Source organism: Streptopelia decaocto, assembly GCF_964273445.1.
Source record: "Streptopelia decaocto genome assembly, chromosome: 1".
Lineage (NCBI taxonomy): Eukaryota > Metazoa > Chordata > Aves > Columbiformes > Columbidae > Streptopelia > Streptopelia decaocto.
In genome coordinates, this window is record NC_138663.1 from 118974783 (window position 1) to 119035730 (window position 60948).

At 43.0% G+C, this 60948-nt stretch overlaps 1 protein-coding gene across 1 annotated transcript; it reads right to left on the reverse strand.

Annotated features, from left to right (window-relative positions):
- Window positions 1-28287: 28287 nt before the first annotated feature.
- On the reverse strand, window positions 28288-43668 carry ETS2 (ETS proto-oncogene 2, transcription factor). The gene is made up of 10 exons (XM_082043055.1): window positions 43287-43668; window positions 39873-39944; window positions 36795-36915; window positions 34776-34895; window positions 34108-34308; window positions 33211-33294; window positions 32201-32443; window positions 31753-32016; window positions 30924-31042; window positions 28288-29941 (listed from the first exon to the last, which is right to left on the reverse strand). The coding sequence occupies exons 2-10, from the start codon at window positions 39942-39944 to the stop codon at window positions 29726-29728; spliced, it is 1440 nt and encodes a 479-aa protein (XP_081899181.1). The 5' UTR covers window positions 43287-43668; the 3' UTR covers window positions 28288-29725.
- Window positions 43669-60948: the final 17280 nt, after the last annotated feature.

Here is a 60948-nt window from a genome sequence, read left to right on the forward strand (position 1 = left end):
AAAAATACATATCTGTGAGGGGTGTTGTATGCAATTTCCATGAATTGCAGTAGCAGCCTTAATCATGAACATCATTGACAGGGATGAATAAAGCACTCTTAATGAGCAAAAAAGCCAGCAAGCAGTTCACCGCGCCCTCAAAGGCATGTGACTGCCTTGCTTCACAGGGGAGGAGTGTCCTGGGATTGCAGTTTCCATTTCAGTGGCACGAGATCCACACTAAGTGGGAAAGGATTGTGGGTTTGGCATGAAAGAACATGTCATAATTTGGCAAGAAAGGCAGCTGAGTGTCCCTGGGGGTGTGTGTGTGGATCTCTCTCTTGCTGCAGCAGAGAGGCGGTGAGCACTTGGGGGGTCTGGCATGCAGGGGCATGTGGTCATGTAGGCTGGAAGAGACCTCTGGGGTCCTCTGGTCAACCTCCCTCAGCCACTACTCAGAGCAGAGCAATGTAGTGTAATGTGAGGGTTGAATAACACACAGACACACCTTGTAGCAGAATTAGGGATAAACCCTGTAATACTGTCTGTGTTTGGCTGACAGTTTTGCACTGCTGTTTAGGAAATCTGAAATCCAGATGGAAACCTCCTCAGCAGTACCTGTGGGTCGTGGAATATCTCCTTCTAAAATACTCCACCCTGTCCTCAGTCAAGAGTGCCGGTTGCCCACCTTCTGCCACCACCACTAGCAGATTTAAGATCAGCACTTGCCTCTGGCTGGCTCACCCAGGACTGTCCCTGATGATGGCCCAGTTACCTGCCCACCTCCATCTGTCCCTTTCATGGCTGTTGGCCTGTGGGAAGTGGCTGGGGTCTTTCTGCCCTTTGTCTCAGCCCCATCTAAAGAGTAGGATCAGTGGGACAGGGTCTCCACATACTGTTTGGTTCCATGATATTACGCTGATCTCTCCATATAAGGTCCTCAGCACTCAGTGTCATAGTGGTGACACCAGCCACCAGTGCACACCGTCCTTCTCTGTTGGTCTAAGGAGGTCAGCATAGACATGCAAAATTCCCATTAACCAGCCCCAGAAAAGCTGTGGCAGCTTGAAATTCAGGAGAGCTGCAGTTTTTTTCATGCATTTTTGTTCCCTGATCCTTTGGGTAAGCCCAGGCCACATCATCTCTGCAAAATTATTTTTATTTTCCCTGTGCTCTCTTTTTGTTTTGAACAAATTCTTGCATTCTTGTGCTTCCCCATAATTCTACGACCCAGGGCTTTATGGTAGGTATTGTGGGTCTGGGAACTCACGATAAGATCAAGCTATAAAAAATAACGGCAATTCCAAATAATTTTCCACTCTGAGCACTGTGGAGCCTTTTTAAAGTGGTGTTTGTTAAAACATGGTCTCCCTTGTCACCACAGAAATCCAGATATATTTCCCCACTCATCTGGCAAACACTGTTTACATCTTCCAGTGTTTCGAAAGGAATGACAATTAACACAGCTATTTATGTTCCTAAGTAAATTAAAAAAAGCTATGTCATAACATATTTGTTGTATCAGCATCATCTGCTCAGCCTGAATTTTTGAATAGCATTTGCTGGGAGTTTATTTTGAAAGATCTCCAAAAGATGCGGTGGTGACGTCCAGCAGCGCAGAAGACCTTTCGTCCCTGGTGCTATGGCAGAGGGCTGAGGCAACTCTTCTGCCCTCTTCTGCATTAAATCACCTTTATCTGATCTGCCCACACTTTCAAATGTCTCAAGTGCCTTTTCAGCCCTATCTGGATAGAGATGAACTGCTCCTGGGTGGAGCGCTGGTAGGAAGAACAAACTTCCTCCCCTCTATAGATGGCTGAAATATATAATCTTTGAAAATTAAAGGCTCCAATTACCTCTCAAGGAGATGCGCACGCAGGAGCACTCCCTGCCACGACACAGGGGTGGAGGAGAGTGGGTAATGCCTTGGCAAGGATGTTCTTCTCCCTGGGCTGTGGTCTGGGTGCCTGCACCAAGGCCAAAACCTAGGGAAAAGGAGGGAACTGTAGGGTTTCATAGGAAGAAAGTGGAAATCACCTGGAAAAGGCAGCATGGTTTCCCATTGTAATTTTTTTTCACCACGTCGCCTTGCTAGAAGGCTACCAGGATGTGGTGGTTGCAGTGTTAATGCTGGACCATCCAAGCCAATGTGAAAGGTACCAGTCTTCTGGTTTTCTTCATTTGCTCAGACAAAAAGGTGTCATTGAAAACCCTGAGCAGCAGATACTGATCTCTATCTTGGCAAGCCAGCTGAGAGATGACATCCCCACACTCATTCTCACCTCTGCAGTTTCCTTAATGCTCTATGGGGCAAGGCGGTGGTGGGCCCTGTGTAACCAAGAGGGTTGTGGGGGCTTTTCCTCTCAGGTCCCCTCTTAAGTGCAAGTATTTAGGAGGCAATGTAGGTTTTTATTGGCTGATGTTTAACAGAAGCTCTAATTTGTCATAATGTAGGATATGTTACCAAAGGTGAACAGTGGTTGCAAGCTCCCAGGATGGGCAAATTGTGCTGAGCTTCCCAGGAGACCTGGCAGTCTTTGGATGTCCATTGAACCTGAAGTACAACCCTGCACTTCAGGAAGGCGGACCTGTGCAGGCTGAGGATGGGTACACAAAACAGCGTCCCAACAAACTGCAGCAGCACCCACATAGCATTAAACCTAGCGTGGCCTTAACGCAAAAACAAATTAGGAAAAAAAGGGCGATAGAAAAAATCCATTCCACACAAAGTATAGCACACTCATGTCTCCGGGGCTTTGGCTGGGACCATGGGCATGCTGATATGCTTATTCATTGAGCAGCTATTCCTCAAAAGCCGCCCTCCAGCTGACTGTCTCCAGCTCACCCACTTGCCCCGCCACAGACCAGTTCCCCAGCACCCCAGCAGTCTTCTGATCCAGCTTTTTACCTTCTCCGTCTAAAAATCACCACTGACAGTGACCTGAAGGCACTGGTTTGCTTTGAGTTCAGTGCCTGGGTGCACATTCTTGAGGAAAAGAAGGGGATTCCTGCTCACAGAAGTTAGCGGAGGGGAAAAACATCACGCTGCAAAACAAGGCTGAAACAGAAGCATCATCCTGTGAGTTATAACTCACCCTGGCTGCCTGAACAGACAGGAGCAGCCAGGCTCAGGGTGCCTGTGTGTTGGTGCTGGGCACCTGCACCGGATGCTCCCAGTAAAGGGAGATCCCCCAGTGCCTCCTGGAAACGCTAATGTTTCTCCCTAGTTTAGGTGGTGAATTTGACACTGGCAAGAAAATTGACTGCTGGATGCTTGGTTCTGGTGACAGCATCGGCCAGTCACTGTCTCTCAGGTGAAAGCTGTTTTGCAAGAAGCTGAAAATGCCAAAAATAGCAGTGTTTAGGTAAATGTTTGTATTTGCTTATGGATTTCATGGGTGTTTTTAAAACCTCAAGGAGATGCACACAGTCATTTTTACCTTGGAGCCAAGCTTATACCAGTCAGGATAAGAACCACCACAAGAAGACCAGGTTTTGTGCTGTGCTGGACACATATTTTGCTCCCTCCATCTTTAGCTGAGCCTGTGAAAAATGTAAACAAGCACCCGAAACATGAAACTCTTTGTGCACGGATATTTTCAACACTTGCACTCTTTCCCCTCTTCCTCCCAAGTCTCCTTTTAGCTCTTCTGGAGGGTCTTTTCCAATTTCACCCAAGCTGATATAAGGACCAACTATTTTTTCCCCTGAAGGAGCAGAGGCACAACGGCCACTTGGTATTTTTTTTTCTTTTTAAAGGGACACACTGTCTGTTCATACAGTGCCAAGAGCACTCATTAAGGCACTTACTGGTTATGGCTTTCCAGGAAAAAAAAATCACTTGCAAGCTAAAATTAATCCTAAGACATTTCAGACCAAGAGGAACATCTTCAAGAAAGCCAAAGCGTAAACAGGGGATGAGAAAACAAACATTGCTTTGAAAGCTGCTCCTTGTGTTGTTGCTCCGACAGAAGGAAATGGCCTCAGACTTTAACGGATCAAAGGAAACAAAGCACTGGCTTGGCTTCACTCAGCTGTATATACTCAGTGACAGCTAAATGCAGACTATTTTTTCCTCCTACAAGTAAAAAGAATGTCTCAAACAACGATCATTTATAAGCCATGGTATATAATAGTTTCTGAATCAGAGGGCAAGTTCTTCATTGCAGATTAGGGTTAGCAGGTGTTTTCACTGCATGGCAGGTTTAGTAAAATACTGTGGGACAGTGGACTGAAACTAATGCCACTTCAAACATACATTTTAACAGAGAGCTAGGAGCTCAACAGGTGCATTTAAGATTGTAGATGATGAAGGGAATGTATTTGCCTAAAAGAGCATCAGGCTAAGTTTTGTGAGCTGTAGTGCCAGCACATCTTCCCAGATTATTTATTTAAATACAAAGACATAAATATATTGCAATAATATAACAAGTATATAGTACAAGTGAAACATATCTCTCACTTAAGAAAAAAATGATAGTTTAAAAAGGTTACAGCTCCCTGTACAGCATAGGTTTGAACACCTTTTGTTCTGTAATTAAAGAGCATCACCATACATACATTGTTTGTTTGTTTTTTTTCATATGTCTTGGTCTAATTCAGTGCACAGCATGGCTGGTGGTCTTAAAACATTCAAAGCTGATCTTTAAGACTCAAGTCCAATTGTGATGTTAATTTTACAATTAACACAGTCAAAACACCAACTGCTGCTAAACATGGTTGCACAAGTTCAAATTAAACCTCACTCTAATTTACCCAGAGCTATGCTATATATCATGTTTTATACTGGTTATCATCAACTACGCAGTTTGTCCAACAGTTTAGATGTTATTACTTCAAGGAGGGGTTGCAGCTGCTCTGTGCCAAAATTGCCAGTTGTACTGGATTGACACAACCATTAAACTCTTGCAGACTGAAGCCAATTTCATTATGAATCATGGATTTTGTGGATTACCACATGCTTACTTAAAAGGACAAATAGCTTTGCTACTACAGGAATAACAGTCTCGGTGAGATCAAAAGCAAGAAGGAAAAAAAATGCCTCCAGTCATGAAGAACACTCAAAACAAGTGGTGGCACAAGGATTATATATTACCCATGCATATAGAGCAAAGCAAACTGCCATTACATGTTCCCAGGGAGGCAGCTGAAAGGTGTTGGTAAACTCTTTTATGCAGTGGAGATTCGGAAGCCAGCATCATTATTTTCTTTTAAATTGGTGCTTTTTGTTAAGCAGCTAAAAGAAGATGTCAGGCTTGCCTTGGACTTTTATGAACATGTTTGAAGATCAGGGCCAGGGCTGATGATCTGGAGCTTAAGAACTTAGGAACTCAGCAATGGATAGGAACAGAAGGAGATGGCTGGGTTTTTGCTCTGGTTGACATTTCTGAAAACCTTGATACTTACCAGAACTTACTTACCCTAACTTAGAGGTACAAGTCCTGTTTAGAACTGCAAATACTGAAAACCCACATGTAGCCTACCCCTGTCTATGTAGGAGAAGAAATCAAAGAAACAGCTATTTTGACCTAGTGGGAATATACCCTAAGTGAAGACCTGTCTGTTCGATGTGTTTGCAGACAACCAGCTTCCTTTAAAAAACCAGTATCTGTATAGTACACTGTGCCCTATGTGCTACACATCTGGCTGCAGGGATAACTCTTCCTGTCTGCACAATCTGCAGGAGCAGCACCAGAGTCTCTCAGGCAGCAGCTATTTTGCTTTCTAGGACCTATTTTTAAAATATTAAAAAAAAAAAGCAAAGTAAGAAACATGACAATTTAGCCACAGGTTACTTGAGGTCATCCCTGAACGTCAGTGGGCTTCCCACCAGCCCCGTGCTGGAGCTGGGGCACTGATGCCAGTTTTGGCCACTACTCTCATGCCACCAGGGCTCAGGGACAGAAACCAGTACAGCCCTGCTTGTGCTGTGCAGCCACCACTTGGTCATCACCACTGCTTTCCCCAGGATCTCTCTTTATCTTCCCTAGGACAACAGCACCGTACAGAGACAAAAAGCTATTGCTTAGAGCAAGGATTTTTTCCTTCTGTGCTGTGGCACACTTCCCAAGTATTTAAAATAGTACAGGACAGAATAAGAGATTGACTACTTCTCTTTTATTTCTTTTCCAGCTTGAAGGAAAAGGGAGTTGAGATGTTTTTGAAGGTCCCCCTCTCAAGTTCAAGTTTGACTGTGGCTGCAGGGAGGTGCATGGCTACATGTGCTGAAGGAGAACAAACTCCAGAGAGATGTGACTTTAGTCCAGAGAGTGCCAGCTCTCATTTCTTTGGACCATATGTGTAAGCCGTCTCTGTGGCCTTCTCCTAGCACCTCTGAGAGTTTGTTTCCCACCCCTGTGAGCTGCCAGACATGTAGCTCTCACCATTGCTATTCACGTATGTGAAGAGAGAAACACAATCTTTCAGGAGTTTTGGGTGGTGGGCTGATGCCTCATTATGACCTGAGGTGAGGGGGGATGCAGGATGGTGCTTGGTGCTACACTCGTGCTGTGGGATAAGTGCATAGCACAACTCTTTGGGATTTTTCATTCTAGCTTTGTTTCATGGCAGATAAATTTGTTATCTTTGATCCTGGCCACTACAAATGTGTGCTTAGCAAATGAAAATGCTGTGGAGTTTAAAGCATCTCTCATTTTCAGGATGAAGCAAAGAGAGAAATCTAAGTTTTTTTTCACATTGGGGCTGGAGCTCCCCTCTGCCAAAGACATGGAGAAAGAAACATGGGATGTTGTTTTTCAGAGTTGCGGGGAGAGAGAACCAAACTGTCCCCATGGCTGTAACGTGGGCAAGGAGTCCTCACACAGGTACAAATAATTGGTGCTGACTAGTCCCAGGGATGTGGCAGTGTCTGAGATATGCATCTAGCAGGAGTCACAGGAGGGAGTGCTGCCCAGGTAACTGAGGAGTAGTGGTGTGGAGACACCCCAGTGCCTTCTTACCCATGGATAAGGGTTTTGATCATCCCATTACATCTGCTTTGCATACCCTGGCCACTACCTCTGCTTTGCATACCTTGCCCTTGGATTTTACACGTGTAGGTTGCTTGGTCAGCTGAAAATACTGTGTTGCATCTCATGGAGATCACTTTCCTTCGACAATGTGTAAAGAGCAGTGAGCATTTACACAGGCCTTCTGCAGAATGAATGAATCACAGGAGATAAGTGAATGAAATGACACAGCCCATATGACTTAGTGCAGTCCCATGACATGTGCAGAGCATGTTAGGTCACAGTTTCACCTCACTCAGATCCAAAAAGGCGTAGATGGTACTTCTCCTGTGTACCTTGGTGTGGCCAGCAGGATCAGAGTTCAGTATTCTTCACAACAGGTGTGACAGGGGATTTCTTCCTCAGACAAACCCTGCTACGTGGAGCACTGGAATGATGCAAGTTTGTGTTTTGCTGATACTGCACCATCAATATGCACAGTACAAAATGCATGAAATAGAAACTTTGAGGCCTTGCTAACAAGCTCTTATGTTGTCCTCCCTTGATGCAGCAGACCAAGTGTAGAGTAGCCGTCCCCATTCGGGCTGCAGAGTTGCCTCAAGCCAAATAAGCCTAAACTAAGAGCTGGAGGGGCAGGCATGTGAATCTGAACAGCTGGACAGCCAAACAGGGTTTGGAGCTTTGCTGTCTTATGTCCCACCAGCTCAGGGCATGGCTATGATTGCTTGTGTCTGGCCTTTGTATATACAGTACTGGTGAGCATTGTGTTGCTGTGCTGGATGCAAACCCCTCTGGGCCTTGCTCCCAGAATGACTGTTCCCCATCTGCCCACTTTTACAGTCACTTTCTGTTGCCTCTGGTCACCCATGAGCCTTCCTCAGCCCTCCTGTACACCCTGTGGTACCTCTGTCCTCCGTCCTGAATAGAGACAAACATCACTCCCTGACAGGGCGAGCTGCACTGGTGGCTTTGCCTTTTTTGCTCTATAAGGGCTCAGCCAGGACATCCCCCTGCTTGCTTGAGAGAGGCAAGTAGTTTGTGGCTGAAAGGACAAATTTCGCTCTGATGGTGATACAGCTCATCTGGCAGCCCTGAACTCTTGTACAGAGCACACCACCTACGCTGCTGGGCAGACAGCCAGGAGCTGCACCCACAAGGAGCCCAGCCCACCAGGATGAAAGAAATCGGCTTTCTGCTGGCATGAGGCTTCTCTGCGTTGTGTGTTCTGTTGTGCTGGGTTTTTTTTTTTTAGTTTTTTAGTTTGTTTTTTTCCCTCCCTTCTCTGAAAACAGTTCAATTTTGCCACCAGATTCTCATCCTTACTCTCTTCTGTCTGCCAGAAGCCTGTCCACATCCTTCCCAATTACATTTAAAACCTCCTCCAGCCTGTAAATAAACATCGAGAAAAACTGAAGCTCTAATGATAGCTATTAATACTTGGTTATAAAGCATCTGTCAGGCAACACACAGATGCTGACAGCAGATAAATGCTGGCCTGGGCAGTCTTTGCGCTCCTTTCTGCCATTCTCTCAGCACCCTGCTGGCCCTAGCAGTATTAACCTGTTGCTCCGCTGCTGCCTGACCTGAAGATTCCACGATGTGCAGCAGAAGGGGACCGCAAAGCTCAGGGTTCCCCCACCTGGCCCTGCTCCTTGCCCAGCTCCTGCCTCAGAGGGGTTGGGGTAGGGCTGTGCACAGGGTAGCCATCCCCAGCCTCTCTCTACACCTGCTACCAGCCTGGGGCTTGGATCTCCCAGGTGTGTCCAGACAGAGGGTGAGGAACGGAGTTCAAAGAGGCAATGAGCAGACCGTACATGACTGGCTGGAGATAAGAGGTCAGACAGTGATAACATTGTGATTCAGGTGATGAATGAGGGCTGCTCCCTATCAGACCGCTGAAATCTTTGTTCCTTCAGACAGAGAAATGGAGAGCCAGCACGCTTTGTGATCCTGACTGCCCTCAGCTGCTCAGAGGACAAGGCTGCTCCCTGTCCTCAATTTACTCACGGGTCAGGACCTCAGGTGCTAAGCCTCACTTCTGAGGCAACTCATAAAAAGGATTTATGAAAGTCAAGGAGTATTGTAAAAGTTGTCACACCCTTGCCTATACTTTATGCATCTGCAAGTAGGTGCTGCTTCAGTAATTGCTGCTGCCTCATAAAGAAAAGGATCTGGTTCCAGCCGCCATCTTCCGCATGGCCCATGTTACCCATGGCAGGGGTGCTGCTACCATGGGCTCCTTGGTCGCTCACTGTGTGAGCATCTCCTTGGCGCACTGTCAGCAACAGAAGGTGTCCTCCTTCACCACCCCTGTCTGCATCACAGAGGTGCAAGAGAGCTTGTCCTGGCTGATGAGAGCACAAATTGGCTCAACTGGGTTTTAACATGAGGCTGGGTTTGAGCAGGTTGCAGAGTCCTGCAGCAAGGTTAATGAAAGGCAAACAGCTCTACGATGGACGAATCATATCAAACTGTACTCCTCAAACCAAAACAGGCTTAGTCACCTTTTCTTGGTGGTTTTGGAAAATGTGCTGTGAGGGGGCAGCTCAGCTGCAGTGACCTCGTGGTGTGAATCTTCATTGCAAACCCTGGCCGGTCCCAGCTGTTGCCAGGGAGGGCTCAGCTGCTGCCAGCATGAGGTCAGCCTGCAAAAACTGGAGATGAAGGCCAGGTTTATTAGACTGCCTTCATTCTCGCTGACATCTTTTCAGTGCATGATCTGTGGATGTTATCAAGGGAGATGCTTAGAAGGCAGAAGTCCCAGTCTGGGGACTGGACTGGAAAAGACGGCTTCCAACAGGCAACTGAAGTCTCCTCTAGCTTAGTAACTCTCCATCCCACTTGCTGGCACCAGCAAGGGAGGAGAATAACTGCAAAGTGGAGCAGCTGGAGTCGATGCTGATGTTGAGTGTGCCAGATGGGCCCCTGGGGCATGGGTGCAGCAGGAGAGAGGAAACTACCCCTGGTGCCCCAGGGCTGGTCTTTGGCCATGGTGGTCCTCAGCAATTGGTTGCTGCAGGAGGTTAGTGCTGGACACCTTCCCTGCAGGGGTCCTGCCTCCACTCTCCCACTGCAAATTAAAAAATACTTCTGGACATTATAAAAGGCTCATAACAAGTTTTGTCAGGTTTTAATGATCTTCCAGAGCTTAGCTGAGCAGATAGGTTGGCAAAGATGCAGTGCCTCTCCTTAAACACACACACACACACACACACACAGAGCTTCCGTAGGTCTCTCTTGGTCATGTTTTGAGTCTCTAGGGAATACTGACTTGGAGCAACGCTATTCTTAGAGGGCAAGAAACAGGCTCCACATGCTCCAGAAAGGCTTTAACTTGTGAAGGCTTGTTCCTCTATCACCAGTTTCAAGTAAGTTAAGGGCTGTCAAAGATAATTAGTGAATTGGGCTTGTTTTTCCCGGAAAGATTATATTAACTTGAAATAATCTTCTTCTGAAAACACTTTGCAGACAATAAAAGGTTATTGGCAGCTATTAAGTCCTAAACACTGTTATCTGCTGCAGCGCGGGAACACAGCAGCAACAAGGGTTCAAATTCCCCACAGGGACACAGGCCGCACCTCTCATGCCTCCCCTGGGCTCTCACAATGCCTTTGGCAGTGGGGACCCTTGCCTGGCCCAAACTCCACTCAAAGCAGGGCTGGTTCCAGCCCTGTACCAGGTTGCCCTTCACTCCCCCATGGCATGGTGGCTGCTAGATCCTGAGGTGCCCTCCTTTGTGACCACTTTCCAAAGGAGCCTGCCCAGCTCCATTGTTTCCTCCATGTCCTTTTTTGAAGAATAGGAACAAAACCATCATATTGTCACAGAATGGACAATTTTTAGGAAATATTTTGAAGATCTTGAGCCTTTAATTGTAACCAGGATTAAACCGTCATTCTCAAGACTGAAATCCCACACAGCAGGGGATAACCTTTACTTAGCTGTGAGCCTATGTACTGTTGTAGAGGTGTTCATGTTAAATTATCTGCATTGACTTTTTAGGTCCTAATAGACCAGAGTAGAATAGAATATAAGAGAATAATAGAATAGGCTATTTCAGTTGGAAGGAACCTCAAATGATCTCCTAGTCCAACTGCCTGACTAATTCAGGGTTGATCACAAGTTAAAGCCTCTTATTAAGGGCATTGCCCAAATGCGTCTTAAACACTGACAGGTTCGGGGCATTGACCACCTCTCTAGGAAGCCTGTTCCAGTGTTGGACAACCATCTAACTAAAGAAATGCTTCTCTGGTGCAGTTTTGAATAGAAGACATTCACAGGTGGGTTTACATCTCTTCCACCAAGACTTAAGCAGATTTCCTCTCCCATATTACTTCAGGCTGTTCTATTTCATATACACTTTTGTGTGTGCTTTTAGTCCTGATACATGGTGTTCTTAGGGTACATCCCAAATTTCAGAGGGCCCTCTCAGGGGTGTAAATGCTGGCTTTGTCCAAACAAAGTGATGTATGGGACTGGCATCCCTTAGAGGCTTTGTGCCATCACTTCAGAAATGTAGCAGTCCTCTGTTCAAAGTCCAAGAACAGAGGTCCAAGAGTTTTGCTTTGGCATCCTAAAGTAATTTGAAACAGCTATATAACATCTTATTTTAAATTAACATATTTTAATATAAAATATAGTCATACATAAATACGAAAGGCATGCATATGTATGTACCTGAATACATACAGTATATCTTTCTTTGTTATCAAGGCTATTAGGCATGCTTATTAGTTTTGTTAAAGATTCAGTCCTTGTGTTTAGTTTCTCCTACATCTTTCTGCAGTGGCTAAATGAAAAACATCTGATTTTAATTAACAAAAAAAAAAAAAAAAGAGGGGAAGAAGTTATTCCATTTAGTGTAGGACCTTGTAGGCTGGTTGGATTTCAGTGCCGTGTTTTTTTTTTTTTAATTTTATTTTTTAGCTAACGTAAAAATTCCTTTTTTTTTTTTTTTTTTTTTTTTTTTTTTGGCAGTGAGTTGACTGATACTTTGGCTTAACTTGGAAATTTAACTGTGCAAACCCAGTTGCCATAAAGATTCATCTCAGCTGCTACAAGACAACAGGGTGCTCTGTGTTTGACACTAGCACCAAATGGAGGAAAGAACGGAACTCCTAAACCTGCTTTAACGAAGGAGTAACATAGACTGAATCTATACCGGTAAATTAAATGTGACCAGGAATATTGCCAAACACTGGCACCAGAAGACACAGACCAGCCCGTGTTTGTACTAGTAAATTGGCTCACCACCCAAAACAAGCTAACTCTGTTCAAGCTACCTTCTTGTAATGGTCCTTGAAATGCTCTACCTACCAAATCTTGCTACAAAGTTATTTAGGTTTGATGCCAGCAGCAACACCGAGTTTAGGTCAGGAAGTATCCCTATAGTTTACGAACATAAATGATGGCTTTGCAGGACCTGAAAATGCTTAAGGGCATTTACTTTGTCATGATACTGTATCTTCTGACCAGTACACAGCTGAAATCTTCAGGTGATGGGCCATGTATGGAGAATTTGTATCAGTTTTCCAAAGCCATTTACCCAGATTTCTTGCAGTGCATCTCATTCCTGTTTGCAGAGAATTGGTGCTGCCTGGACTGCTGCCAGCATGGGAATACCATCACATCACAAAATCTACTCATGGTTAGATGATGCATTTTGCTTATCCATCTGAAAAGCTGAAACACCCAGAGTTCACAAAGTGTGTGTGAAAGACAAGTTTCTGCTAATGTGTATCTTCATGAGCTGTGTTGAGGGTGGTGTTGCCTGCTGTGTTCTTACCACTGTACAAATAATTGGCATTACTGGAATCCCCTTACAAAATAACACATTTCCCCTCCACAAAAAGTTGCTGTTCTGTATTAGCCACTTCCCTACAGCCAGTATATCCCAAGAAGCTTATCTGCATGATATATTTGTTGAATGAGTGCAAAAACCCTCTAAAAATGAGACCAATGTGCTTCTGATTCACTCCTCCATCATACTACTGCTACTCATAAACCCAGAGGTCAAAGAAAAGGACTCATTTGTCTCTACATATGTCTAACAGAGAAGAATTTAGTGCAGATAGCAGCATGTACTCTCCTCATCCCTGTAGGGAATAAGTGACTGAAGGGAAGTTAGTGTGGGCACAGGGATGAATGCAATACAAACTTGCCTTTATTGAGTTTAGGCAGGAAACAATGTACCTCTACTCCATCAAAACAGTGAGGTCCAAAGGCAGTTTTCAGCAGGAGTACTGGGACAACTTCTTTCCAACCCCGGATAGTTTCTAAGTAGAGTTTACTGTTATGTCCAAAGGATATTATTTGAAATGGTAGCAAGGGACCATACACTAAAGCAGTCCAAGGACCTCCAGTCATATGTTCCTACTGGCAATCCAGAGACAAAAGGCTTGGAAATCTGTCCCTGAACTGTTTTCTGGATTGCTTGGCACCAAGATAATTCAACTGGGAAAGTCAAAGAGACTTACTAAATAGCATTATGGCAAGGTGCTGGAAGGACTCAGCAGAGTCAGCAAACTGTACAGTTTAATGGGTATCACTTGAAAAGCAAACCAGAAGTTAATCAAAAGCAAAATAGGACACCCTGACCGAGAATTCAACTCTGCTTCGTAATAGTTTGGTATCATATCTACAGCTAGCTTCTGCAGCTAAACTGCACACCACATTCTACTTCTAACTCTTATGTCAACACAATCCACTAAGAAGTAAATGTAGGAATGTTTCTTCTCACTTTTGCATGGGTCTGTGAAAATACAATGAACTGTAATTTGTAAAAGAAAGAAGTCTGCCTCTTGTTCTTTAGACTTCATTATTTTGATGGACTTTTTTTTTTTTTGAGCTGTGTCAGATTCTTTTATTTCTAAACTAACCACCTGGTAAACAAAAAAAACAAAAATGCCCTCCCCCGCTTCCCACCCCACTTGTATTCTTAAATCATACATTTGTAACTGTAAGGCCATGTCACACTATGTGGAAGCAACTCCTAGTAACATCAATTCATGCAAATTGCATGCAGAAAAAAAAGCATTAGTTCTCATTGTTGCTCTCCCCCTTGCCTGCACTCCCTACAGCCTGACATTTGTTAATGATTTTCCTTGACTGAGTAGTTCTTCTCTTAGGCAGCCTTGGAAGAGTTTCAGCTTTGTCCGTCACTGTGCCCACGCAACGCCTCTTGGAGGTACTTGAGGGGAAGTGAAGGAGCTTTTCCAGGGGCAGAGAGGCTGATCCAGCTGGGCTGGAGTCTATGGCCTGACACTAGCTAAAGCAGGCTTTGTTTGCTCCAGAGACCCTTTTGTGAAGCAACCACACAGGTAGTTGTTTCTGAAAGGTCTGGGAGACTTTTAGTTTCATTTCAATGAGAAAAGTTTTTGTGGTATTTTTATGAGCTTGGTTTCTGATCACTGGTTGACACCTCAGATGTTCTTGGCTTCCACCTAAACTGGCTACCTGAATGGTGAGTCACAGCCTAGTTTCACCTGAGGGCAGATTTTTTAAAAAAGTCCCTTGTGTGGAGTGGGTGCTTGTTTTTTGTTTTTTGGGGTTTTTTTCTCAGATATCACAGTGAGAAAGTTCTTGCTGAGTTATGCCAAGGAAAGCTGCCATAATCCTCCGCAAGCTGAACAGCGTGCCTTGTGGGTGTAAAAGAAGATTAGTACTCACTATGAGAGACATGGAGACAGGAAGGAGGTTTTTTCCTAAAGGCTTTTTTGTATGGTTTTGGGTTTTTCCCTCTTGAAACGCTTGAAGTTAGTTCAAATCGTTTGTGAGAGGTAACTTTCCTTGAGACATCACATTTATGGCCCAGCTCCTAGGCAGTTCGTTTGCCTGTTATTTCATAGTGAAATGCTTCTGTTTCACAATGTTTTAACTCATAGGGCTTGAAATGACCTGTTATTTGTCTTCAGCAGTATTTCAGTCAAGTTCCTCACTCAGGACAATTCAGATCTGCAGCCAACACAAAAGCACAGACGTGCCCCCCTCAAATAACAGCAGCAATTTTCAGTGATGAAGCTCTGAAATGAGATTCAGTGCATGGCCAGATTTGTCTTTGCTTTGCTTTGTAGGAAGTGTTTGTGACTTGGTAATCTGTTTGATTTGTGATCCTTAACTGAAATGAAACAGACCATGCAATCCACAAGCTGCTTTTTTTTTTATTTCCTTGTCCTCTGAATTTTGCATTGAGAGACCACGTTTGGCACTAGAAGAGCTTGTGACGTGTTCTGTGTGCTGCCCCAACAGATGCATCTGTAACAAATGTGTGCTTAGTCTTCATGACAACAGCTGATTACAATTTATTCCCTTATCATGAGGGATTTGTCAGACTTTTGAATCTCTGGCCGACAGTGTTCCATGAATGATGAATCACAGTGGCTGTCCATGCCCACTTCAAAGACAGAGATGTTGACACACATGCTTGTTTTCTGAGAAAAGTAGATTTTTATGGGACACAAAATCCTATTACCTTTCTGCGTCTTTCAGTCTTGTGACAGAAATGATCCAGCACCCTTTTGACATACGGTTTGGATTCAAAGGGCAGCAGATACTCCTGCTGCATGTTTTGCTGCCCCAGGCTTGGAAAATTGATGCAAGAATGAAACCAAAGAGCACTTCTGCATGTGTGTCGTGGCTTCTGCTGGCTGCTCAGCCCTGTCCAGATGGACCCGAGCAGAAGGTATGTGCAAATGCACTCACCTAGGAATGCCACCTTTAGTGGTATTTTTCCTCTTCTCCCCACTATCAGAAAAAAAGAGGGCTTGACCTGTGATCAGATATCCTAATTGTCTTCATATGGCTGGTCTGGAATTGGAAAATGGTGTAAATATCCAATTGTCTAGAACAGCAAGCTGCCTGCCTCTTACAGCACCTGTGACCCGAATTGCCTAAGCACCTAGCAAGTGAGTAACTCACAGGGGTGATGTGGAGATGGGGAACTGGAAAAGGGAGTTTCCATACATCAGCATCCTCTGGTGCAGCTTGAGCTCCTTGATGACTCCACTGCTCACACAGCAGCTGCATCCAGCCTTGGGGCCTCAGGGGCACCGGCTTGCTAGGCTGAAGCCTGCCGCATTAACTCCCATTGTTTATTTGCATCAGTGCCAAGTACAGACTTTGCCTTCCATAGGTATGGGAGGCCTGATTTTGTTTTATAACCAGTGGCTTTCATCATCCCTCTTACAGTTTTGTCCATTACAGGCTGTAGCAATTGCAGGCCATGGAGCGTGCCTCTAAGCTGATCACGCAGCACGCTCCTGGTCTCTAGCTGTTCCTCTCCACCGCAGCCAGGGTGTGGAAGATGAGCTAATGCACCCATGGTCTCACACTGGCATAGTGTCAGGAGCACTCCCATGTCCAGTGGTTCTGCTACAGTTATAATTGTGTGATACACACCCAAAACACAGAAATACAATGCTGCGGGCACATTTATGCAGTCTCAAAATTGCACCTATTAAGGGTGAGGCTGTCATGAAACTCAACAGGAAACCGAAGAGTACAACTACTTCCAGAAACAAAACCTGACCCTTCTCTTGAAATATCAGTATTCTCAATGCATAGAAAGAGCGAGCATTAAACAATAATGTCTGTTTAATGACACATCATATGATTTTGAGCAACAGTGAGAGTCTACCTGCATGTTCAGGCTTTACTTTGAATATTTGGTGAGAACAGTTTATAGAAGGTCTTTCCAGGCATTTACACAAAGAAAACTCCATTAAATTGCATACTAAACTGCAGCCTCCATTTGGTGAGCAAAACAAGGAGAATTTAGAGGGACCAGAGAAGCTGTAACAGATTGGGGGAGAGGACAAGAACAACAAAAAAAAGGGTGAGGAAGTATTTCTTCTTCACTTTCTATTGCCTTGTTTTTTAAGTGCACACTTCTGTTGAAGGGTTGTAGGTTGTGCAACTGTCACCCCCATAAAAAGCTAAAACTTAGAGACAGTCATGGTTCTGGCTATGGATGGGGAGATTTCCTGTTGAAAGAGATCATGGGGCCAACCTGATCACAGAGCCTGATCTCAGACATGCCACGTCACCCCTTGGATTTCCTTGAACTGATTCTAATCTGAACCTCACCATATCAGTTGAAAAAACCCCTTCCTGTCTTGATGATGGCATTTCTAGAGATGAGGAATCTGGTACACAAAAAGAAATATTGTTTCTCTTGGTTAATTCCCCTCACTATGAAAAACACACCTCTGGCTTTAATTTTGAGACACTGAATTTTGTTGTATCTTCATCAGCTACTCTATCATCTGTATTTCCCAAGGATATGTTTTTTAGGCCAGGGCTCTGCCTTTTTGTTTTTGTTGTTAAGAAGCTAGACTGAGTTATTGAATTTCTTCAATGAAAACACCTGTTTCAGTTTGAGAGTTTGGGGTATGTTTTTCATATCTGTAATTACAGTTCTTCTGTAACATCTTTCCTAGAAAGCTCGACAGAACTGATACACTTTTCTACCATTACTATATTTATTTGCTGTAGCAGAAGCTGTACCTACATGGTCCTGCAAAGGCTGACTGTGCATGTTAGTGTAAGAGTATCCCAGTGGCCCCAGATGAGGGCTTAGACATGATCCATACCTGTGGTGGTCCATACAGTGCAAAAGGGTAGCTAGCACCCGGCATCATCTCTTCACCGCATTTGGTCATGGGTAACATTCATGTTAGGACCCACAAGCTCAGAAGAATTCTCCAAACCACTTCTCCTTTAGACATGGCCACTGCACTTAGGAAACCTGGGGGAACCTAGGACACCACTGTGCTTCACGCTGTGCAAATGCTACCCGTGGCCAGGGGTAAACCAAAGAGACAAGAAATGGCAGCATTGCTAGCATGGCAGGTGATGTTGCTGCAGCAGCTGGGACACAGCAGGAGCTGGTCCTTTCACCAACTATTTGGCAGATAACACAGTGGAGGAAAGCCTCATGCTAGGACATAAGGTGAGGTAGAAAAGAAAATGCAGGAATGTTTATGGGTAGTTCATCCCTTGCACACAAGAAGTGAGGTGTGGAAGAAAGTACATCTTCTAGCTTCAGTGTTATGTGGTAATTGGGACAGGAACAGGCAGGCAGCCACAGACAGGGGCTGTGATCTCAAGGCATAGTGAGAAAAACTGTGGGCTGGAGACAGGCTGCAGAGAACTCAGCAATCTGACTTGACTCTGACTGTAAGACATCTAACTTGAAGATACCAGTGGTCCTGAGGGGTGAGAAGGCTGATGCTTTTGAAACCTTTAGTACAGAGATCACGTCACCTTTGCATTTTTTATTTTTAGTGTTTTCCTAGCTACACATACAGAGATGGTATTAGCTTTCTGGTCAAATGCTGTAGGTCAGATGGTCCCAGCCTCTGGATGCTGAGGGCTGCCGTACCACAGCTCTAGCAGGTCTCTGTGTAGCCCCTGGTGAGACGGTTCCCATGCTAATGACACATCTTCAGTCTTGGCTTCCAACACCTTCCAGGACACGGAGAAGTTAGTTTCACACTTATTTCCAAGAAGAAGTTGTGTTTGGTGACAGTGTGTTTTATTTCAGCAATGGGATATGTTTTCCAAGCTGATAAGCTTTCAAAACCTGGAAAACATTTAAATGTTCACACTTGTGAATCTACCCTTGTCTTTGCATCCAAATCCAGGTAATATTCCTATTGGTAAAGCTTTGTGTATTGTGACTGAAGTCATGGATAATAATTGGATTTCTTAATGATTCCACTTGAAGTTTCAAATATGATAGCAACAGTAACAAAATAATCACAAACCTGATTCAGAAAGCTAAAAAGCAGATTTAGTGCTCTCCAAATCTAAGAAGAAAAAACAATTATAATCCTCCTGATAGTTATCTGTTCAGATTTTCTTGTGAACTGTTACATGGTTGCTTGTTTTCTTTCAAATAAGCAAGCAACCAAAGAACAGACAACTTCCCTAAATTAGGTTTATCAGTGTTTGTTTGTCTTTCTCCATAGAAATTCATGCCTTGTCCAGACTTGGAGCCTGTAACAATGACTGATACTATAATATAAGAGATGAGAAAGGCAAACACAGCTGAGGAACGGATATACTGTCAGGACTTTCATGGGTTGAGCTACCCTACCTTGGTTTTATTTTTCTTTTCCATCAATATGAAAGTCAATCTGCATTAGAACTGAAAACATGATGATGCAAGTAGTGTTTTTCCATAAATATATAATATTAAAATGTAAGGCTTAAGCTTCTTTGTACATTGCATGCACAAACACTCCATCTCCAGCAAGGGAAGTATCTAAAACACCTTATCTTGGTTTTCATGTAAGTAATTCAAATGAAAGGATGATAAAGATCCAAAATTTTTTGCTTAAAACACTAGAATTAAAACTAGTTTTTTGTTTTAATGTTTTTCCCTCACCCACAAAGACACAATTTACTTTTGATCAGATAAAACATTTCATTCATAGAGTATGTGATGTTCTGTTTTCAGTTCTCATTTTAGGCAAATTGGGAAGGGACAGAAACATTTAATTGAAAAAGCAGATCTTTCAGTAGAACATTTTGAAAAATAAGACATATTTTTTGTCCCCTACATGTTATTTTCCCCAGTTGAAAAAGTGATAAGTCTGGCACAAAACTGAATAATCACAACTGGCTTGTACATGCATTTTTTTTTGCAGATGGAAATATTTAATTGAGAAAGTCTCTAGCTCACAGAGCATCTTCCCTGAGAGTGCTTGTTTGGAGTGATTGCGTTTAAAAACACCTAAACTTCAGAGCCTGATACTACAGGTAAGAAGAAAGAGAAAATAACCTTAAAACAACTAAAAAACTTAAAATGTTACAAGTAACTTCTACTTGCGACGTTGTTGAATCTCTAGCAATGTTTTCCGTACGCTGACACACATGGTTACTCAAGAGCTCAGCACTTGTTCGTGACATGCAACCCTGCCAGAGCCAAAATAGTAGGGACATTTACAATATAATGATGTAACCTTCTCCCACATTTTGCAAATGTGGTCGTATGTTGCAACCTTCCTTGGTTTTTAATAGTAAAGCAGCAATGTTCAGTGCACCAAGCGTATGCTGCAACATTAAGACTCTTTCCTACCAGCTCAGCTGGCATTTCATAACTTGATGGAGAACTCTGTGTTCACATAGTTATCACCCATGACTTAATCTGGGTACAACTTTCTGTTCCTCTATTTATTTTTGCAAACAGAACTGACCAGTACTGCTCCTCTTCTTCTGCAATGGATGGTGGCTTCATGGCCAAACCTGAAAAGAAAGGGAATCATTGCTTCACCAGGGCACCAAGGGCTCTCCCATCCACAACCAAAACCTTGTGTGTCCCACAGAGACAAACAGGGCAAAAGTATCCACAAGGACACCATGTGTGCATCTTCATGTTGCCTCTGCACTCCTATTCCAGGGCCAAGAGAAAAGTTGAAGCTATTTTAACTTTGGACTTGTCTGCATGGGAAAACTAATCCAACGCTCCACAGTGCAACAGTCCCCTGTGGCTTGGTTTACCCCAGTCTGGGAGCAGAGTTACTGCAGAATTCAAACCCCACTTGACATTCAGTCCCTGTTTTATGAGATAATTGCTCTCTGCCCCGCAGGCAGACCCCTGCAAACTGCTCTGCACAACCCTCGGAGAGCCCTGGGAGCCCAGAGGGGCTGAAGGCAATGCCTATGCCCTCTCCTCCCTTCCTGCCTCCTGCATAGGCCTGCAGGGTTGGGCAGGAGTGAGCTGGAGAGGGTAGGCAGAGAGCCAGGAGCTGGTCAGGAAGGGACGGCTGTCAGGGAACCATAACATGCTCCGGTTATTTCCTGGATTGTGCCACTGGAGCTGCTCTGATTTATAGCCAGGCCAAGGAGGCCTGCGAAGAAGCGGCTCTCCTATTTCTCTTACCGCCCACACACAGGAACAAGGAACAATAAAGATCTTGACCTGCTTTCCACTTGCATTCCCAGCCCCCTCCATGTTGTGAGGAAGCGTGGAAAAGAAAGCATTGTGGGAAAAGACAAGTCAAGTGGTGGTGGCTGGGGCAGGAAAGGTCTTTGCTTGGCTGTGGAGACAGGGCAGAAGCCATGGTCCCCGTTCTCCCTGCCTTCTTTTAGTGTTTGCGGATCTGCAGCTGGCTGGCTGGTGGAAGAGTCCGGGCTAGCCTGGTGACTTAAAATCAAAGCCAAACAAGGGCCTATATGAGCGATTTGAGAACCATCTGTCTGCACAGCCCTCTTATGCTGACTTGAGTGCTAGACCTCTCTCATCTTGCAGACATGGCTCCTGAGCGGGACCCCCACAGCTGAAGCAGCACCTTGGTACCTGCCACAGCCCCCACTGCTGTGCTGGGTCTCAGGTCTCAGATTAGGGTAGGACCTGGTACAAGATGTCTGGCTCTGCATTTCCAACGTGCTGAGGAGGTGCTGAGGCACAAATTTTATGGACTCCCTGTCTCAGCACAGCAAACTTTCCTTACACAGCTGAGTGAAGGCAATGTCAGAAGATGGGTGACCACTTCATCTGCTGTGAACCTGGGATGTCAGAGTGAAGGATGAGTTGGGCCTCTGTGAACTAACCCCAAACTATTCCATGATTCTATGATTCTATGAAAGCACCAAGACACAGAGTAACTGAGTCTGGTTGGGGCCTCTGGTGCAACCCCCTGCTCAAAATAGGGCCAGCTTAGGGCTTACATTCGATTGATAAGGAGGCAAGGCTGCTGATGGTAATGAAGCATTGCTATAAGGAGTTACACACTGTAGGCACTTTGCAATACCATAGGGTGAAAGAGGAGGTAAAGCCAAAATTGGACAAAACCTAGAGGGTGTGGGTTGTGTGGGTGTCATAAATGGCTCCCACTGGTCCCCTGCAGCTCCATTAGGGAGATGTCAATCCCTGCAGTGAAGAAACTGTAGAAATGAAGCTGCAGTGGCCAGTTCCTTGCCTGAGCCTTATGGGAAGAGCTGGGAGAGCTTCTATCCAACAACACCGTTGCTGCAGTAGAGACTTGCAAGAGCAGCAGAATCTCACTAAAATCTCATTTCAGCTGGATCGTCTGCAAATCCCCCTCCAGCGGAGGGAAACGCAGGGACAATAATTGGCATGGAGCAGCAGCTCTGCTGTGCTAATGACTGAGAACACTGTGGGAGATATTAAGGGGCTGCTGTTAAGGTACTACTAATAATTTACGGAATCATTTCCATTCCTATTCTTCCCCTGATGGTCTGAAACTGCTGTGGGTCCTTTTAAGGCCATTCTGCCTGCTAATAGTTTATTGCTTTATTTGATGGGTTGCTTAGGGATAGCTAGGCAGCTCATGTGTTCCCCCCCCCTCCCCTCTTCAAATAGTGAGAGCATTTTAATACTTCTTGGAGAAAAATGGCTGTAATAAAATATGAACATCTCAGGCCCAATCTTGCTGCAGTGGAAAGCTCTGCCCTGAGAGGCTGTTTTGCTCTGGCTCTTCTGGTTGCTGCGCTCTGCAGAGAGCTGGCAGCACTGTCGGTGCTCCTGCTTCTGGTAAATACCTACTTGCTTCAACTAGTGGAAAGGTTTGCTCATTTAGGAAGGGAAGATGGAGCAGATATGGACCTCTGTGATCTCCACCAATGGGTTTTTTTGAATGAGTCATTGCACACTGCTGACCTGGGTAAAGTCACGTGACGATGACCGAACTTGCCCAAGCACTGGGGTTACCACCTGTGTCATTTTGGACTGTGGTCTTCAAGACTTGGTAAACACACAAGCAACAGCAACATCACCATTGAGAACATGCCATACTGAACCAATGGAGAGGTGTGGTGGTTGTGACTGAGCAGTGAGCACCATGAAACCAAACAGAGTTTGACTGAGTACAGGTAAGGTCTGCACAAGGCTTCTCCAAGGGAAATGGCAAATCCCCTGTTTCAATGTTGCTTAAGGTTGGAGCGGGCCAAGAAACAGGGAGCACTGCGCAGGGACCGGCCTCGCTGGTGACTCTCACTCTTCCTCAGTAGCAGCAATCTCTTCTCCTCACAAAGCACAAGTCATGAGATGGGGACTCAATCACAGCACTGGGCTCCAGCTGGGGATTTTAGAGATTGCTTAAGAATGTGAATTAAAAGTGTTCCTGTGTATGAAAGAGAGAAAGAGGAATCTGTGAATTCTGGAAGGTGCTGCCTGTGGAAAAGATACATCTTGAGCCTTTGGATCCTGGCAAAGCCCCTTTAGGAGCAAGTGGAATTTTCCCTGCACAGGCAACAATGTCTATATTTATTTAAAAGAAAAAAAAAAAGGTTGGGAAGCCAGCAGACATAGAGTCCTGATGAAGAAGAAAAGGAGCATTGTGCCCAGGACATTGGGGAAACTGTTCAAAACCAGTTCATCCTTATGCAGAAACTGTCCCATCAGCAGCAGCAGTGGCTTGAGGTGGGGCTGGCTGCAGGGTGGGCAGTGTGCGAGATGGGGGCTTGGGACCTTGTCCTGACTTCAGCAAGAGACATGGGTTCTTGGCATCTCCCAGGGACTGGCACTCGAGATGGGGAAAAAACGAACAAACAGGTCTGTTCAAAGGCATGTAGGAGGAATTATATTTCTTTTGGAAGAACTCCTCTTCTTCTGCAGGCTAGAAAGCTCCCTGTAAGAGAACGAACACTCCCTGCGAATGGGAGGAAGCTAAATGGAAGAACTGCATCTGCCAGATTGCTCTTTGCCTTCTGTCAGGAAAAACAAACAAAACAAAACAAAACAAAACAAAACAAAACAAAACAAAACAAAACAAAACAAAACAACAAAAACAAAAACAAAAACAAAAACAAAAACAAAAAAAAGAAAAAAGTAAAAAAAAAAAATGGAAGATTGATTCAAGATTCATGAGGCCAAACAGAGGCAGCCCAAATGGGAACAGGTCTCTTTAGCCTAATAATCAGGCATCCAGTTGAAGGAGAGGGGGAGTTCTGTTTTCTGTACCTGAGACTGAATTTTAACTTGCAATCACTTAATGGAAAACACTTTCCTCCTTGTCTACATTACACCCAGAGGGCCCAGGTGGGAGATGTATGGTGGAAACCCACTTGTGGCACTGCAATCCCACTGCAGACCTTGCTGTGCAGGCAAGTGAATTTTACCTGAAGTGGGGCAAGAGCTGCTGCTCCACAACTGTCCCTCTTGGCCTCACTTCAGGAGGGCAAGAACAGCCTTGTGTTTTCAGGAAAGGAGGGGTTTGCCTGTCAGTTTTCTGCAGGGACTGCAGGTTTTAGCCTCTCTATGCATGTCGCCTTGGGCCGCACATGCATGTACCTGGGATGGGGCTGGGAGAGTCGGGTTAGCCAGCTCTGATACACAGCGGGGGTGGCCTGGAGGGATTCACACTCGATGTGATGGCCCCCACCATTTCCAAACCACACACTTTCAGCTCAGCTTGCCTACCTCCCTCGAGGCTGCGGATTTCACTCTGCAGCTCAAGCACCGAAGTTTAAGTAATGCACAGACAAACCGATTTTCTTTCGTGGTTCTTCTATGGTGAAAGAACATAATGAACAAATAGTTTTTGGATATGCAGGCTTCAGAGGAATGGTGTCAGGACTTTTGCATTTGCACTCTTGTTTTAGGTTATGATGCAGAAGTCATGCAAACCTTTTATATGAGAGTTAGGGCAATTTTGCTAGCTATCTAGAGAAAATATAGGCAAAATATCTTCCAAAGAAGATATTTGCATGTGAAGAGATTTCATTATAATTGTTATACTCATTACTCATTATATTTTTAATACATATTTGTAAATTCCAAGAGAAGTAGAGGCAGAAGGAAGAAAAATGGCAAGATCTGTTGCTTCTTTCCCAAACCACAGATCTGATGCTTCTTTCCCAAACCACAGAATTATCTTAAAACCCTCCTATTCATAAATGAGGCTTATCACTTGAAAAATCTCAATCTGCACAGAGCAAATTATGCTGTCTGTGGCCAGCCTATTTTATTTATTTTTAGTAACTTTTGGTGTTGTGTGGTTCCAGACTGCAGATCACATGACACACATTACAAATGAGATACTAGATATCTTTCTCAAAGATTGTTCACCCTGGGCTGAATTTTTCATTCTTCTTGCTTACAGGGACACCTTTTGTTCTGTCTCTAGTGTCCTGAGCATTCACATGTCTAGCATATGAAGCGCTGCTGCAGTCACATGGCTGTGTGAACACACACAGATCAACTGCTGCTCCGCTTCACACAAAGAGAAACACGACACACAAATTATACGGTGATGGCCGAGATCTGGCTTTTCTTTATTCTGTCAAAATTTGGACCATCCTTGGAGAGGGCATCAAAAAGTCTTTCCATGAGTACTGTGAACATGTAAATTGCTTTTTAGTTCTTGCTTCCTTTTCAATTCCAGATTTTTAGCAAGAATACGGGAAGTTCCAGTGTCTGGTTGACATTTGTAGAATACCACAGTTTCAGAGCCCTTTACCAAAACCTCGAAGGCCGAATGCTGTGTTTCCATATTGTACAAGCTACTGCTGGTCTTATTCATTGCCAGATGTGGCCCTGCATCACAAGTGTGCTGGCCCACAACCTACTGGTGGAGAGGGAAAGCCCAAAAGACAGTGGGTAGAACACCACCTCGGTGCTACTGGTCCCATTCACAAGCGTGGGTGAATGAGTCGTATACTAGAGCAGCAGCAGCGTTGTCAGAGAGGCTCAGTCTTGAAGTGTTTTACCTGAGGCCACCCAGAAACCCGTGGAAGAGCTGGGAACTGAAAACAGAAGGGCTGAATCCTACAGCAGCCCTCTTGGCCCTTCGCACAAGAACAGCCACCTTGGCTCTGATAGGGGCCAGAAAACCCAAGCTAATGAGTGAAACCTCCAGGTTTGCAGATGATACTAAGTAGTTTGAGTAGTCAAATGCCACGGTGCTGGCGAGGAACTCCAGGAGAACCTCACAACACAGTTAGAGTGGACAAAAGGTGGTAGATGAGCTTCAGCATAGATTAATGTAAGGTAATACATCCAAGGAAAAATAACACAAACAGTGTGTATGTGATGCTAAACATGGAAATGGTAGTTACCAGGAACTGGATCTCAGAGTCATCAGTGGCAGCTCTCTGAAATCATCAGCTCAATGTACAGTGACTGCTAAAAAAGGGTAAGGTACCATGAAGAAGGATACTGAGAAGACAGCTTTGTTTTGCTGCTGAGCAAAACCTTGGTATATCTGTACCTCAGCTCCTGGGTGAGGGGCTGGTCTCCAATGCTTGAGGACAACAGAGCAGAGAGTGGCCAGGGGGGTTCTGTACAGGTTGGGCAAGGCAAGAAGTCCTTCAGTCAGTAGTAAAAGAAACGGGCAAGGTGTCCCATCCAACAAGCAGCAACACTGTGGGAGTGCTGGGAGATCACATGGGGAATGGACCAGCAGACAGTGGCCAGGTTTACTCAATCCTCCTCCCACTGGTAGAGATACTGTAGTGGGTTAAGTGATCCATCATCTGCCCCATTTCTCATGCTCCTACCCTCTACCTGATGGTGGCCAACAGCTAAGGCCTAAAGTGAGTGTAGAATGGGGTGCAGTAGACAGATGTTTCCCAAAATAGCCTCCTGGACACCAAGCATTTGTGGCTCACAGATTTCCCAACCCAGAGGTGTCATTTTACTTAGGATAGGATTAGGTTTTGTTTTTTTTTTTTTTTTTTTCTTTAAGAAAATGAATAAAGAGGAAAAGCAGCTTTGAAGTTGAACTTCTTTATTAGAGGTGACATGCCAACCATGGGTAGGTGCCAACTGCAAGACTTTATTTTGACTGCTGTCTCCTGAGGAAAGCTGGCAGCTGGGAGGGCAGGGAGGCATGACCTGAAAAAGGTGAAGGATTTAGCCAGACTACTTTCAACAGCCTCTTTGACGCTGGGTGGTTGAGAAAACAGAGCAGTGTTTTCTGTGTGCGCTAAGACAAAATACCCTTTAATAATTGTTTTTTGGGTCACACTGGGTTACAGCTTGGATTGCTGCTGACCCAACCCAATGCAAGATACCAGGTTTTGCTTCTGGAAGACACGCTAGTGTGGGTTGCGTGTATCGGGACACTTTGCCGTTTTTGCTATTGTGAAATTCCTTTTTCTGCTCAGGGAGGAAAACAACCAGCTTCCCTTTAGTCTCTAAGTTGAAGTCAACATTGATCACGCACACAATAAGCAACTAAGCTTTCAGTCTAAATGAAGAAATAGTTTTGTGTTCGGAGAAAACAGACTGAAAATCAAACTTGTACAGATTGAGAGAACGATTAGGGCTCTGCAGCCACGGCATGAGAAAGACAGCCAGGGAAAAAAAAAAACAAACCCCACATTAATCATGACAGACCATATGCTATTTCCTGCAAAATAAGATATCTCCCCCTGTTAGGATCACAGCTCAAAAGCAGGTCATATAGGTTATTAAGATGTAGTACCACCTTTTAAGAGTGTTACTCAAAGCTTGTGGTGTTTTTTTCTTTTTTTCTTCTTTCTGCCAAGTTCTGTCTGAGCACAGGGGCCTGCAGCTTTCTTCATCCCCTTACAACCTCTTCAGTAGTGCGAGACCATCTGTGGTCCAGTGCCCACTGAGACACATCCAGGCCTGCAGCAGTGAAGGGAGGATGTGGGAGGCTTCTTTTCCTTTATGGGGACTATGAAAAGACAGAATAAAGGACAACGTCTGTAAATATTCAAGAAGACACAGGCCTACCCTTTCCACTCCACCCATTTAGAAAGGTACTTTCTTAGAAAAAAACACCCTTTTTCTCCGAATTTTTAACATGCTAATAAACCTGAGTGACTACAATGAAAGCAAGATCAAGACATGGCCACAGATCAAAGGATCGAGCAGCCTAGGGGAAGCACCATTTTTTTAATGACTACATTTTCTACTTCTAAACATATGCTTAAGAACAAATGTTTCCTTATTTCCTGATTTTCTGTGAAGTGGAGGGATGAAGAAGAATATGAGCTAAATAGTTAGGACAGTAGCCTTCCTTCAATATGGGATACAATCAGGAACATAAGTAGTCTTAACACGCCTCTGCCCTGCCATGCATTTACCCATCGGTTTACACACTGAATCCCAGCACAGTGCCAAACTGCTGGTTTTCTCTCAGAGGCACAGCACAAAAACTTTAATTTCTATCTAAATGAAGAGTGGTCACATACATCTAGCTTGGTTCAAGACCACAAGCCTATGCACTCTTGCAGAATTTTCTCTAACAAGCTCCTGACCGCTGTAAATCTGTTTTGTTTATCCCCCCAGTCTCTGATTTTATCCTGGTTTAGGGTAGGTGAGTTAGGAATGGACAAGCGTTGAACCAACAAATAAAAAGAGGGAACTTTCTGAAATTTTCCAAATTAAAAAGCACACGTGCTATTTTCTTGTTCAAGAGGTTTTAATAAAAACTCATTTTTAAACCTCTCACACTGTACAACACATTTAAATGTACATCAAGCTCAGATAAAAAATAAAGCTTTCTTACAAAGTACATTTTTCCAGTGATTTTTTTAATTTTTTTTTTTTTTTTGCAGTAAAAATAGCTGCTACATAAATCCCTCCTGATCTTTGAAAAGGAGTCACAGTTATTTCCAAAAATAGAGTTCATATTTTAATCATACAGGATACACTGCAGGAAGAAGAGACAAGTCAAATGAAAAAATAAGGCTTGTATATATATATTTTTTTTAAAACGACATGCATAGAAGTCAAAAAACATATGCCATTTATAAAGGAAAAAAGTTAATTTTATCCATATTAATATTTTCATTTTCAGTTACAGAAGAAACCACAAACAGGCCCTTTATGTCCCAGAATACAACATCAGTTTCTTGTAAAAATGCCAAAATGCACAAAGAATTGCCAGCTTCAGTCTTGACAAAATACTGAGCCAGCCTTCCCTCCCTGCCCCCCCCACCCCACCATTTCATATCATAGGCATACCATATGCATGCATACTGAATACTTATGTTGTCTCTCAGGCCAATTAAATATTTGCAGAAGGTTGTATGTCCTAGACAAACATGAAAAAAAAAATCTCATAAATTTACATTCATCCTATTTAAAAACACACATACAATTAGTTTAATTTACACTATACAATATCTGTTAAATAGGAACATTGCAGAGTTTCAAAAAGAATCACAGAATATATACAAACTGACTATTGAAATGGTACGATTTTCCTTCCCCTTCTTTAAAGGGTCTTTTTTTTTTGTTAATGGTTGCTACATCTGGTTTTGGCCACATTTATGTACCTATGCAGCACACTTCTAGAGTAGTAATAATAATAATAATAAAATGTGCTTTAGAACAAAACTAATATCAATTTTCCTTACTGGTCATTTAAAATAAATTAGTTTTTTTTTTTTCTTTCTTTATAAAATAAGATGTAAGCAAGGATGATGGTACTTTTAAAATATCAGAGCAATAGTTCTGCTGCATCACTGGTTTCTCACCCAACCTTTGGTTTTAAAGCCAACCCATTATTACATGGCAGCGTTAAGTAGCCAAAATGCTTTATACTGCAGTACAGGTAGTTGAAATGCTCAACCCGAAGAGCATCTCCATGTCTTCATGGCAGAGCTGGGGTCTGTGCTGACACCCGTGCTGCTCAAGTGCCTGACATGGCCAACACCCGAAGCCACTGATGAAATAAGGCCACTTCCTTCCAGCTCTCCCTGGTTACAAAATCGGTGAAGGTCCTTATTTCCCAAGAGTTGCACCCATCTGAGCAGCCAGAAGAACCGACTGCAGACGGTTTCCAGACACGGTCCCAAGGCATGATCTTCACCCCTGCAGCACCATGTCCCGGGGCTCAGTCCTCTGTGTCGGGCTGCACCCCCAGCATCGCGTGCAGCTCCTCCGCTGTGTACCCCAGCAGGTTCTGCAGGTCGCACACGAAACGATACACGTAGCGCTTCCCTGAAGTCTTGTGGATGATGTTCTTGTCGTAATAGTAGCGCAGGCCTCGGCTGAGCTTCTCATAGTTCATTTTCGGCTTGTTTTTCCTCCTTCCCCACCTCCGTGCCACCTGCCAGTCCAAAAAGAACATGAAATGCAAAGGGTTTATTCGAGTCATGTTTTTCTGGTTGGTGACTGATAAACAGTTATTAAAACCCTTTCTCAGCCAGAGCATTTTATTTGCTTTAGATGTCCCAAACTCAGGTAAGAGAAGAGTTGGTGACTGGTTCCTCAGCTGAACATGCTCCAAGATAGTTATTGGCAGCAGCTTCAGGAGAAAGTGGTCGATAGCAAATACCAGTGAAAAGGATATGTATTCCTAGTGGATGGGCCAAGATGTGTTTAAAGAGATCAAGTTTATGGGAAACAGAGTTTCCTTTCTCAAGAAGATACTATTTCATTATTTAAGCATAAATTTTCTATTAAGAGGTATGGACAGCTCTTTAGATGGAAGTTGAATTATATGAAGTTCCTTGGATTTAATTATTTCCACGCCCCATTGTGTGGTTTGTGTGTGGCACTTTCGTTCGTTTGTTTTTAATAAAGGCTTCAGTGGACTTGATATCGTGTCTCTTAATACAATAACAGTATCAGAAGATGAAAATGCATTCTATTTATAGCTTTAGTCATTACAAATAAGTTCTCAAAATATTTTAAAAGCAGCACTACTATATTTGCTATGTATCTAAAAGAACAGTGATACATTGAGTGCATTTTCCTCATGCTTTTGTGTGATCCCAGCCATTGTTGATTCAACTCCATTCAGTAAGCTAATTACAGTATTACACTGTCAAGAGAGCTAACTTGGTATACTACCTTTGAGTTTCAAACTACACAACACGTTCTCCTAACTACAAGCAAATGCTGATATCCTTGGGGGGGAGGAGAGGAGGGGAACATCCCACAGCCATCCTGACTGTACCGTAAAGCATTTGCAGATGAAGAGATTTCAGTTAAATGTCTGATCGTGTAAATGCTTTATATTCAAGACTAGGCCCACAGATGGCAGATCAGACCGTAAATCTTTTTGCTCATCACAATTGGTCACATACCTCGTCTGGATCAGCAAGTTTAAATTCCCATCCGTCTCCAGTCCAACTAATGAATGACTGACAGGACTTGTCAGTCAGTAACTCCAGAAGGAATTGCCATAGCTGGATAGGTCCACTGCCTGTCAAGAGAGCGGGGGTGGGGAAAATCATAATTAACACTTCTGCAAGCTCTTACCACAACCAATGTATGTGACCATACTCATGTCATAGGATGTCTTGTAATTACTCCTTTTTTTTTTTTTTTTTAAATACCTACCATAAAGAAACTTTAGATTTTTCTCTGTAACACAAATCTACTCATAAACACGTTAAAATTAAAACAAGCCAGCTTTTTCATGGCAACACAGGATGTGACATGGGTTATGTCCTTCTTTTTTGTATGGACTCCTCACTCCTTACTCCCACTTCCCATCAGCTGCATTTCAAGCTCTTGCGTCTGTCCTACAGTCCCCAGCTTGACAAATGTTCTAGAGGAAAAAATTTCAGCAAGGACTACAGGAAGAAGGTCTTAACAGGCAAGCCAACACCTGCAGAAACTCCCAAGTGTGGGAGATTTTGTCCAAGTTTCACTCTTTTTCAAACAGACCAAAAAAGTGCATTTGATTTTTCTTTTGTGCTCAGACATACCTGCCTGTTCTTGCTTTAGATGGATATTCCTACGAGACTTTCTTCAGTAACATTTCAAACTGAAACTCTTCATGAGCAGTGGTCTCTGACCAAGTTGTAAGACATACCTTACAACTACACAACTTTATCATCATAGTACACATTTATAGAGAATATTGATGTTACACAAGAAGAGGAGTGACCATTTTGCTTCACTACGTACCTGTAAAGCCAGCTAGAATTGCTGCTGGTATAACTGGTTTCCCTTGCTCTACAGGATCGCTTCGTTCTTGAATATAGTCTTTGAAAGACATTGTAGGCTTGCTCAGGCACAAGGACTGGCTACAGTCATCTTCAAAACTCTCATAGGATGGCACGCGCTGTAAATCCACTAATGACGACTGGCTGTTCCAGGACTGCAGCATCGAATCTGAGCTTTCGTAACTTTCTGCACCACTGTCGCTAGACTCGTGTTCTCTAAGCTTACCTTTATAAAATGAAAAAAAAGAAAAAAAAAGAAGAGGTAAGTGTTGGCATGTTTGTTTGTTTTGTTTTTTTATCCCCCCTTCCCCCACTCCCAATCTAGTTTGTAAATACGAATTACACAAAGGAGGAAAAGCCATTCAGAATACAGCCTTGGACCCACAGTTATCATGCAGATAATCACTCACCAGAATTATCCATCAGCAAGTTCAGATTGCTTCTTGGGAAATCTTGATTTACTGCACAGTAGTTCACACCAACAGCCTCTGCTTGGGTTTTAGGGAACAAAGAAAACTCTTGTTCTGGAGTGAGGAGATTTGGTCCTGTGGAAGTCTGACAGATGTCAGTCAGGAGACTGGGTTTGGGATAACCAAGGGCTTTAGGGTATCCAGGCATCTGCATACCATAGGAGTTCTGATCTACATTGACAGCTGAAGAAAGAAATAAAAGACTGAATTAGATGTTTTCCTCTGCAGTCCCTTAGACTAATACACCTCCAGCACCTCATTACAGTTGCAGAGAAAGAGTGATAGATGCTACAGACCTATTGGAAAGGCTACTGAAGTCAGTGAGAAGATCCCCATCTAATGGGCTCTGAATCAGATGCTGTATATCTCCCTCTATCACTTGCCAACCATAAATATGTTTATTGTTTGTTCTTCAGGGAAAATACAGGGCTACAGAAAAAGCTGGAAAAGCTTAAATGGTTTTGAGTAAGGTCCTCATCATTAAGTGATGTAATAAGGTTGAGCTGGAGATTGACTGTGGCAGAATGAAATACAACAATGATCAGAGATAGCTAGCACTGCGGCCCATATGCTTTCAAAAAAGCTCTATTACACTTCCACAGTCTTCAAAAAGGCCTGAACGTAACTCCTTTTGCTCCCCAGAGATGCTAATTTTTGACCTGGTTTGCTAGAGCTGGGAGTGGTCACCCTGCTCCACAGATGGAGGCTTTGGCATACCAAGAGGAAATTGGATTTTCTCAAAGCTTTTGCTCTTCAAAAGATTTCCAATATGAATGAGACTACAACTAAACAATACCAGGAAAGAAGGCTGTAGCAATTGAAGTCAAGTGTTCTCCTCAAGCACAGTAACTATTCTGGTACTTCTAATTTTTTGGTTTTAAACTGGGATCTGTGACATGTCTAGAATAAACATAAGAGATGTAAAATGTCACATTTCTTAAAATACTTACCTAAGGAATTATTATTGACCCACTGAGGAACTGAGGTAAGATGAGAGTTCTCCACATATTGATCCTGTGTTTTCTCTTGGCTGTCTAGGGAGAGGAGGAAAAAAAAAAAAAGGAAGATTTGGTTTTATAATTTTAAAGATTTGACCTGTATGCCACAAAAAGCTTCTGATTCTTTTGAATACTTTTGAGGTCATCATTTACAGAAATTTTACTAATACACTGCATTGCACTTTCTTGAGATAAACTACACAAAAAACCCCAACTACACAACCCAACCAACTCCCAACCATCGTACCAAATGAATTTTAACATAAAACTTAGAAAGAACAATAATTGCAGTGTGCTTCAAGGCTGAAGTCCTTAATGCATGCAACTACTGAATGTTACACTCCAAAAAGCAGTGGAACTCTCAGGATACTGCATGTAACATTTTAGCAATACCAGTGTTCACCTAAGACATCTCTAGGTGTCTTTGACTTCTTTATACTCATTCACTGAATTACTTCAAAAACACTACATTGAAGGAAAAAACACAAAACCTTGTAATAGAAAGTGACCAGATTTTTTCCAGCTCTTTGTTCATTTCTCTTTAAATGGGCTATTACAGTGGCCTTATCCTAATTTCATTTATTTCAATGATTACTCCAAGCAAAACTTGACTGCAATAGGTATTCAGCCTGAACATGGAATCATTTCTGCAGATATCTGCATCTGTGCTTTGCATAAAAAAGGATGTATTAATAGTTCTGATAATGCTTTTATTAACCAAGTTTTAAAGTTCGAGTTTTCATATATAATAAAAGTCCTTCATAATGAAGCAAGTGTTGAAAGAGTCCCACTTTTATTTCTGTTAGGAGAGACTTAAACCAAAAGCTCTTTCTGGCTCCATAACTCTACCTTTTATCATCTGTTCCAGATGTTCCCACAGAATATCACCCACATAGTCAGGTGCCAGTTCCAGGAAACGCTCCTTGCCCAGGCTGCACAAGTCCTGGCCGCTCATAAGAAACTGATGGAAGTTCACATTTGCCAAGCTAAACTCATTGGTAGCCCAGGAAAGCCACTGGCAAACTTGCTGTTCGGTCCACAGCCAGGGATCTGTAAGACAGAAAGTATCCTGCATTTAGAGATAACTCCTGACCTCTGTCAAATAACCTTCATTGGCAGTGAATGAAAAAAACATGATAACCGAAGTTACTTAGTTCTTAGTCGTGAATTTATTCTTGAATTTAAAGAAAAACACAACAACAAAACCCAAACAAAAAGAAAACAAACAAACAAAACCAACAAAAACCAGTCCTCTATTTTTCTTCTGCATTCACTTCTAGTCAGAGATGTCCTCAGTTTACTTGATTCTTACGCTGCCAAAGCATGAGCTCTCCATGCACCCATTTTTAATACCAGCAAGTCTGGTCTTTCCAAGTCAAGCTGTGCCAGATTCACATAGGATCCATTCTTGTATTTCCTATTGACATCATTCTTTCTCTTTTGAAAGAGCTGCTATTCAGCCTCCTCCTTAGCATTAAAAAAAAAAAAAGAAAAGCTTATAAATAGAAAACACTTACTATTTGGGATACCCAGCCGACACTGTTCCTTTGTGAAACCACTGAAAGTATCTTTCAAGGCCTGACTCATCACAGCCTTACTGCATGGGGTTAACAGAGGCAATTCACAGTTGTTCGATTCTACAAGAAAGAAAAGGGGCAGCGGGGAAAAAGAAGATACATTAACTTTCAGGCCACTGAATTGAGTGACAGGTTTTTGCTACACTGTTTGAAAAATAAGAAAAGGATGCTAGAAATGAGGCATTTTAAAAACAGTGTAGATCCCTTTTCTGATTATAGTAAGTCTTTGATTTAATATATCAACATGACCATCTCTGTGATACTGGCTTGATAAAATTGCATCATGTTAATTTAAAGCTTTGCAGCTTTCCATGATATAGACACTCATTTGTTCCTAGTAGTTACATAAAATGTCTTTGTTGCAGGGAAACGTCACTATTACTACTTTTTTTTAGAAGGAAATAGAGACCGCTTATTCCTATTTTGTCACCTATAGTTTGACCTCAGACTTCCTTATAATTCCAGAGTCTTCATTTAGTTTGAGAGCTAAGCAACTGATAGCAGCGTTGTGAAGAATCAGCTTGCACTATTTAACACTGCTTTCAACTTGGCTGTATTTCAGACCTTCCCATGCGTATCTCAATCGCCCAACTACATGGTATAACAGATTATTCTAGTGTACAAACCAAACAAGTGTGACAGGTAACAAGCTGGTACTCAGTGCCTAAATAATGCAACAAGATTCAAAAAAAATCAGCATCTTCCTATGTAAGTCTAAATTACAAATATGCTTAACTGATTTTAAAATTTGCAAGTCAATTCCATTTTAGGGACAAATTTGGCTGCCACTCAACCTTTCTTATTGGGCAATTTTCACTAGACGATGCCTCATTTTACTCAGAAAGAAGAATTTCTCAGTTGAAGAAAGCCAGCCACACTGCCTAGAAGTTTCAGATTAGGAAACCCTTTTCTGGTAGTTTGTTTGTGATTGGCGTCATTAAGACAGGCATAATCTGAGGTTAACAACACACTTGCTACCACATCCCTGAACACTTGAGAGCCTCTGAGAACTCACACGCAGGTTGCATCTAAAGGAGCTCTGCTATGTTAGAAGCATACAATGGTGGCAGGATATATAAAGGTGATGAACTTGGCAGACTTGAAGCCAGTTCATGAAGCTGTGTGGCTCTTCTTGTTTTCCTGCACTGTCTACCGGCTCCACTTGACCCAGCAAGTGCAGCTCATTACCAGCCCGCGCTTAACCTCTGTTTTCACCACACCCATCCTCAATATCTGCTAGGACTTGCTTCGTTGACCAGAGCGGGTGACTGATTAGAATCACATTAGAACAAAGCACTGGTGGTTTTCAGAGGTTTGAGGCTTTTTTTTTTTTTTTTTTCTCTTCCTTCCCTAAGGGGAAATAAAGTGCTTCATGAAAAAATATCTACATTTTGGATAAAACTCTTTGTTTTGTCAGGGATATTAAATAAGAATAGGCAGACATCTTTTAGTAGGTACTGTCCTACATACACACACAAAAGGATCTGTAAACATTCCCGCCCCTGTTTTTTAAGGTAAGGAGTAAAACAAACCCTAGGGGAGGGAAATAAAAAAGAAAGTCAAAGGGAACAAAGATTTTGTGTTCTGGCATTTAACATCAAAGAGTCCAGAAGTGAGCTTTCAGAATACCTGCAACATCTCAAACATAATTAAACTGTAAATTTAAGTACACATACCAAATATGTATTTTTTTAAATTAAAAAAAACCCTCTTAGTTTGGGTTCAATACCTACTAAGCATTCTTCCATGGACTTTAAGTTTTAGGCTACTGAATCCCAGTGCTCATTCCTTTTCAGCAGAGAGAACACCAACTACCAATAGAGCAACCCCCATGGAAAAAAAAATCAAGTATGGACTAATATTCTATGTAGTAAAACACTTATTTTTAGGGAAACAAATGTTGCACTTGTAAGAATATACTTCTTTCTGAATAGACTAAGGAACAAAGTGAAGACTTACCATAAGAAGTACAATCAAATCCCGTTGGCACTTCTTGAGGCGTTTGATCTTCATTTAGTGAGAAAAAATATCCAGCAAAGAGAGAGTTTGAGCTATCAAAGGTGTCAAATGCCGGTTGACGCTGCAAAGCAACAGAATAAATTAAAAAAAAATGTGAGCATTTTGCTAGAGAAGTGTCAACTTCATTGCTAGGTAGTGGCTGGGTTATGTTTCCCAGACTGGCAGATGATGCACAGCCACTGTCTTGAATCAGCTAACTTCTACCTTTGAAATATAAACACAATGATAGTTTCTTGTACGTTAATACAAAACAATTAACATTCAGACCACAATACTAGGTGGGTGGCACGTTCTGCACGTTACAGTAAAACCAAGTAAGGATATTCTTAGTTTTCCTGTCATTGAGGCGTTTAACAATAGAGAACACACAGACATGTGTGTATGTGTGTGTGTATATATATATGTATATATAAATTGTTTCCCGGTATATTTTAAAGAAATACTTATTTCCTTAACTCTTTAAATATACTGTCCACTTGATGGGTACTTGATGGCAGAGACAGAATCAGTAAATTATGGAAAAACAACTTCCAGTGCAAGACCTACAGTAGGTTTATGCAGCTTTTTTTTAAAATGGAAATATTTAATCTGAACCACATCACTTGAAGTTATACAGCAAGCTTTACAGGGCTTGAGGAAAGATGTTACTCCTTTGCTGTGACCCTTATATTTCTGTCTTCCTGGATTTGGCACGCACTGTATTTTGCAGTCTTTGAGGTGCTCAGATGCTCAGTGTAACATGGCTAGGTTCTGTGATGAATGTTATATTTTGAAAAGCTATGTTCTTTCAAACTTGACTTGTGTCAATGTGTATGCTAGAAATACAGAGTACTATTACTTTCAGCCACATTAGTCTTTGGGGGGGCCGAAGCAACGTTAACAGAGGAGGAAATAACTTTAAAAATAACTTATGCAACTTGTCTATTAGTCACAAGGAAAGAGCATCTGCAATATCTAGCGGCACGGGTGGATAAAAGTTGCCACCGAGATTTTTAAAAGCACCTGAAGATAGAACATTGTTCAGGAGGGCTGCAGCATGAATTCATGGCAGCTACTGCAGTTCAGGGAGCTGGAGACAAAGGCAACTTGCAAATGCTTCTTTGTTTTAGGCATCCACTGGTCTGCAGACTTAGGTCAATGTAGAGAACTTAGCTGAGGACAAGGCAAAGATTCTTCAGGGCAATATTCATGTGCGATGCAAAAGCAACCTGAACTATCCTTCTGGAACAGCAAATAAGTATTAATGTTTCCTCACATTCCCTAACTTTCCTTTTTATGTCACCACAAAGTTTCAAGTGGCTTGGAGCCTTTTTTGTACCATGTGCTGTATGTCATCCACCTCCCCAGATTACATTAACCCTAGTAAGAAACTATAAATCATAACTTTTTAGTTGTATTTTATAACAAACGGCAATGCATCCTAGTACATACATTATACAAGCACACATTCCACAGAAGAAAAAGCTGTTAAAATAAACAATATCATGCCTCTAGGGGTTAACTGGGTTCAGAAATCTCCACAGAGCGTTGGCCAGTGGAGACAAATTGTGTGCGGTTGGTTCGGGTACCCCCCACAACTAGAGGAAAGAGTCAAAGCCAACCTATGAAAAGGCTCACATCTGAATGAAACAAGTTAATAGCAATTGCCAAATCTGCTAGTAAAAGATTCTTTATGCATTACTAGATAAAAGCACTGACTCATTGCTAGTACCTAAAAGAAAGGGCAAGTTCTTTCAACACAATTTGGAAACTCCTGCGTTTTGTGTAAGTATCTGACCCTTATCCTGAGTCACTGGAAAAAATGCTGTGGCATGTGAATGAGTAAAATCCATACTGTGCTAGTTTCATATTTCAAAAGGAGAAAAGTAATGTTTAAGCAGGTTCTTGATTCAATAGTAGTAAAAGAGGAAAAACCCAATGTAGAATAAATTCTGCTTGCCCTATCAGTTATGCAATATTTTATTTGTTTTTTTCAACATATCTAAGGGTAATTATTACAGAACTAAATAAATGTGAACAGCTACAAAATAGTAGAATACACATCTTGATTTTTACTTCATTATATGACAACTGAACACTGAACAACTGCCTAGAACAACCACTGCTGTTAAGTTAACAACCACACAACTGTTAAGTTGAGGGATGTCTAGTGGATTTTGTTGCTGTTTTGGGCAGGAGAAAAATATAAGAGAGGACATAAAACCTCAGAAAAGTTAGGGTACCAGAGCCTCACTAACCGATTCTTCAAAACACAGACATTCCCCAAAGTTAATGAAAGCAGAAAGTGTCTTCCTAACCTTTATTTGGTTTACATTAATCAATGCTGTGCACAAAAAAATTATACTGGGATTAAAAAGCAACTTGCATAAATGGGGAGGAGGGAAACCCTTAAACACAGAATCTGTAGTCTGCTTCTCATTTGTTCTCAGTTTGTAAATTCCTTTCAAAACAAAATGAGTCTGTCTAAAGGTAAAAAATATTTAAAAACTACCTTTGTTTTTTTACAATTTATTTGACTTCCATTTTACATAGGTGCATCTAGTATGTGAATAACCTACTTTTTTTAATATAATGTTCTTGAATGAATCAGACCTAACCAGTCATATCAGAACAGCCCTCTGCTAGTCTCATCAAGTTAAAGATGATACAAAGACCACCCCTCCTGCCAACCCCATAACCTTTATTTAGGCAAAAGTTCCACCAACTCCAAAAATTTGAGCTCTGTTCTTGAATACCTCTTATTTTCAAATTGTTAAGATTTGGGAGCTTCTGTGGGGGAGAGGGTGGAAGGTGTAAGATTTACATCTTCCTATTGCAGTTCTGCTTTTCACATCTCTACTAAACTCAGTGAGAATGCTGTAGAAGACTAGAGGTTACAAGCAAACCGTTCAAACCTGAATATCTGTTTTCACCTTGCCGTGGTTATACAATCCCTCTGCTAGCATAAGAACACAATAAATGCACTAGCTGGGAGATGGACCGGCTGTGTTTAGAAGCCAACAGCTCGAGAGTACTCACCTTGAGCATTCCCCTGTACATGTTAGACACTGGAGCCACTTGATCCATGTTTCTGATCCCAAAATCACTCATCTGAAAAAACAAGAGGGGTCACATGAAAAACATTGCTAACCAAGGAAACAAGCCTGTTAACAGACTTATCTCACTGCTCCAGTACAGACTACAGAAGAGCCCTTGGAAGGAGAAAGCTTTCCTTCTCATTGCTCACATCCCACCACATAGGGTACAATTCCCATCTTGCTTGCACAGCTTTTTAACTGGAAGATTTTTCACAGGATCACTGACATTAAAGTTTTAGGATAGGAGCAAGTGAAGATGTCTAGTTTCTGATAACCAGTGTGAAGGCTTTTAGTACCTTATTCTGTTAGTCTGAAAGTGCTACAGAAGTCCTTTGTCCGTCGAGTATCTCTCACTTAGAGATATTTTCTAACTTTCACCCATTATCTTAAGCATTTGGTTTTGTGTTATTTTTGCTTACTGGATTCCTGTTCACACATCATGATTCACTTTGGACTTTAGCTTTCAAATGAAGGAAGTGACAGAGTGTTCACCATGGTACACCTTCACATTCACCCCTTTCACCCCTTCTACGAATTATCATTGAAGCCAATACTCAATATTAGCTACCTCCTTCCTTCACTAGCCAAAGCATCTCAAACCATGTTATCTTGGACATTTTGTAAACATGTGATTTAGGATGCGATTTAGGCCCACTTTAGGAGGGCCTAAGTTTAAATGCAAAAGGGTTTATGCAGTAAACTACCCTTCTTAAATAGTTGGTAATGGGACCACTACCAATACCTTCATGCTACTGAAGCTCTATCGTGTTGCATGTATTACCAGGAACAGGTTGCGTGAGGCCTGTATAACTTGTTCTCCTATATATAACTTAAGGAAAACAGTGATAAGATTCATATCCTTTTGCTGACCGACGGGAGAGATCAAACGTAAGGGATCAAGCCAGTTTTATGGCCATTGTTCAGGTTTATCGTGATGCTGTAATGCAGGTGTTGGTGAATGATACCTTATCAGGCTACACTGCGGCAAGTTGTCTCTCAACTCTTTTCCTTCTCCTGTTTCACAGCATTGGGCTAAGTTCTCTTGCACAAGAGAAACTGAAAATGTGCATTTGTATTTAAATAGTTGCACAGGACACTATTCATATTTCCACAAAATTGTGATCACTTATTACAAGCCAGTTCTCTCATTGGCCATGTTAACAAAAGGAGAAATCAAAATACAAACTCAAACTCAGGAAAAGATGGGAAATAAGGAGCTTAACAAAATAAGCTCAGCCTGTTAAAATGGCAATGCATTCAAAAGCCATCCATATAAGTAAAGAGGAAAATAAAAAAAACCCAACAGCCAGAGACAAGGAACCCTTTCATCCTCTTACAAAGTTGATCACTTAAAAATGAAGAGTCCTTAACCTGAAAGACTCATTTCAGCTTCACTGTCATCAAAGGTCTGGAGCTTATAATTGAAATAAAATGTATCAACTGACTATGAAAGGAATATTTAACTTACACTTCATTAATGTTACCCAAAAGTACAAGCTATGAATGATGGTTTTTACCTCAAATAGCATGTACAAATATTTGATCTAAATTACGCATCTCACTGAGCAGCAAAGAATTTTACACAGCATGAGTCTCACTCAGCAAGCATCCTAATATTTTCATTAAATTTGCCACAGTTTAAACAACTGTTTATCCTTGCATTTGGCTGGGCTTTCAAAAAAAGTATACGGGAATTCCTAACACCCTTGGTTTTGCCTTTGAAACCTGCTCCAGTGTCTAGGGCTAACTAGCTGTAAGCCTTACTGATCAGAAAGTGTTTGTGAAAACATTATACACATTTTCAGTAAGTTTAGATCTGATCCCCAGTTAGGACTACAAATAAGATTTCCGACACTTTCAGGTGCAATCGTGGCCTCTATATGAATCTTATTAGAAATTTCACCACAGACTAAAAGGACTGGGATTCTCTCCATCCTGTTTTTTGTTTGTTTCTTCAGAAACACTCAGGGTCCTAAGACAAAAGGTTTATACAAAGTCTTCATTACATGGTGTTGCTCATTAACCCAAGTCACTTTTTCTATGCTATGCTGCTCACTTGCTCTGTGGCCTTGCCTACGCACCACACAGCTTATGAAAAACTAGACATTGAGCTTCAGTCTAATAACACATGAAGATCTTTAGTGCGTTTTGTAACACTCCAGTTTTCTTCCTACAACCACATCTCCCACGCTGTTATGAATTTCTGTAGCCTTCACACATCAGCTTTCTCCCCATCAGCAGGACTAGTTTCCAGCCCTGAGATCTGAAACCCTTACAGAGGTATCACAAGACAAGGGAAGCTGAAAAGCCAACACAAAGCCTGACACGAAGGGTCAAAGCTGGCTTTCTGCTGGACTTTGAAAGCTGCTGTTGAAGTTCAGAAAAGACACTACAGCAGGGCACGGTGTGACTGGGCCTCACTTCCAACTCCTCCACTAATGCTGATGACTGCTACTTGCCAGCTATAATTGGTTTAACTGGCAGGACACCTTCTTCAACACCCCCGCATAGCTGAGTGGGTGAACCAGAACAGGGTCAACAGGATCAGGCACTTATTAACTAATACTCCTGAATTCTGATCAGCTTCTTTCCAGCAATAGCCAGGTGCTTGCCCAAAGCTGGAGCCTGCTGGGAATCATCCACATGGAGAACAAAACCATGCTACTGTCCGCAACATATCTCCAACGTTTTTTTTGTTGGATTATATTTTTTGGGGGGGGGTGAGAGGGTGGAGGTCGTAGTGTCTGTTTGTTGTTTTGCTTTTAAATGGAAAATTTTTCAGACAAAAAAAAGTACCAATTACAAAAGAGACAACTGCCTGCCTTGAGGAGCGCTGAAACCCTTATGCATCTACCAGGCTCCCGAAGTACCGATGGGAGAGATAGCTGAGAGCGGCTATGACTTTTCACACATATGACACGCTCGCCCACATAAAAGTTAGATGGGGAGATCATACAGCCCAACATTTTTCAAGTCCCTTTAAAGCACTAACCAAACCCAGCGAGAGCGCGTGCTGTCCATTAACCCTTTTCCTCCCGGGCGCGCAGCCGCTTCCACACGGCATCCCCACCCGCCGCCCCTCCCGCCTCCGGGCTCTGCCCCGCGGGGTCCCCTCCGCCACCCCGGCGGCCACCGCCGCCCCCTTCGCCCGCGGGATCTGCCCGCTCCCCGGCAGCGCCTCCCGCCATCGCCGCTGGGGCAAGTCGCTCTCGGGGCCTGGCCGCGGGGGGCTGGGGGAGATGCCCGGTTTCCCCCGGCGGCGCAGCAGAGCGGGTCGGTGCTTGCCGGCGAGCCACCCTTTTCTTCCTCCCTCCCTCCTTCCTTTCCCCGCTCCCCGCGGCCGCCCCCGCCTCACCTGGCCCCCGAGCCCGGCGCTCGCCCGCTCCTCTGCGTCTCTCCCCGACGGCGGTGGCACCGGCACCACGCAGAGTCCAAAAATAAAAAGAGAAAAAAAACCAGAAGGCGCCGCTGCCTCTCCGGGAGCCAAAATATCCTCGATGTGGCAGAGCCGGCCAACAACAACAGCAGCAGGAGCAGCAGCGGGTTGATGCCAGCGGAGAGTCCCGGAGGAAGGGGGGCGGGAGGAGGGACGGACGGCTGGATGGATGGATGGATGGATGGATGGATGGATGGATGGAAGGCGGGTGCCCGGTGGCGGGTGCGTGGGCGCTGCCGGCCGAGCCGCTGCTGCCGCCGGCCCGCGCTCTGCCGAGCCGATTCGTTCCCAGCCGATCCGAGCTGTGCCGCGCCGCCCGCCCTCGCAGGCGCTCTTCAGCGGCAGGGGGGAGGTGGCGGCGGCGAGACCCGCCTCCCCTCAAGCCCGGCCCCTCTCGCCGCCGCGCACCCGGTTGTTGTTGTAGTCGCCGTCCCTACGACGGAGGCGGGAGCGGCGGTACCGCCGCTCTCTGGCCGCGGGCTGGGCCGTTCCGTTCCTCCGGCCCCGACGCCCCCTCCCTGCCTGGTGCTGCTGGGTATGGGGAAACGAGAACACAATTTTAGCTCATAGAGACTGATTTTTAATTTTTTTTTTCCCTGGCTATACAGGAGATAATTCATGCTCGACGTTCTCCGTGCTTATTTTTGGTTAATACCGATCCTCAACATAGATAAAAATAGGGGAATTAACCCATAAAATCCAAGCATCTATATAATTAGTCTATTTTGGTAAATAAACCATGACATCGCTGTGGAAATTCAGCAGTTGCATCTTGTTGCATCTTCTACAATTATTTTGGGGAGTTCTTAATATAAACCAGATGCAATGTGAAAGCTGTGCTGACAGTTTCATCTTGTAAATTGCAGATCCAAGCACCACAGTCAGTATAACAGAGCTGGTGTTCCTCAGACCTTGAAAAAAAAATGGTAGCCCTTGGAAAGTTGTGAGAAGCCTTGTGCCACCAAAATATAAAGTAACTTTCTGATAAATCTATTATGTCAAAGTGAGCACCCCCTGAGGGGTCGTCCGGGCTCTGTGGACAGGCAGACAGGAGGCATGGATTGTTCTTATTCTACTCTCTGCTCACTGGAGCCACTTAAGTTCCCTGACTCACTTGCCACATTACCTACAACTGACTTACTTTATGTGAAGTTAAACACTTCGGGTGCACCCAGGTGGGGGGATCTGTGCTTGCTTCCCAACTCCCCAGCCTGGCTGTGCATTGGAACCGTGTCCTGACAGTGTCTTGGTTTGAGACCTGTCTGTGAGCCATCTATCATGCTGTGTGCTCCAGTTGGAAAGAAGCGGCGGTATGTCCATCTGGCAGCCGTCCTGCTGTAGGTGCCCAGCAGAGCTGGATGGCTGCATCCTGCAGCACCCACCTCACAGGTTACAGGTACAGTCCTTGGTAGCGGTAAATCCAGGAGCTCTAAGGAGAAAACAACTGGGAGCCACAGTGTCTTGTTGCTTCCACCCTTGACCTCTCTAGATTTTCAGTGAACACCAGGGACCTAAATTGCATTTAAAAAACTGTTCTTTAAACTTGCTATCACACCTTTCTTTATTTAAACTAACGCCTCGTTAAAATTAACACTTGTGGCATATGGTTGTAACTTTCCTTGTGATAGGTACCCAATAACTTCTCAATTCACCAAATTTCAGCTCACCCTTCACCGTGTGCCTAATCTGTGATTATTTTTGCCATTAAAAAGCCAGTTTATTTGGCTGTTAGTGGTGCAGTTGTCAGGACGCCCTCCTCCTAATTTTCCAGCTTTTTCTGACCACTCCAAAAGCTGGACCAGGCACCTTGTTACCCCGGAGTAAGATTCTCTAGCATTTCTTTCAAACTCTTCAGAAAGCTTTCTCCTTAGAAAAGTAGGATATACTTTATTCCTTAGGGTCAAATGTTACTGGCCAAATTGTGGCAGTTTACTTTGAGAGACTGAAATAAGTGTCTTGATTATGCCAATGACATTTCTTACTTCGGGAGGGTCCTGTTCTAATAAGGCAACATCTGTTACAGTCCTAAGGGAAACTATTAAAAACTGTATGTCAGCTGCATAGCAATTTAATTATAACACTGACAGAAACAACTATGCCACCTTTTATATAGGGGAAACATCTGTCAAAAAGGTAAGATGAAAGCCTGGAAGTTATTTATTTCTTGCTAAATTAACATTCTGGGATCCAGAGCAAAATGATTAATCTGGCCATATTTTGTTCTATTAAAACTTCTTATTTTTAAAGTAATTCTTCTTCTACAACAGTATTTAATTTCCTTAAATAATACTTATCGATAGTATAAAAATGCACTATTGCTTCATTAGAAGTGGCACAAGCCTAGTAGTCTGGAGCACACAATGCATGAGGAGGGACTGAGGGAACTGGATTTCATTAGTTTGCAGAAGAGCAGGCTAATAGGGAGTCTCATTGCTATTTTGACCTACTGAATGGAAGGTTACAGCAAAAAAAGAGCCAGACTCTACCAGAGGTGCACAGTTCAACAGGGGAAGTGCTAGTTGGATACTTGGAAATAAACTTTCCCAGTGCAAGTGAAAACTTCATCCACAGAGTCTCTGATCTTCACTGGCGAAATTCCCGAGCATCCCCAGCAGAAGGTTGACAGAGAGACCTGCAGTGCTCCTCTCCAGCCTGAGTTATCCTATAATTGTGTGATCGCTCTGCACGGCTCATTTTCGAAATGTAACATCTTTAAGCTAGAGACCCAAAGAAAAAAATAGTTTTTTTCTTATTTGAAAATGCTTATCTATCATACCTGTGTGTTTTGTTCTGTTTTAGGAATTGTCCATCCTCCTCACAATTGCTTTATCTCTTACCTCTGCTTTTGTGTGTCTGTGTATTGGCCTACTATCAGTCAGGGACAAATGGAGGAGTTCTGAATAAAGTTAAGAATAATCATGGTATCAGCACCATGCTGTGATTTTTTGGTATGGACCCACTGGTGCTTCTGTTTTGTGTGTGTGTGGTTTTGTTTGTTTGTTTGTTTTCAGGAGTGAGGGAGACCTAGCTGTCGTACTCTAAAGTGGCTGGAAAGGTGAAGGGAAGGAAAAGAGATAAAGACTAAAGAATGTTGTACTGAGATTCTCCGGTAGTCCATATAGGTAGGAGTATTTTTGAGTCCTTCTTTCCCATGAATTTCTCATTTTAAAGAAGATCCATGAGGCAAGAGAGTTTTCAGGGCTTGTTTCTGTTTGTTTGTTTGTTTGTTTTAATTGCATTTCTCTGCAATGGTATCTCAGAAATATGCTAGAGAATAACCCTCTTATAATGAATTAAGGTGAAGGAACATGGTAGATTTTTTTTTTTTTTTTTTAAGTATGTAAGTGCAAGACATTTTGCACTGAAAGCAATGGATGGTTGTCTGAGAGGATAATTTGGCCTCAGATTTCTGGTTTGAGCAGCTGCAATGCAGATTTGTGAGTTCATTGGCAAAGCCAGGGAGGAGGAGAAGAGCAGCAGCTGATGGTCAGGGCATCCCAGGGAAGGGTTTCACTCAGTGTGTGCCACTGTCTTCTCACTGAGGCCAACACAGAGGGGGAATAAGATCCTAAAAATGTAGAGGTTTAAAGCATAGAGCGGGAATGCAAGGTGTCAGGTATGTGGCAGAGCTGCATTGCAGCCAGGGCTCTGGAGCAGCCATGACTTACTCCTCCAGAATTCCTCTTGCGCCATGGGAGAGGACACAGAGGAGTGAAAACCCTGTTGCGCTGTCAGTGTACGTGTTGTGCGCTCATCTGCATGTTGGCTCAGCTCCTCTGCCTGAGTATGTTTGGACTGCACGTGTCCCTTCTCCTCCTCCTTCTCTTCCTCCTCCTCCATGGGGAGCAGTGTGGCTCTGTTGGGCTGGAGCATCCCTTGCTGCAGGAGCACCACGGGTGTCTGGGGGGTGCCGAGGGGTGCAGGATGGCCTGTGCCTCTTAACCCGGGGGGTGCCTCTTGGTTCATTTGCATGCAGTAATGTAAATTAACAGAGTCATCTTGAATTTGAAAGAAAAGTCTGTATATTTGTGCCCCTAAAAGACAATTAACAATGAAGCACCAGGAGGGACCATCTATAAGATCACAGCTTAAAGGGCCTCAGGAAATAACGTCTTTGAGAAATAAAGGCCCAGCTATCTTGGTTTGAAATAACAACTTCAAACAAGATGCTATTATGATTGAAACAAAGGATGAAACTGATTGACTCCACCATTCAAGCACAACTAAACCAAAATATTTATCCAGGGTTGGGGAAAGGGGGATCAAATGACCTTATATTCTTTGCTTGTTGGGGAAGAGGCTGTTAAAATAAAACATCACTGACTGTCCCTGCCGAAGTGTTCTCCCCACAGTGTTTGGTGTACAAAATGTGACCAAGATCATTTCTGTGAAGGCATCTCAGTGAGTCACAAAGTATAGCAAGTTATTCATGTGCATGTCATTATTCTGAGCACATGCAAACCAACATTAATAATTACCATGGAGAAAAAAATACTATGTCAAAGTGCTGCCAGCATGTTTGAGCAGTAATAGAAATTGCTACATTTTGTCCATAAAGTGCTACATTTCACCTTCATAAAACTGAAGGAAATTAAGTAAATTGCCAGCACCGTGAAGTATGAGATTTGAAGTCCTTATGTTTCTGATTTTTTAATAAGTGAAAATATTACAAGTATGTCTCAAATGATGTTGCTAGCGGACAGGAGAAATGCCTAACACATGAACCATAGGATGATGTCTCGTATGACTGAAAAATCTGAGCCCTTACCTTTCATATTAAAGCAGAAGATTGGTCGTTAAACTAGCTAGTGCTTAAGTGATTGCTCATATCATTTTGGGTGTATTTAATTCATTTTGTGCAGTCTGAGGCACAAAATAAAAAGCACATGTTAATATTTTAATGCCAAGTATATTCAGAAACATCAGAGTTTAATAATTGCTTTTGGATGACTGTGTTCTAAAAGGGACACTTGAGCTTCCTTTAGCAACAGAGTTTTTTCTTTCATTCTCTGCATTTCATGTGCCACTGGTTTCCTTTAAGAATTACTTTCCTTACAATTCCCCTGTCCAACTCACTAATCACTGTGATTTGACCTTCATCACCACATTTGCTCTCCCACCTATGTGGGCAGCGACATGCTTCTCTTACCTGTAATGGCACATACTTCATCTTGCCATGGGTATGGTTCCTGTCTTCTACTCCTTCATTGCCGAAAAACATAGGAGTTTTGCATCATTCTTCTGTGGCTATAAAAGTTGCATGCTGGCACTTGCTAAGTTGTCAACAATTAATTTAAAAACTTACATTTGCCCTAGGTGTACTGATGTTGATGTCTACGCTGCAGAAAGGGAGACCCTATTGCCAGGAAGCCTTGCTTGGTGCTGCTGCTCTTGTACTTTTTTAAGTGGGAACCATCTGTGTGAGCACTGGGTATATTCTTGGAAGAGAAATCTAAGATTATTTTTTTCATACTAACATATACTACTGTATGTGAGTGCCTGAACCCCAGCAGAGTAGAATTTGCTGATCTTTTATGTTTTCTATATACCTTCTTTATTATTCTTAACCTACTTCTTTTGTATCCCTTACTTTCCAGAGCAATTTCCCAGTTTGCTTTTTTATCTCATTTGGTTCTGTTTGTCTAGCGAGCAGTACCAGCCAAGTGCTGGCTGGTGGCAGAACTTGTGGCACAGAAAGTGAGCACAGAGTCATGTCTACTCACTTGTTTCTTTCTGGCAAGAAAATACTATGATTTCATCCGTGTGTCCTCTTACTGCATGAAGACACCCTTACACAAAGAGCAGCAGTGAGTCTTATTGTGGTCAGTGAATAACAAGGATATCTCTGTTTACACAATATTTTGAAATTCATGGTTAAGAGACTGGTAGGTGCTACATGCTGGGTCCTACAGGACGTGCAGTTTTCAGTACCAAGAGTGGGGGAGAACTTTCTGGCCTCTTTCTTGACTTAAGCAAAAATTCAGGCTAGGTGTATGACTAGCATAACATCTAAGAAAAACGTATATCCCATTTTAACAATCCGCTCTTCTGCTGGAAAACTGTTCAGGCTTTCCTACCTTAAGGAATTTAAGCCCAGTCTCACAGAAGTAGGAAAGGAAAAGGCAATACCAGCTTTAGCCATAAGTGGGTGTGTACGTTGTTGTGTCCACTGGTGCATACATTGGTGGACTTGGAGAGCTGCCTGTCTTTGATTCGTAGACGTCTCCTCTGTGAAGCACTGCTCTGTCTTAGCCAAGTTGGCTGTCTTTTTGCTTTTACTTCCCCAGGGGCCATAATGTCAAATTAGTCATTTTTACAAGAGAGGGAAGCTTTATAACAGCCACAACATACATTCTCTGGAACACTGACAACATAAATTCGCTTTATACAAATATAAGCAACAGTTGCTGCCCTGGTTTTGTTTTGTTTTGTTTTATTTTATTTTACTTCTTTTTTTTTTTTTTTTTTTTTTTTTTTTTATAACAATGGAGCAGGTGCAATGCCTGTGTCTGTTATCAGTATCTAATATGGTTTAAGCAAACACTGAATTGCTCACGTTGTCTAGGTGTTGCATGTAGTCAATTAGTCACCCTGTCTAGTGCTTATCAGAATGCAAAAAAAACATTTGAGATGAGTCATTAGGATTCATTAAAGAACATCTTTGTCATAACACCAAATGAGGTAGAAATATGGAAGGGATGGGCGGGGGTATGTCTAATATTTGTGGAGAACACATGACATATGCCATATACCAGGGATCTAGAAAACAGTACTGTTTGTAAGAATATTATTAATATTAGCAGAGAAAAAAAGTGAGCTTAGTTGTGTTGATCTACCCTAATTAGGAAATTCTGTATTTGGAGTTTGAAATAATTAGCTTTGATGGGGGGACTGGGTTGTAGGGTATTGGGGAAGCTGATATTACACATCAGTGTCAAAGTGGGGCCAAACCATAAGTCTTGCTTCACCCTGTGTGCAGCTTTGTTAGTGGTAGGAACACAGGGGACTGTGGTCCCCTTGCCCTGATAGCCATGCCCCCAGCAAAGAGACATTCCTGCAGGGTGTGACATGGCCGCCAGTGTGGCTGCACATCCCTGTCCTGTGCCACTGTGGCCATCTGGCCCTGCATGAAGCCCAGACGCTGTGAGCTCTCTACTTAATGACACACAGGACTGAAACCAACACCTCTGTGTTGACGCTGGCCAGGGACAGCCTGTGCTAGGCTGCCATAAAACAAGGGGGAAATAATTTTCTTAGCTCATGAGGATCTGCTGGAGTTGAGGTGTTGTATTTTTCACCTGTTGTTCCTGAGAACGACAAAATCAGTCTCAAAAATAATTTGTGAATTGTATTTTGGAAAGAAACTTTATAAAAACAAAGAAAAAACTAACCACGATTGATCAAACCCTTGCATTCTTTTTGCTCCTGGCTTTTTTTTTTTTTTTTTTTTAAAAAAAAAAAAACCCAAACATGCTTTTACTTTAAACTGCCTTTTTTACAAACAGTGGGTTTGGGTGGAGTTCTAGACACATCAAGCAAAGGCTTAGTCTTGTGGGAGAGCACTGTAGGCAGTTCCTCTCCACACAAATCTTCATGTATCTTTTTCCCCCACCAGCGTGAATTCCCCGCTGTGGGCCAGATGTACTTTTCTCCTCATACAGATGAGTGTTTCCATAGCCAAGGAGCTGGTCCCGCTGACAGCACAGAGATTTCTGGAGCCACTGCTCACTCGCAGGTGTGAAGTGGATTGCTCTCTGGCCTTGGGCAGATAAGCAGCCATAGGAATTTGTTGTTCTTGTGCCTTTTCCCAGCACTGGAAATCCCTTAATTAAGGGAGAAGTAGATTGTCCACATTTTTTTTTTTTCCCTGTAGTGCAATCTCTTTCCTTCATTTCAGTACAAACTGGTTTTCTTAACATGGCTGATTTATGAAGAAAGCTGATGCTTGCCCAAAAGTATTCAAATGAGCATATGTATATTCTACTATGACCTTTGTGGGAATCATTAATTTGCTTTTTTATCGATGTCACCCACGTGATTGCTACCCACATCACAGCTTTAACTCTGCCTATGTATGGACACTGAACTTTGGAAGTGATAAGCTCTTGGGTCCTGCTCAGGCGAGAGCTGTTGATTTCCATCGGGTTTCTTTAAGCAGAACCTGTATTGCTTTCAGTGTTCCTAAGTAAAGCCAGGAGAAACTAACTGTTGTGTGGAGCTCTTATCTCAGGGGAACACATGCTTTGGCCATGCAGGAAACAAACTGAACAGATTTTAAAAGATAGCGATTTGGATCTTGCCTTCTTTAAATTCCTTCTGTGCCCTCACAGAAACCCAGCATTTCTGGGAACCCACAGCCCGTGTGTGCCAGGGTTTAAGGTCAGCAATCATCTTTAAATACCCTTTCCCTGCACTTGGACCCTCTGTCCCTTCCCAGTGTTTTTGCAGCTTGCAGCCCTGCCTCAGGTTGATTGATCTCTCACTGCTGGCAGCTTCCAAACAACAAAGGCATTTGGGGCAGTGCTCTGAAGATGCTTCCCGAGAGGAACTTATTGGACTCTCACCCAGCATTGCTGTAGTAGCAGTGTCTCCTATTGTAAAAAAAAAAAAAAAATAAGGTTGAGGATTGTGTATAAAATGTCCCGTAAATCGTAAGAAATGCATCTGCCTCACACATCAGACATTTTAGACATTTTGACAATAAAAACTTCCCTCACTTTCCTTAGGTCTCTGTATCCTGTGTCATTACATGCTCCAGTGTAGAGTTTAGTTACTGAGAAAGAGGCAAAGAGTTCCTAAATGAGCACACTTCACTCCTTTTGCTGTTTTCAAGGATGTTGAAAACACCTAAAGAAATTTCGTTTTTCTAGGATATTTCATTCTCCCACCTTTGCATGTATACTCTCTTCTTCCCTTGAAAGGAATATATTCCTAAAGCAAAATTTTGTTTATCAAGTATTTGTTACACAGGTTCATGCTTTCTCTGCAAGGATGTGTTTTAGCTTGGATTTAGCTTAAGGAAATGAGAGTCACGGAGTTGCTCAGACATTTTTTCTTCTGGCTTCCTGTTTCCCCCAAAGAACTTTTGAACATTTTGGTCAACTTTAACCAAAGCTGGGAAGGATCTTATGATCTGACGGAAGTAAAGTTCTTACACATTGTAGAAATAAGAGACAGCAGAGTAGATAAAAGACACCAGAGCTAGTGCCCCCATGGAGATAAAGGCAGAAATGTGGGCTCAACTATGTTTCCAGAGAATCACACAAGAAATAAATGCTATTAACAAGAACCTTTGATTAGAGCTCACATCTTACTAGGCTTGAGATAAGAGTTTGTATCTTGTTAGAAATGAGATTAGCCACCCAAATACGCAAGTCATGGGAGCCAGGCATCATTTATTCTCCCACTTGCAAAATGTCTTGTTGCTTTGGTAAACTGTAATATTTATTTCTGTTTGGTGGTTTCTCATTACTACTCAAGCTCTGTCTGAGCCAGCTCTCTTGTGGGAACATTTGGTGATATGTGAGGTGAGGCTTGAGCTTGTGTTGCTGTTTCAGTGTTGCCTGAAGAGCTGAATAACTAGGGTCAGCCTTTAACTGGCTGCCAAGCCTACAAGTGATGTGGCTGGGTAACTCCCAGCCTTCACTGGGAGATGCCAAATGGACCTGTTCCTGTCCAAATGAGATCAACAGTGACTGAAAGTCATGACTGTCTGAAGGTTATTCAAACTCTATTAATTAGTGAGTTGGCAGTTTCATTTGGGAACCTGTTTAGCAAATGGTCACTGCCATTGATACTTAGGCTCGTCAAATTTTACCAAGAACGAGTGAACGCGCATGGAAAGTGGGCAGCTATCCATCCCTAGAAAGTGAATCAGATATCTGGTTTTATTTCAGGAAGATCATTAATGCCTCCCTTTATTATTATTATTTTTATATATATATACTCTTTTTTTTTCTTTTTGATGTGCCAGGTCTGTAAGTAACATGGGGACCTCAGCCTAGAAGTCCCAGTGGAAAGTGTGGCAGAGTGCCTTCCATATTTTTCTCCCTGCGGTGGTAGTCCTCTGGAATTAAGTGCTCCCTACCTAAATCTTACCAATTTCCCAGGTTTCCAGTATTTCAGTACAGATTATATGTCATCTATGTTCATTATGAAGAGTACTCTCCATACTCAGTAGTTTTCTGGTATTTGGGATACGGATCACACAGGTGATGATCTTAAGTGATTTAAGTAAGTATGCTTAGCGTTGTGAAACTTGGGACCTATATAAAATTTGGTTTTGGGTTTCCACAAATAAATCTTTCCCAGTTATCTTTTTGACATCTTTTGTGAACAGTAATTTCAAGAACAAACTTTGTAAAGCTCCTAACCATAGTCTTTGTTATAAGATGCAAAGGCCAATTTACTGATTATGCTCTGTGTTTGTTTTCATCCTCTGGGTCTCAATTTTCATGCTTGCTTTTGCTCCCAGGGACTCTGTGAGGCTCTTGGTTGTGTCAGGTTTTATACAAGCAAACCAAACCATTCCTTTTCCAAAGACCTGACATCTAGTTTAATGAGGGCAGTGAAGAGCAAGAATGACTAGAACTTCGTAATGCCTAAGTGGCAGGTTTCGAGCCAAAGTTTACAGAAGGAGAAGTGAATTAATTTGTACAGGATACCATCTTGTTCTCTACCTCCATTATTTAAAATGTTTTTCCTGCGCCCTCCAGGAGAAGCCCAGTGGATAACCAGCTGCTTTGCATTTTTCATGTCGAAGAGGTAGCAAAGGACTTTTGATCCAGAGTGCAGAGGGGGCTGTGGGACCAGGTGAGAAGGTACAAAAACAGGCATGTAGGAAGGACTAAGTCGCATGAATCATGTCTCTGTTAAAGGCTGGAAGCCTGTGGCTGGTGTGATGTAAAGCCTTGGACGAAAAGGTGTTGAAGTGACAAACCACCAGGATGACTCTAGCAGCAGCATTTTCAGCACAGCTTGTGTAGGGAAGGGTTGGAGATGGAAGAAGCAGAGAAAAGATTGCAGCAATTCAAAGGGAAGAGAAATATGCATTTGAAGAATTATGTCTCGTGCTGTTGCTTCTCTGTGGGATACTGGTTTAAAGCCTAGCAATAGTTAAACGAAACCTTTTTTTCCTGTGCCTCTCTCCCTGATGGATTCCTGATTAAATCAACCTTCTCAAGGTTTCTCTTTCAGTGAAGACACTGACAAGGTCCCTCTCCTCTACCCAGTTACTCGTTTGCAGTAGGGGTAGGAATATAATACATTTGAGACCTCCTGTATTCTACCAAATGTTACTGCACTTGGCTAGGGGGTCAATATTTAATAAAGGAAAACAGACAGTCACCTCAAACATACCATGATCACTAATTTCCTTATGAAAACATGATAAAAATAGTAGAATAACTGAATTAGCTCAACAGTTTTTAAGTATCAGTTCAACACACCTTAATGAATTATGTACTGTATGTTTCACTTTAAAATATAGCATATTTGAGTCTTTTCAGCTAAAAACATGCCAGAAATGGCTTTTGATGAACAAATAATGAAAAGCTCTGAGAAATGTCGTTAATGTATCACACTGTTGGCTGATGTTTTGGTTTCTCCATCGGGGCAACACACTGCTTCAACCCCAGCAATAACTTTTCTGAGAGATGGTGGTACCTCTGAAAAGCAGGTATTTGAAAAGACAGTTTGAATATTTGATAGCATAGGTGTTTGGATGAACTGGTCATTTAAAAACAAATCAATAGGCATGCATCTTTAGGGAATAGTAAACAAAGCTGGAGTCATTCGTAATTATTGGGATACAGCTCTGTCATCAGCTCCTTCTCTAGATACTATTATTTATAGAAATAATTATTATGCAGCTTTTAAATTTGGGATGCACACAGTTCTTTAATTGGGGGCTGAACTTGTATTTGGTGATCTGGATTCCTATCCTTACTCATCTGTCTATCATTTATGAAGATTATATATCTGGAACGTGACCTGTACATAATTACAACTAATTAAGTCACCAGTAGTATGCTGAAAAACTTGCATTTAAATCAGGGGTTGAATAATTAAAGCAATTAGTTAGAACTGACTGTTTGTAATACGGCTTCTTGAAAATATGGAATAATTGCTAATCTTCTAGGCAGAGATGGACAGAACATCAGCCTGGCATTTAACTTTGTAAATATGAATTAAGTAAGGTGGTCCAAGTATGAAATCCATTTTTTGTTTTTTTTTTGCAATTTTTCAGAGATCATATGAACTGGTAAATGATGTGCAACCCAATGGGTTATTTCAGGGCACGGTAGATTTAGGCTATCCACATGAATCCTCAGGCTATTAAAACATTTCGCTCTCTTGGCTTTCATAATTTTTATTTATAATCTTTAATTTCTGTGGTTGGGACCGTGCCACTCAGAGGGTAACAGTTCTTATTTTGCACCCTTGCTCTTCTACACGGCGCTGCTGGTGCTTGCCTGTACAGCTGCCTACAAGCTGCAGCACGAGGGGCTACCCATGGATTCCTCACCTCCCTTCGCAAGCTCCCTGTTGATTATTTATTTCAGGAAGGCGTGAGGGAATATAACACCCACGCTCGGCAAACTCACCTCCCCGTCACCGCGCGCGCTCGTTCGCCGGCTGCGGCTGGAGTGAGCACGCCACGTGTGGGAGAGCTCAAGAGGAGGAGAACAGCTGGCGTGGAGAAACCAGACCCAGCCTTCCCTCCCTCCTCCCCAGCTTTGGCCAGGCATGACGAAGGGCCCCAGCCCAGCCTGCTGGCACTTTGCTCCCAGGTGGATGGCCTAGATAGGGCGGCCCTCCAGCCTGATGCGAGCACCCTGCCTGTACCTGGGGAAAGGCAGGTGACTCAGAGGGGGATGTCAAATGGGAAGGTGTTCAAGCAAGCCAGCCCTGAGGAGGACAGCCTGCCCCCAGCCTCACGGGGCAGCAGCTGGGTGTCTTACTCAACGCTGTCATCAGGTGGTAATGGGTGATACTATCTGCATCTTTCCCAATTCGTTTGCTGAAAAAATGTGTCATGATACCAACAAGTATCAATTGGGTACCCTTCAGAGAAAGGGCTGGGGACTTCCGAGGGCTGTGGTGGCACCAGCCTCTCCTCTCACAGTCCCAGCCCAGGGACAGAGGGAGGCTCTGTGGACTGGGGTTCTGCGGGCAAGCTGAGGTTCCTCATGGAGGATGGGTAGCTGTAGAGCCCAGTGTCTGCTGCTTAATCCCTTTTGTGCTTCCAGCTTTTAGTTTCTATCTGTAGCTGAGATGATAGGCTGTAACTTGGAGTGTTGAATTTTTTTTGTATTATCGGGCACAGAGAGTAAGGTGTGCCATGGCTACACCATGTGCGTGGAAGGTGAGCTTGCTGTAAAACAGTCTTGCCTTTACACAGATCTTTGTCTTCTTTTTAAAAGCCTGTTGTGCTCGTGGAACTGGAGACCATTATACAAGATAGGTAGGTCCAGTTATTTGAAAGCTCGGCTAAATAACTTATTGTAAGAGCTTAGCTTTGTACTTATACCCTAAGAAAGTTAAATATTGCTCTCAGGAGTATACATACATTTTCCAGCACTCAGATAATTGCTTTCTATGTTTTTCCTATGTCTGTCTGTTTGTTTTGTTTTGTTTTTCTCAAATAGCATTTGAATGAAGCACTCTAAGATTATGACTTGCATGGCAGTTTTGCATGCTTAACATTGGGCATATGCACAAAATAGCATTGGTGGGACCTTAAGAGGACACCTAACCCATCTCCTGGCCCCAGAGCTTTGCCAAAGTAGGCTTGGTGCTTTTACAGCAAACAGAATGATTTTGTGTCCCGTATGTGGGGGATGGCTCCTAATGAGTTTGGAGATATTTTTAGAAGTTGATAAAATGACGCTTTGTAAAAGACCCATCGTGCAGCTCAAAAGAGGAAATAAGAGTGGAAGAGACTTTGGGAAAACATTACTGTATTTTTAATTATCAGTCCTTTTGATGTTGTCAGCCCATACCTTAAGCAACGGGAATAATTGTTTAGCTTCCTTCCTATTTAATGTGGTAATTTCATGGCTTACAGAAGCGATTTTTGCTGATAACACCGTTTATGGCCGCGGTGGTGACACGCATGGGGCTGGCCAGGGAGAGGGCATTTTGGGCCACGCAGCTGCCCCAGAAGTGTGCAGAAGCATCCTTCCCAGAGCAGTCAGAGGATGCCTCCCTGCCTGCTGCCTGGCATAGGCAGCTCCCCTCCATCTTCTCCTCCTCATGGACCTGCTCCATGTAAAGTAGCCACCTGCTTCCCCTCTTGAATGTATACAGGAGGGCAACTGCAGGCTTCCCCTCGCCCCCAGGCCCCAGTAAGGCTTTGCCCAGCTCCCCACAGAGGTGGGGGCTGTGGCAAGGCAGGGAGAGGGCAGAGTGTTCCACCTCCACTTTTATGGGGCCGTCTCTCTCCGAAACCCATCTCCTTACACTGCTGTGAAGCGTTTCTTGTAAAGCCTTGCTTGGTTGTGCCTCTCTGCTGCTGTCCTGTTACTTTTAAGGGATGTTTGCTCTCATTAACAATTCTGACCATAGCAAAGATCCACTTCATGAAGTTGAGCTCAACATTCTCCATCGTTAGAGGCAGGACCTGGGCAGCTATGCCCACACTCAGCGTATTGTTTTCCATGGGAAGTTCACCTCACTGAGTCCACTGAAATTTCAGCTTTCTGGGGCTGAAATGTGCCCATATATGGTATGGGCACATGAGTAGCCATCTGCTGAGCCTGCAATGGAGGCCAAGCCTCTGCTGCTCTGCTGGCCTCCATGGGAGCTGGAAGTTCTCTTCGGGAGGGGGCAGAGGTTTGCAGGTGCACCCCAGAGCTTGCTAGCTGTGCTGGGAGAGGACCGCCTTTCTCAAAATGAAAGAAAAGGAGGAAGCAAGTCCAAGTTTGTGGAAATAAATCACCTCAGTGCAAATGGGAACAGGGTCTCAGGGGTTGTGGGAGTACTAAAATGTACTGAAATGCACAGATCTAAAATTAAAGCAAGATTCCTTCATATTCTGCATTGTATGCTCAAGACAGCTGAGTCAACCTGTTCTCATTGAATTTGGCCACTCCACATCAGTTGAAAGTCTGGCCTTGTGGAAAAAGCCTAGATGTATTTCTCATTTTTTTTTCCCCATTTTAATCGTCCTGATGTGGCATGGTCTAGGGCAGGACATTCTCAGCCTTTCAAATAAAGATATCTTAGGTCAACATGTTGTCCCAGAGATTTTTGACATCAATTACACCCACAACGAATGAGAGTTAATATTCTTTCAGTTAAAACGCTTGCCTTTTCACAGGTTAAACTTGCTGAAAAGACAAGTGTGATACTGTCCACAGCATGCTCCTGGTTCTGTATGACAGCTTGCAGGTCAGCACAAGGAGAGACCATGGTACTCACTAGACTCCCAGCATGTGATGGTCTTTAGGATGTGGATTTCTCCTCCATTGTGTGTAAAGAAGCTCAGATAAACCGAGTCGATTTCTCTTGCTGCTGACCCCAGAAAGGGTGCTCTGAGGTTCTGACTCTGTGCAGTGGGAGGCAATATGAGTTGCTCAGTCTAGGAGATTCACATTCATCCCCAGAGCTCCACTGAGCCTCAGCAGAAAGGATAATACCGAAAGGAGAATATTCTTGTGTATGCAGCTTGCCCAGGGAGGGAATTCAGCTCCTGGAAGAAAGCTGGGGACTAGTGGCCTTCAAGGAGGCCCTGAGAAGTTGCCTAGATACAGGTTCTCTTGCCCATACATCCTCTCCTGAGCAAACAGGTCTATTCTGGGACTGCAAAACCAGTGGCACAGATATGCCTCATATGTTTAGCACTGTGCAAAGATTCCCTCTATGGCAGAAGAATTTCTGGGTAGCAAAGTAGTCAGCTTTATAGACCCTTTATATTCTTCAAGAAGTACAAAGGGGCTGCTGCAGCAGCAGGAGATGGACTCTGTCTTAATCTGAATCGTTAAACTAGGAAGGACCCACCTCTAAATCAGAGCAACACAGCTGCTTCAGTGCCCCTTCATTATTAACAGTGCAGCTCTGGGAACGACAGGCTGACGTAGATTTGGAGTGATACGTAATGGAGAAAATTGTCTGTTTCAAGAGGGACTTTCACATTTCTTGTGGCTTTCCCTTTTCCCAGTGATGCAGTGAAGGGCATCTGCCGTGGAAAAACTGTAACCGCTGGGGAATTCCTCCGCATGCCAAAAAACTCTGGCCTGAGCATTAACATCTCTATAGTTGTAAACATTCTCAGTGTGTCTGTTCTTCAGGATACATGCAAGCTGTGCTGCACTAAAATGCGGTTATATTACTGCTGGATGATACAGTTCATCATACTTTTTGTTATGTTTCACTTGTTTTGATTGTCACCAAATAACTTTCAATGAGGCATTTTTTTTGTTATGATAGCTGATCAATATTGTGTTGGGAGAAATAAAAGTTTAAGTGGGAATTTTGTAATCAAAATCACTGTTGTTTGTCATTTGTAATCTGGAAGAGGACAACGCACAAATTGAAAAAAGCAGGTAGGTGGATGAGTCAGCGTAAGTAGCATCTGATGCTTTTGAAAGAAAGACTTATATAAACACATGGGTGATCTGTTTTAATTTACTACAGATACTTGTGATAAATGAATTTGTTAAAGATTAGTTAAGAGTCTGAGAAATCTCTGGAGACCCTCTTCTACTGTTACAGTATTAGTGGAAGACATCTTTCAGATCTTCAATACAAGCCGAGACACTGATTTTAGTATGGTGGTTTGTTGTTTGTTTTTTTTTTCTTTTTCCAAAATGGAAAAAAATTAAAACTGTGTGTAAGCACTCATTCATGCTTCACTATGTGTAACTGGATTTAGAACAGTAATCTTGGCAATGTTTTTTCTTTCCCTCTAAAATGCATATTTTCCATTAAGTAGCATAGCTAATGAATGTTGCTACTTGTATGAAGCCTTTTTTCCAGGTTACAAGTGAATCACTTCAGGCTGTGACCTTATCTGATCTTGCATGCTCAACAGGGCTGGGACTAATCAATAACTGGTGAGATTTCATCACAGAGACCGTGGGTGCTGCAGGAAGCAGTTTGGTGATTAAGTAGTTGACACTCTTTTCTCTCAACCATTAATGAAACTCTGTCCCATGGAAGCCTGAACTCTGCAGCCTTTTGGATGGGACAGAAAATTAAGATCTTCACTGTTCACCGTTCATATCCATCTCATGGCATTTTTTTATGTGTGAGTGTGACAGTAGGACCATTCATCCAGGCAGTCCTGGCCAAATTCCAGCTTTGATAGTTGTTTTCTGCCTAGCTTCCTTCAGTTTGAATTTAGACTGTTATTCTTCTTTGTTTCCCAGTCCAAGGTGTTAAACTCCTGGTATGAATGCTTCCCAGGCCAGAACTGGGAACACTGCCTGGCAGAGGGGGGTGCAATTCTGCTGCCTCTAAAGTTTATTGAGTATTTTGACAACTTCTCTAAGTGCTCTCTCTGTGAAGAGCTGATAGCTTTATGTGGAAACATCTGGACAGGGTGAGCTTTTCAGCTTCCTGGGCCGGAAAGACTTTA

Bases quoted from the DNA above. Each gene is read 5' to 3' on its own strand.
- ETS2 (XM_082043055.1), bottom strand. From the start codon at position 39,944: ATGAGTGATTTTGGGATCAGAAACATGGATCAAGTGGCTCCAGTGTCT. The intron at 34,896-36,794 runs GTAAGTCTTCAC...TCTTTCTTGTAG, and splicing joins ATTTGATTGTACTTCTTATG to AATCGAACAACTGTGAATTG. The intron at 34,309-34,775 runs GTAAGTGTTTTC...TCTGTCTTACAG, and splicing joins TCGGCTGGGTATCCCAAATA to ATCCCTGGCTGTGGACCGAA.